Genomic DNA, 71,859 nt, shown 5'->3' with positions numbered 1-71,859 from the left:
GTGGGCATTAGAGTGAAACACAGAACTAGAAATAGATAATAAAACTAGTCTACCACAGACTGTCTACTGCTGTGCCAGATACATACTACAGTATACTGTTGGAATATTCATATCAAAATCATTTCTTACAGATAGGAAGGGTTCAAAGGACGATGTTTATTTGGGCAATAATGGGTGCAAATAAAAACTATTATTTAAAAAAGAAAAAAAGGGTCATTACGTGTTACAAATAGAACAAAAATGTCCCAAAAAGTTTTTAATCTCAGGAGTCAATCCCATCCCATTTAGTGAGATATCAAATGTAGCCAATTGTTATTATTAAAGGAGCAATATGCAGAAATCACTCCGCCATTTCCTGGGTACAAAAATTTCAATAAATAGTTCACCTAATTTCAGTTTAAGTGATGAAACAAGCAATGTAAAGTGTAGAGAATCATTGTACCATCTAAACCGCTGTGAAATATATTTTCAATAACCAAAAATATTGTATTTCCAGCTGTTTGAAGCTGGTGTGGAAAACCAAAAGCAAAAGAGGCAAAAACAAAACTTAAGAACGGGAAGTATAGAAATAGCACACATAGAACAAATCTACAGCGTCTTAGACTTGCTTTCAATGAATGAATGACAGATATATAACTTATATTTCCCGTGTGGCTCAGTTGGTAGAGCATGGTGTTTGCAATGCCAGGGTGGTGTGTTCCATTCCCACGTGGGACCAGTACGGAGAAAGAAATGTATGCGTTCACTACTGTAAGTCGCTCTGGATAAGAGCGTCTGCTAAATGACTAAAATGTAAATATTTCTATGTGAATTTGGTCGGGTTGCCCGAAATGTTAGATATAGCATCTTTGATAAACCCTTAAAGTTAAACTTTTTCAGCAGCACGTGTGTCATTATATAGCAACACCCAGTGGAATCATTTTTATGATCTTAAGTCATTGATTCAAAGAGAGGTCTATGGGTCATGCTGAGTTTTTGATGCACAAGAGGGTCATTCAAAAGTCATAGAAATAATCTAGTGCAAGAAAAGTGTAAACAGAAAGATCACACACTACCTTGTCAGCTTCCCTGTGGCTCAGTTGGTAGAGCATGGTGTTTGCAATGCCAGGGTTGTTGGTTCGATTCCCACGGGGGGCCAGTATGAATTATATATTTTTTTAAATGTACGCATTCACTACTGTAAGTCGCTCTGGATAAGAGCATCTGCTAAATGACTAAAATGTAAATGTAAATTCCCATGGAGAAACATATACTCTACTTGAATGTATTAATATATAGCAATTTTCTATTTTAGTTAACCTCTTTTATCATTGAGATAAAATCCCTTTTGCCTACGTTGAAAAGATGTCGTGTACCTTTAGCATGCATGACGTAAATAGGTCTATGGTCCAAATAAGATGAATTTTGGTGACTGTAGGCTACGTGCGAGTTTGCAACAATGACTGGTCTTTGTGAATAGGCCTATTATCTGAAATTACAGTACCCTTATTGTATATTTTGTATTAATATCCTTTACTGAACCAGAGAAGTCACATTGAGATACGGATCTCTATTTCAAGTGAGCCCTGGCCCAGATAGCAGCACAGTGCCTTCAGAATGGATTCATACCTCTTGGCTCATTCCACATTTTGGTGTGTTACAGCATAAATTTTAAATGGAATTAATAGATTTTTTCTCTCTCACACAACTACACACAATACCCTATAATGACAAAGTGAAAACATGTTTTTAGAAATGTTAGCAAATTTATTGAAAATGAAATACATAAATATCTCATTTACATAAGTATTCTCACCCTTAAGTCAATACATGTTAGAATCACCTTTGGCAGCGATTACAGCTGCAAGTCTTTCTGGGTAAGTCTCTAAGAGCTTTGCACACCTGAATTGTACAATATTTGTTGGCTGATGATCATTGCTAGACAGCCATTCTTAAGTCTTGACATATATTTTCAAGCCGATTTAAGTCAAAACTGTAACTAGGCCACTCAGGAACATTCAATATCGTCTTGGTAAGTAACTCCAGTGTATATTTGGCCGTGTGTTTTAGATTATTGTCCTGCTGAAAGGTGAATTTGTCTCCCAGTGTCTGTTGGAAATCAGACTGAACCAGGTTTTCCTCTAGGATTTTGCATGTCCTTAGCTCTATTCCATTTATTTTGAGCCTAAAAAAAAACTCCATAGTCCTTGCCGATGACAAGCATACACATAACATGATGCAGCCACCACCATGCTTGAAAATATGAAAAATAGTACTCAGTGATGTGGTGTGTTGGATTTAACCCAAACATAACACTTTGTGTTCAGGACAAAAGTTACCTTCATTGCCACATTTTTTGCAGTTTTACTTTAGTGCCGTATTGCAAACAGGATGCATGTTTTTGAACATTTGTATTTTGTACAGTCTTCCTTCTTTTCACTCTGTCATTTAGGTTAGTATTGTGGAGTCACTACAATGTTTTTGTAGTCCCGTGTGGCTCAGTTGGTAGAGCATGGTGTTTGCAATGTCAGGGTTGTGGGTTCGATTCCCACGGAGGACCAATACGAAAAAATAAAAAAGTATGAAATATATGCGTTCACTACTCTGGATAAGAGCATCTGCTAAATGACTTAAATGTAATGTTGTTGATCCATCCTCAGTTTTCTGTAAAACTCTAACTGTTTTACAGTTGCCATAATTCCTGAGTGGTTTCCTTCCTCTTGGGCAACTGAGTAGGAAGGTCGTCTGTATCTTTGTAGTGACTGGGCTTATTTATTTAAGTGTAATTAATAACTTCACCACGCTCAAAGGGATATTCAATGTCTGCTTTTTATTTAAATTTTACCCATTTACCATTAGATGTCCTTCTTTGCAAGGTATTGGAAAACCTCCCTGGTCTTTGTGGTTGAATCTGTGTTTGAAATTCACTGCTTGACTGAGGGACCTTACAGACAATTGTATGTGTGGGGTACAGAGATGAGGTAGTCATTCAAAAATCTTGTTAAACACTATTAAATGCACACAGACTGAGTCCATGCAACTTATTATGTGACTTGTTCCGCACATTTTTACTCCTGAACATATTTAGGCTTGGCAAAAAAGGGGTTAAATACTTATTGACTCAAGACATTTCAGCTTCACATTTTTTTATTAATTTGTTTAAAAAAAATCTAAAAACATAGTTCCACTTTGACATTATGGGGTATTGTGTGTTGACCAGTGATACAACATTTCAAATGAATCCATTTTAAATTCAGGCTGTAAGAACAACAAAATGTGGAAAAAGTCAAGGGGAGTGAATACCTTCTGAAGACACTGTACATGACCCAGAACACATCACAACATATAACATAACAATGAACGGGAGTTAAGACAGTGCAAAGTGCTTAAAAGAGTTTAAAAGAGCAGGTTTTAAAAACATGTGCAATCTGTGGTCAACAAACCTCTAATCAGGTATTAAAAATCAATCAGAATAAAATTCTAGTTTTAACTCCTTTTGCAAAGTGTTCCAAGATTATGCAAAGTGTACATTGATCAAAATATGAATTCTACAGGACCTTTCAAATGTCCTAGAACATTGAAAAAGAATAACAGCAACAGAAACATGAGTTAATTAAAACACACAATACAAAAATAAAAGGAATGGTTTAGCTTGAGAATGTGTTTGGGCTCATGACATTGGGCTTCAGAATGTGTTTGGGCTCATGACATTGGGCTTCAGAATGTGTTTGGGCTCATGACATTGGGCTTCAGAATGTGTTTGGGCTCATGACATTGGGCTTCAGATTGTGTTTGGGCTCATGACATTGGGCTTCAGAATGTGTTTGGGCTCATGACATTGGGCTTCAGAATGTGTTTGGGCTCATGACATTGGGCTTCAGAATGTGTTTGGGCTCATGACATTGGGCTTCAGATTGTGTTTGGGCTCATGACATTGGGCTTCAGAATGTGTTTGGGCTCATGACATTGGGCTTCAGAATGTGTTTGGGCTCATGACATTGGGCTTCAGAATGTGTTTGGGCTCATGACATTGGGCTTCAGAATGTGTTTGGGCTCATGACATTGGGCTTCAGATTGTGTTTGGGCTCATGACATTGGGCTTCAGAATGTGTTTGGGCTCATGACATTGGGCTTCAGAATGTGTTTGGGCTCATGACATTGGGCTTCAGATTGTGTTTGGGCTCATGACATTGGGCTTCAGAATGTGTTTGGGCTCATGACATTGGGCTTCAGAATGTGTTTGGGCTCATGACATTGGGCTTCAGATTGTGTTTGGGCTCATGACATTGGGCTTCAGAATGTGTTTGGACTCATGACATTGGGCTTCAGATTGTGTTTGGGCTCATGACATTGGACTAGAGAATGTGTTTGGGCTCATGTTATTAGGTTACATTTCTTGAAATAGGAAAGAGTATTCTCAGTGGTGGAAAAAGTACTCAATTGTCATACTTGAGTAAAAGTATAGATACCTTGACAGAAAGTTACTCAAGTAAAAGTAAAAGTCACCCAGTAAAATATTACTTGAGTATAAACCTAAAAGTATTTGGTTGTAAATATACTTAAGTATCAAAAGTACATGTAATTGCTAAAATATACTTAAGTATCAAAAGTACATGTAATTGCTAAAATATACTTAAGTATCAAAAATAAAAGTAGAAGAAGTATAAATAATTTCAAATTCCTTAATTTAAGCAAAGCAGACAGCACCATTTTCTTGTTTTTAAAATGTATGGATAGCCAGGGGCAGACTCCAACACTCAGACATCAATAACAAAAGATGCATTTGTGTTTAGTGAGTCTACCAGATAAGAGGCTGTAGAGATGACCAGGCATGTTCTCTTGATAAGTGTGTGAATTGGACACTTTTTCTGTCCTGCTAAGCGTTCAAAATGTAACGAGTACTTTTGGTGTCAGGTCAAATGTATGGAGTAAAAAGTACATTATTTTCTTTATGAACGTAGTGAAGTAAAAGTAAAAGTTGTAAAAAATATAAATAGTAAGGTAAAGTACACCTACCCCCCAAAACTACTTAAGTAGTACTTTAAAGTATTTTTACTTAAGTACTTTACACCACTGAGTATTCTAGGCCATATATTCTATGAAAGGGTCTCACATAAAGCAGTTAACCAAATAGCTACCTGGACTATCTGCATTGACGCTTTTTGCACTAACTCTTGTGACTTGTCACATACGCTGCTGCTACTATTTATTACATATCATGTTGCCTAGTCACTTTACCCTTTCCTATATGTTAGCGGAGGCTGGTGACTTGAAAAATTTAGGAGGATGGGAGACGCACACTATAGGCCCAGAACGCACAAAGACGACAAAGAGTGTTTAAAAAATCATCAAAGACAAATTATTTTAAACTAAAGCATTTAATAAAGACATTTATAGTACAATATTGTAAGGAAGGGGAATGAGGGGGCTACTTACAGTGTTGGGAAGGGATCACAGCAGTGACTGAATGAGGGTATGAAGCATGAGTTGAGGTGTTTAGAGACTTGACCAGTGCAGGACAGGATTTGACTGGGAAGATAAAAACTATAAGACAACAGACTACACAGTTAGACAAAAGAGTTAAGAATGAGTTAGTCCAAGCAAGGAGTAAAATCATTGATGTGTAATCATGTGATTGTGTTTGTGATTGACTCTACATACAGTAATGTAGAGAAAATTGATAGGGGGACTCACAGTGCGTGGAGGGGAAACACTCAATGTGCCAGTGGATGACCGGGCACATGAGACGTGGCTTCAGTTCATGTCAGGAGAGAGTTGACAATGGTAGTAGAGTGGAGTAGTCATCACCTCTTAATCAGTGAACAGGAGGGGATTTAGCTGTAAATACAAAATGGCAGATAGATTCCATTACAGTTGCACCATTGTAGGTTTGAATAACAAGTTTCTCCATGAAGTTAAACTCAGATATCTCAAAATTCACAAAGTCAAATAGACTGTGCATCTCGCCCACTTGACACATCAAAGTACCTGACGATAACAGAAAACAAGCAGACTGGTGGCACCATAGGTCCCAGAGTGGTGGGGCAATTTTTACCCCTGGGGCCCAGAGTTTTTCCTTATCTGTTAACCTAACCAGGAAAACTCTGGACCCTATAAGGTATGACAGTGATTAATCAGTTGTAAAAAGGTTTTACAAGGGACCAGTTTTTCAGGTCACATGGTTTTAAAAAACGGGAAAAAAAACTCCTGGCCCTGGGGGAAGCAACTTTATACTTGTTCATATGAATCACATTCAGACTAAATTAGGAGGGGGATTTCCTCTACTCAGACACAGAGACAACAATTGATAGAGAATAGAACTCACAGGACTGAGTTTTATGCATGTTTGTATCGTGCAGGTCTATGCAACTGTAGGCCTTAGAAAATGTCCTCACATCTGTAACCACTATTATGTTGATAGATTCATTCCAGTTAAACATTTGGGATTAAAATGTATCGGCAGCCTAGCCAGACCAATGTTGAATATAAACCACATTTGATCACATTCACATTTTCTCCGGACACACCAATGGACTATAAATACATAACGTTACCAGTTAGTTTACCCGGACCAGATGGACAGCGCACATAGGCTGTATGCAACAGCATTTATTAGTAGTATACCGTTGATCAGAAGATTGTCTCGTTTTCATCCCATACACCATGTCAGATCTCTAATTATAAGGTGTAGCCTAGGCTGCTGCAACATTTATGTAACAAATTTGTGTTTGTCCCGAGTGCTTATGTGATATCATCTGAGCTGAATAAATATCGGAGGAATGTGGAATGCCTACTTGAACGCGCGCGAAACAATCCGCTGCGTCAACCTCTCTTTAATCAAATTTGTAATGGATGATACGATGGAAGCTATCAAATCATTATGATTTGATTTTGACATCCCAGAAAAGACAATCGAAAGTTCCATATGTTCAGGAAGTAAAGCATCGTAACGTGCAATAACCGCGAAACTTTCCCTCTTGTGGTGTCCTCTAAAAGCCTATTAATTGCATGCCCAAAAACGCAATGGTGTTGATAAACCGCTTGAGAACATCCCAATTTCTTCTTACTTTCTCGTTGTGTTGTACAGTTTGAATACGCAGACCTTCGTTATGATCTATGCGGCTTTCCCCCCAGAAGCTTAAATCTGATGTGGGCATTTATATGCTTGCTCCCTGCTTTTGTTTCGTGGTTTAGCTGAACGATCGATGCTCTTCAGGTCACTGTACCCACCTTTCGACCAAGGCTCAGACTTCCCAAAAAGCAGCCTAGCAATACAGGCGGCTTGATGACAGGCTCCCTGTTAACCAGCTATACTTTTGATACCAATTGGTATTGAACGCCCTCACCTTTGCATCTGTCTTCATGAAACGAATTCTCAGTTTTAATTCGCACCTTTTCCGTGTACCCCAGAGAATGAAAGGGGTTTTTCAACAAAGTCAACAAAATTGTAGGTAATGTTGGCGTCGAAACTAGAGCTGGTAGCTAGCTACTACTGTAAGTCGCTCTGGATAAGAGCGTCTGCTAAATGACGTAAATTTAAATTTTAAAATTTAAATTTAAATTTAGCTACTGCTACTAACAGGGCACATTGAAATAAATTGCACTAACTGGGCACAAAAATACATTCTAAAACCAAGAAAACAATTTTTAATCTACTTCCTCCGTCTCCTGTAATTTGAAGAAACTAATTTAAAAAAAAGTTCAACTATCACTTTTCAATCTCTATCTAATAATGTCACCAAGTTTCTCAACACATAGAAATCCCATTACAACTCACTTGGTTCGTTCTCTGATCCTAATCCTATGATTGGATGAACAACGTGTCAGTTCATTCTGCAAAAGCTTTGATTGGTTGGAGGTCGTCCTCCGGAAGTGGTCATAATTACCATGTCTATGGAAGGGGGTGAAGCCTACAAGCCTCCTAGGTTTTGTATTGGAGTCAATGTACCCAGAGGAGGACAGAAGCTAGCTGTTCTCTGGCTACACCATGGTGCTACCCCAGAGAGTGCTGTTGAAGTTACTATAGACCTTCATTGCAAAACAGTGTGTTTGAATTATTTGGTGACATATTAATATATTTAGTATAGTTTAATCTAAAAAGGATCACTTTTTTAGTGTTTCACTATTTTTATTTTTATGAAATTTCACTGAGGAGGATGGTCCTCCCCTTCCTCCTCTGAGGAGCCTCCACTGGTATATGTACATATCTACCTCAATTACCTCGTACCGCTGCACAGTTTTTGTAACTGTTAGGGCCCAGGCTATCCACCTATTTTTGTGACTGTTAGGGCCCAGGCTATCCACTTGTTTTTGTGACTGTTAGGGCCCAGGCTATCCACTTGTTTTTGTGACTGTTACAGTAGTTAGCCTGGATTATATCCCAGAACACGTATTGCAGGATCTTGGTCAATGGTGAACCCTACAATACTGTGAACCCTACAACAGTAATAATGTTCAGTACATTGGTCAAGAACCTCTTTGTTCAAAGTCGCATACCATATGTAGATTTGTATTTTTTTTATTTACCCTTTATTTAACTAGGTTGCTAACACTAATTTTAGCTACGTGGCTAACGTTAGCTAGGCTAGGGGTTAGAGATATGGATAGGGTTAGGAGTTAAGATAAAGGGTTAAGGTTAATGTTTATTTTAGAGGAAGGGTTAGCTAATACGTTAAATAGTTGCAAAATATCCTATCTAAAAAGTAGTAAGTAGTTGTAAAGTTGCTAATTAGCTAAAATGCTCAAGTTGTCCATGATGAGGTTCGAGCTCGCAACCTTTGGGTTGCTAGACACTCGTGTTATACACCCGACCAAGCACCCTACTTTAGTTTTTGCCTTAAGTGGCCTTCTGTCTTACAGTATTTAACCATACCTAACCTATCATACTAATTTGAGTGTCCCGGATTTACATGTACTATGTTACGTCTAGTCTATGAGAAATATACAAGCCTCTCCAATGACCTCACTGGCACAGCTGACACCAATGTAGTGAATTCTACCATTTCTCTTCTTAAAATCTGATTTTAAAATACCACTATTTTGATATTTGTTTCATTAGTCCACTGTTGATACAGTCCAAAATGGTTTGCATGTCAGCAATCAAGATATAGAATTTTTGAAAAATAGAGTGATGCGTTTTGCTGGCCTACACAAATCTCTTCACGAATCTCGTGATTTGACATCCTAATAAACAACTTCTAGGATGGTAGGTTCAAACTGATGTACGAAGCGATCGATAGAGCAGCGGAATTTAATTCAGGATGAGTCGTCAGGCAAACTTTAACCCTAACCTTAACCACACGTTGCCGAGCATAGCACTGAATGCAAGGGAAGCAAGGGAAGCCAGCGAGCATTTGGCCTCAATTGATAAAAAATGATAAAATAATAACCAATCAGTGTTGAGTGAGCTCAGCTGTAAATGGTCCTGGCGCACTAAAACAAAGTGTCAAAGGAAGCCCGTTTGGATTTGGCTTCAGACCAATCACATCAAGTCAAACGTCATTGACAGAAAACATGACTTGTTGCATCTTGTTGTGTCGTTGTCCTTCGGTGGCTAGCTAGCTAGCTAAAATTGTTCCTTTTCCTAAATTAGCCATGGATGGAGATAGGGATTTGGAATTGTGCTATTACTTACACTACCATTGAAAAGTTTGGGGTCACTTACAAATGTCCTTGTTTTTGAAAGAAAAATAAAAAAATGTGTCCATTAAAATAACATCAAATTGATTAGAAATACAGTGTAGACATTGTTAATGTTGTAAATGACTGTTGTAGCTGGAAATGTTTTTTGCAAAGAAAAAGCCATATCTCAGACTGGCCAATAAAAAGAAAAGATTAAGATGGGCAAAAGAACACAGACACTGGACAGAGGAACTCTGCCTACAAGGCCAGCATCCCAGATTCGCCTCTTCACTGTTGACGTTGAGACTGGTGTTTTGCAGGTACTATTTAACGAAGCTGCCAGTTGAGGACTTCTGAGGCATCTGTTTCTCAAACTAGACACTCTAATGTACTTGTCCTATTACTCAGTTGTGCACTGGGTCCTCCCACTCCTCTTTCTATTGTGGTTAGAGCCAGTTTGCGCTGTTCTGTGAAGGGAGTAGTACACAGCGTTGTACGAGATCTTCAGTTTCTTGGCAATTTCTTGCATGGAATAGCCTTCATTTCTCAGAACAAGAATAGACTGACGAGTTTCAGAAGAAAGGTCTTTGTTTTTGGCCATTTTGAGCCTGTAATCAAACCCACAAATGCTGATGCTCCAGATACTCAACTAGTCTAAAGAAGGCCTGTTTTATTGCTTCTTTAATCAGGACAACAGTTTTCAGCTGTTCTAACATAATTGCAAAAGGGTTTTCTAATGATCAATTAGCCTTTTAAAATGATAAACTTTGATTAGCTAACACAACGTGCCATTGGAACACAGGAGTGATGGTTGCTGATAATGGGCCTCTGTACGCTTATGTAGATATTCCATAAAAAATCTGCCGTTTCCAGCTACAATAGTCTTTTACAACATCAACAATGTCTACACTGTATTTCTGATCAATTTAATGTTATTTTAATGGACATAAAATGTGCTTTTCTTTCAAAAACAAGGAGATTTCTAAGTGACTCCAAACTTTTGAATGGTAGTGTAATTCTCCGTACTGGCCAATGATTATAATGGCGATTCTGGTCCAACCATAAATTCATACATTGTGCCCCTGGCCTGAGAGGATGGAAGTTCAACATGTAGATCAATGTAGTAACGTTAGGCTAATGTTAACTAGCTGGCCTGGCGCATCGGTGCCCATGAAAGGAAGTTAGGCTAACGAGCAAGTATTTTAGCCAGGTAGACTAGGACAACAAAAACTAAAAGCGTGATTATGATTTTGAGTTATAGACCGTTTCAGCAACATTAAAGAGGAGGTTGGCATTGGCGGTTCACTACAAAATAGGGTGAGTCAACATGTTTTTTCCACTTGCTCGCGTGCATGCGCACACACACACACACACACACACACACACACACACACACACACACACACACACACACACACACACACATCAGTACCATGGACAGCCACATCATATTTAGCTTACTTTGATTGGACTAAATTGTTTTTGGTATCTTTTAGTTGTCACTGTATTAGATAAGCATAGGTGATTAGATGATGTCGAAATGTTGATGTTGAAATGGTGCTTGCTTGACCATGCAGTAGGTCATGTAAAGGGGTTTGTAACATGTTTTGTGGACTTCACCTGATAGAGGTTGCTCTCCGGTTTTGTGATAAAACAATGTTGTGGTTGAATCTATTCTGCCACTGTGTCTTGTTATTGTCTCGGCCTTTAGGCTTATATATCACAGTGGCAAGACATATGTAGCCTAGTGATTAGATCGTTGGGCCAGTAACTGAAAGGTTGCTGGATAGAATCCCCGAGCTGTGTTGCTGGATCGAATCCCCGAGCTGACAAGGTAAAAATCTATCGTTCTGCCCCTGAGCAAGGCAGTTAACCAACCCACTGTTCCCCAGGCGTCGAAGATGTGGATGTCGATTATGGCAGAAGATGTGGATGTCGATTATGGGGACCCAGGCCAAATCTGTTCAGTCTCCTGAGGGGGAAAAGGTGTTTCTTGGTGTGTTTGGACCATGATAGTTTGTTGGTGATGTGGACACCAAGGAACTTGAAACTCTCGACCCGCTCCACTACAGCCCGTCGATGTGAATGGGGGCGTGTTCGGCACTCCTTTTCCTGTAGTCCACGATCAGCTCCTTTGTTTTGTTCACATTAAGGGAGAGGTTGTTGTCCTGGCACCACACTGACAGTTCACTGACCACCTCCCTATAGCCTGTCTCATCGTTGTCGGTGATCAGGCCTACCACTGTTGTGTCGTCAGCAAACTTAATGATGGTGTTGAAGTTGTGTTTGGCCACACAGTCGTGGGTGAACAGCAACTACAAGAGCTGACTAAGCACGCACCCTTAAAGGGGCCCCCATGTTGAGGGTCAGCGTGGCAGATGTGTTGTTGCCTACCCTTACCACCTGGGGGCGGCCCATCAGGAAGTCCAGGATCCAGTTGAAGCGGGAGGTGTTTAGTCCCAGGGTCCTTAGCTTAGTAATGAGCTTTGTGGCCAATATGGTGTTGAACGCTGCGCTGTAGTCAACGAATAACATTCTCACGTAGGTGTTCCTTTTGTCCAGCTAGGAAAGGGCAGTGTGGAGTGCGATTGAGATTGCGTCATCTGTGGATCTGTTGGGGCGATATGCGAATTGGAGTGGGTCTAGGGTTCCGGGATGATGGTGTTAATGTGATCCGTGACCAGCCTTTCAAAGCACTTCATGGCTACAGACGTGAGTGCTACGGGGCGGTAGTCAATTCGGCAGGTTACCTTCACTTTGTTGGGCCAAGGGACTGTTTTGGTCGGCTTGAAACATGTAGGTATGACAGACTCGGTCAGGGAGAGGTTGAAAATGTCAGTGAAGACACTTGCCAGTTGGTCCATGCATGGTCTGAGTACACGTCCTGGTAATCCGTCTGGCCCTGCGGCGTTGTGAATGTTGACTTGTTTAAAGGTCTTTCTCACATCGGCTATGGAGAGCATGATAGCACAGTCGTCTGAAACAGCTAGCACTCATGCATGCTTCAGTGATGCTAGCCTCGAAGCGAGCATAAAAGGCATTTAGCCCGTCTGGTAGGCTTGCGTCACTGGGCAGCTTGCGGCTGGGTTTCCCTTTGTAGTACATAATAGTTTTAAAGCACTGCCACATCCGACGAGCATCAGAGCCGGTGAAGTAGGATTCAATATTAGTCCTTTATTGACGCTTTGCCTGTTTGATGGTTCATCTGAGGGCATGGCAGTATTTCTTATAAGCGTCCGGATTAGTGACCCACTCCTTGAAAGCGGCAGCTCTAGTCTTTATCTCAGTGTGGATGTTGCCTGTAATCCATGGCTTCTGGTTTGGATATGTACGTACAGTCACTGTGGGGAAGACGTCGTCGATGCACTTATTGATGAAGCCGGTGACTGAGGTGGTATACTCCTCAATTCCATTGGCTGAATCCCGGAACATATTCCAGTCTGTGGTGTACTTACTATGTGCACATGCTAAAAGAAAGAAATGAACTGGGTAGATAACAAGGTGTGTCATTGTAGCAAAGTACAGTATTTATAAATAAAAAATCAGATCTCTTAAACGTTTCCTTCATTTTTGTTCTATTATCTATACAATAGGCCATAGATTTTGGCCTGGCATATTCCAACTTTCAAGTAGTTTTCTGTTTTGATTGGGTTATTTTGCCTAAATACCTTTAGGCCTACCTATAGAAAAAAAACTCTGCATTTCTGCCCATACTGGCAAGAGTCAAAGGGTGTTTAGCATCCCCAGTGGCTCTGCAAGCGCAGAGAAGATATTCTCCCCTGCAGTCCTGCTCTCCAGGCACCATCGCATGAGCCTGAATCCACAGACTCTGGCAAACTGGTGTTTCTAGAAATTAATTCAAAAGGCACTGTTGACTGAGCCTAATAAGGCATTTTTCGTTTAATTTGTATTTAATTCTAAGTAAGTCGCAGGCTATATTCGCAATTTATAGACTATAATAATTTAATACAACAAAATGTTGTTTAAATGCTGAGCGCTTAATGTCACCGACTCTCTACCTGCCTAGTGTGTCACACTCGCTAATGCTTCACAATGTGTTTCTTTGTAGACTATAACCTTGAAACAATTAAAATAATATAGACTAAATAATTCATATTCAAATGGTAATCTAGGTCCAGGCAGTCACAACAGCAGATGAGTGTTGGTTAAATGGTAGGTCCAGGTAGTCACAACAGCAGATGAGTGTTGGTTAAATGGTAGGTCCAGGTAGTCACAACAATAGATGGGTGTTGGTTAAATGGAAGGTCCAGGTAGTCACAACAATAGATGGGTGTTGGTTAAATGGAAGGTCCAGGTAGTCACAACAATAGATGGGTGTTGGTTAAATGGTAGGTCCAGGTAGTCACAACAATAGATGAGTGTTGGTTAAATGGTAGGTCCAGGTAGTCACAACAATAGATGGGTGTTGGTTAAATGGTAGGTCCAGGTAGTCACAACAATAGATGAGTGTTGGTTAAATGGTAGGTCCAGGTAGTCACAACAACAGATGAGTGTTGGTTAAATGGTAGGTCCAGGTAGTCACAACAATATATGGGTGTTGGTTAAATGGTAGGTCCAGGTAGTCACAACAACAGATGAGTGTTGGTTAAATGGTAGGTCCAGGTAGTCACAACAACAGATGAGTGTTGGTTAAATGGTAGGTCCAGGTAGTCACAACAATAGATGGGTGTTGGTTAAACTGTGATTTTGGCAGTTTTTTGGGGGGTATTTGAAGCGCCAGAGCGGTGAGCAACCGTTCAACTCCGCTTACATACTCTGATTGATAGTTGGTATTCAGCAGTCATGAAAGTATACCTTATTTACACTGAACAAAAATACAAAACACAACATGTAAAGTGTTGGTCCCATGTTTCATGAGCTGAAATAAAAGATCTCAGAAGTTTTCCATATGCACAAAAGCATTTTTTTTTTAAATAAAAAAAATATATGTATATCCCTGTTAGTCAGCATTTCTCTTTTGCCAAGATAATCCATCCACCTGACAGGTGTGGCATATCAAGAAGCTGATTAAACAGCATGATCGTTACACAGGTGCACCTTGTGCTGCAGACAATAAAATGCCACTCTATTAGTTTGCCACACAACACAATGCCACAGATGTCTCAAGTTGAGGGAGCACGCAATTGGCTTACTGACTGCAGGAATGTGCACCAGAGCTGTTGCCAGATAATTTTATTTAAATTTCTCTACCATAAGCCGCCTCCAACATCGTTTTAGAGAATTTGGCAGTACGTCCAACCGGCCTCACAACCGTAGACCACGTGTAACTATGCCAGCCCAGGACCTCCATATCGGCTTCTTCAACTGCGGGATCGTCTGAGACCAGCCACCTGGACAGCTGATGAAACTGTGGGTTTGCACAACTGAAGAATTTCTGCACAAACTGTCAGAAACTGTCTCAGCGAAGCTCATTTGCATGCTTGTCGTCCTCACAAGGGTCTTGATCTGACTGCAGTTTGGAGTTGTAATCCTACTTCAATGGGCAAATGCTCACGTTCGATGGCCACTGGCACGCTGGAGAATTGTGCTCTTTACGGATGAATCCCGGTATTAACTGTACCGGGCAGATAATGCACGGCCCCATGTCGCAAGGTTCTGTCAAAATTCCTGGAAGCTGAAAATGTCCCAGTTCTTCCATGGCCTGCATACTCACCAGACATGTCACCCATTGAGCATGTTTGGGATGCTCTGGATAAACGTGTACGAAAGCGTGTTCCAATTCCCGCCAATATCCAGCAATTTTGCACAGCCATTGAAAGGAGTGGGACAACATTCCACAGGCCACAATCAACAGCCTGATCAACTCTATGTGAAGGAGATGTGTCTGGCTGCATGAGGCAAATGGTGGTCACACCAGATACTGACTGGTTTTCCGATCCACGCCCCTACCTTTTTTTTTTAAGGTATCTGTGACCAACAGATGCATATCTGTATTCCCAGTCATGTGAAATCCATAGATTAAGGCCTAATGCATTTATTTAAATTGACTGATTTCCTTATATGAAGTGTAACTCAGTAAAATCTTTGAAATTGTTGCATAATGCGTTTATATGTTTGTTCAGTGTACTTTGAAGAACTAATAAAATTGTTATTTTGTTAGACAGAATAGGCAGCAGCTCTACAGAGATGAGATGTCTTGGAATGAAATAATAAAGCCATCAAATAAAACAAATATTTCATGAAGGTAAAGTAATGTGAATAAATTATGGTTAGTAAGTGATAAACAGTAATGGACAGTCACCACCATCATGGGACTTGTATTACTAGTTTTATTCTGTGTTACAGCATTCAACCAACATAATGAAACCGAACCATAATTATATTTTAAATAATCAACCGAAACAGAACCGACATCAAAAAGCACTAATCGCTCAGCACTAGCAGTAGGCTAGTGCTCTCTCACATTCATGTCATCAGGTCAGGTAGGTTAATGTGTACCTGACAACAGAACTTGTCATCACTAGAACGCCACATTACTTTTCTCAATTAAAACCCTTGTATAAGGCAAGCAAACCAGTGTCCCTCTTCACTATCAAGGATGGTCAAGGTCATTTAAATGAATTCCTCATTGTAACTATACACAGAGACAGCCAAGCATGGTATTGTTACTTATGTTAACAGCTGCCATATCATTACAGGACACATAAACTGCCAGTAGGTTATGGTATGCTTTCATGGAGTTAATTGGTAGAGATGGGAAGAGCGTGTGGGAGAGAGAGAGAGAGAACGAAAGAGAGAGGGGAGAGAGAGAGATAACGAAAGAGAGGGGGGCAAGAGAGGGGGAGAGCGAGCGAGAGAGGGGGAGAGAGAGCAACATAGAGAGAGAGTGTGTGTGCTGTTGGTCTATGCTGTTTTGAGGGGTCAACACTCACAGCTGCAAATTATTGTTGTTCAATGCTGCCCAGAGGGCACTGCCTCCCCTTTTGTGCGATCAAGCGCGAAACAAGCACGCACAAGTAAGTCAACTGACGATAAGTAGTAGTCTAACCGTCCAGCAACAGGTAGGGGACATTTCTTCCGTAATTTAACATGGGTCGGATACTTGCTCTACCAATGTAAGCTATTATAATAGGATTTCGGGAAAGCGGCGGTCAGCGAGACATATCCGACAAGGCAGCGGCTTTAGTACGTTTTTTGTTGTTGTTTTTTTTCGCCCACCGCATGCAGGCTCTGTTTTGTCCCACTTCATTTATCCACCAAGTCCGCATTAGACGGAGACTAAAGCGTGTGTCCGTCCCATTGATGAGAAAACAAACCAGGCTACAAACAGCATGTCGTCTCCAGACAACACAACCCAGAGGAATGAAGTCCTGAATAACATACGGAGGTCCTCGATGGTGGCGGGACATGGGAGAAAACAGACTGAGTTTGAGATGTCACAAGCCGCGTCAGCCTCTCAACCTGGGGCGCTTATTTCTAACAACAGGTTTCTGTGTGACCCCGAGGGCATCACCATTCACACAACTGTCACTCGACCGTCGGTGTCTCACCTACCCGGGCTCAATCTGAACCCCCGGATGTCCGTATACAGCACAAGTCGTCCAGTTATCGTCAGCCGTGCTTACATTCAAGGACGCGCTTATAACTTTCTGGAAAGACCATCTGGGTGGAAATGCTTCGTGTATCACTTCTCGGTGTGAGTGTTTATGATGAATAACGTTGATATAACAAGAACACATTACTTGCATTTGTCAACCATGCCAAGTGCTTTGTGGGCGTTTTGCCAAATGGTTCAAAGCAGTTCAAGGGCATGACACTAGGCTATCCTTTGGATTATTTCTAGTTGTCCTAATACAATACTATACACGTGATTAACGGTGCAATTATGTTACTGAATTACACTGTAGGCTATAAAATTGAGGCTATATGTAGATTTATACAGCTGAACAAACTCACTTCAGTATTTAATGAACATCACTGACGTCAGACTGCTATTATGTAGTATTGACCGTTTTGTCTGAACATGGAGTTTCTGTCAATCTCCATGGGCTGGTTTCCTGGACACACATTAAGCCTATGACTGGTCTAAAAATACTGTATATTTCAATGGAGATTCTCAGTTGAGCAGACTTTTTAGTCTAGGACTAGGCTGTGTCTGAGAAACCAGCCCTATATCATCATGTTGTCCAGGGAAAACCAGCCCTATATCATCATGTTGTCCAGGGAAAACCAGCCCTATATCATCATGTTGTCCAGGGAAAACCAGCCCTATATCATCATGTTGTCCAGGGAAAACCAGCCCTATATCATCATGTTGTCCAGGGGAAACCAGCCCTATATCATCATGTTATCCAGGGGAAACCAGCCCTGTATCATCATGTTGTCCAGGGGAAACCAGCCCTATATCATCATGTTGTCCAGGGGAAACCAGCCCTATATCATCATGTTGTCCAGGGGAAACCAGCTCTGTATCATCATGTTGTCCAGGGGAAACCAGCCCTATATCATCATGTTGTCCAGGGGAAACCAGCCCTATATCATCATGTTGTCCAGGGGAAACCAGCCCTATATCATCATGTTGTCCAGGGAAAACCAGCCCTATATCATCATGTTGTCCAGGGAAAACCAGCCCTATATCATCATGTTGTCCAGGGGAAACCAGCCCTATATCATCATGTTGTCCAGGGGAAACCAGCCCTATATCATCATGTTGTCCAGGGGAAACCAGCCCTATATCATCATGTTGTCCAGGGAAAACCAGCCCTATATCATCATGATGTCCAGGGGAAACCAGCCCTATATCATCATGTTGTCCAGGGGAAACCAGCTCTGTATCATCATGTTGTCCAGGGAAAACCAGCCCTATATCATCATGATGTCAAGGGGAAACCACACTATCATGGCATGTTGACCAGGGACGTGGGCATACTGTAAGGGTTTCGGGGGCCTGATCTCTGGCTGAGGAATGTTCAGTCTGACGAACCAACCCCCTGTGCTCAGTATCTCCTCTCACTGGAGTTGATAGCAGGCAGCTAAACTTGGCCGGCTGGCTGCTTTGAGAGCAGTAGCCTGATACTGCCGCTCTATGACCTGCTGGTGTGGGATGGGGGATGCCTGATGCAGGCTGGCTGCTTTGGGGGAGCCTGATGCATCAGGGCAGAGATAGCTCTGATGCATCAGGGCAGATATAGTCCTGATGCATCAGGGCAGATATAGTCCTGATAGCACTGGATGCCAATGGACCACCACTACAGATGCCCCCTTGTTTCCACAAATGTTGCCTACTAAACAACTACTTAATAGATTAATTTGTATTTAGGCAGTATTTTCCTCACCTGTTAAAAGGCCTATCACAGCACTGTCTTAATTGTGACATATCAGATGTTAAGAGTCTGGACAGTTGGGTTCTAACTTTCTAAGTAACTTTACAAAGCCAAAACCATCTTAACAAGGTAACGTCTAGCGTTCCAATGGGGGTGCAAGGTATAACCTTTCCTTTTTTTTTACACTAAACTCACACGTGTCTTTTCTTACTACCACTGACTTTGCTGATAGCTGCTTTAACGAGGGAAGTATTTACTATAGCTAGGTGTCCATCCAATTGGCGACAGTTTTTCATGCGAATATTCTAAAATCCAGATTTTCCCACCAGATATGTGTTTCCATCAAATTTACTTGTGGCAAATACAAAGGCTGTGCGTGATGACGTAGTGCACATAAAAATACATTTTCGCGGTTAAATTCCATTTACGGAATAACAAAATACAAATTACATTAATTTCCATCGCATTTTCAACTGTGATAGTTTTCTCACAAAAATGTTGCGTTATGTAGAGAGTGTGCCCTCTCTAGTATTGGCACGGTGTGCTCTAGCCAACAGCGCGCAGATACGCATAGCCGACATTACATGATGAGATTATTATGGACAAAAGTGAAAGATAATTTTTATTTGTCAAATGGCAGCTAAGCATCGATGATCATGTCACCAGAATAAGACCTTTGACTTTTTTTGGGGGGGGAGAGAATCAAACTCATCACTTTGCACTTTCACCAAGCTGTGAAGTTTATGAGAATTGATTTCATCTGTAGCCTAATACACTGCATGCTTTCAAGACGAGTCGTAGTAGGAGGACCACACAACATGTCATCGTGTGACTCAAAGTTTTCTTTGATATGATGGTTATTAGATCAATATTTGCACATAAAAGCGTTTCCAATTAAATTTCTCGCATAATAATTCATTTTACCGACACAAAAAGATCCCACCTTGTCTATTTTTTGATGTTGTCGACTTTTGGAAAGTATACATAATTGTTTTCTGTTTCCATGTCAAGCCTGTCATGACATTTGAGTTTTTTTTATCCAAAATGTACTTTACTTACGCAGTTTCTAACTGTGATATGTGGTTGTCTCACCTAGCTACCTTGAGATGAATTCACCAACTTTAAGTCACTCTGGATACTTGCATCTGCTAAATAACTCAAATGTAATGTTAATGTTCTTTCATTGTTGTGTAACTGTAAGAGTGGGAGGCAGGAATGAACATTGGCTTATCACTGAGCCAGAGTGAGCGCTCCAGACAGAGTGCAATCAGGACTGCAGGACCTCCCCCACGAGAGAGAATGTGTGTGTCTTTGTGTGTGTCTGTGTTATACCATGACCTCTGTAGTGTTGGCATGTTGCCTCAAGCTATGTGCTTGTGCTACTTACTGTATGCTGTTTACAATGCTTCCATGAATAATGCCATGGCAACATTTTGTTGGATACATACATTTACCTTCAGATCCTTAGACTCCACTAAACATTGTTGAGTCATGACGTTCACAATGATTGAGCTATATAACAGGGAGACTGAGACTCGACACAGTGACACTGCCACATGAAACTATCACATTGTCCCTTCGCTCCACAAGCCAGCCGTCTATGACGTCACAAGTCAACCTGCCTTAGATGTGCTCTATCATAGAGAGTGGCTGATAGTAAAACCTTATGATGTGATTACCTGTACACAGTGCTGCTGTCTACCCCTCTCTGCTCTGTCCTGCTACCCCCTGCAGACGCAGTAGACTGGAAGAGATCCTGCCCATCAATAATACATGGTGCTTGGAGATGTGATGCTTACAGTATTGTGTAGAGCTCAATAGGGCCCACACAGCCCACTATATAGAGGCCAGTAAAGCCCATGTTATTTGTATTTATTAAGGATCCCCATTAGTTCCTGCCAAGGCAGCATTTACTCTTCCTGGGGTTTATTATGGATCCCCATTAGTTCCTGCCAAGGCAGCATTTACTCTTCCTGGGGTTTATTATGGATCCCCATTAGTTCCTGCCAAGGCAGCAGCTACTCTTCCTGGGGTTTATTATGGATCCCCATTAGTTCCTGCCAAGGCAGCATTTACTCTTTCTTCCTGGGGTTTATTATGGATCCCCATTAGTTCCTGCCAAGGCAGCAGCTATTCTTCCTGGGGTTTATTATCGATCCCCATTAGTTCCTGCCAAGGCAGCAACTACTCTTCCTGGGGTTTATTATGGATCCCCATTAGTTCCTGCCAAGGCAGCAGCTACTCTTCCTGGGGTGAAGCAACATTAAGACAGTTATATACAAATATAACATGACATTACATTTCATAACACTTTTCACAACGCATTCAGTGTGTGCCCTTAGGCCACTACTCTACTACCACATATCTAAAATACAACATCCATGTGTTCGTGTGTGTAGAGTGCTTGTGTTAGCATGTGTGTGTGTGTGTGTCTTCACAGTCCCAACTGTTCCATAAGGTTCTATCTGTTTTTTTAAATGATTCTACTTGCATCAATTACTTGATGTGGAATAGAGTTCCATGTAGCCATGGCTCTATGTAGTACTGTGTGCCTCCCATAGTCTGTTCTGGACAGTTGATCCCTCTTCTTCTCTGTTCTACTGGCTGCTTCACAGTGGATCCCTCTTCTTCTCTGTTCTACTGGCTTCTTCACAGTGGATCCCTCTTCTTCTCTGTTCTACTGGCTGCTTCACAGTGGATCCCTCTTCTTCTCTGTTCTACTGGCTGCTTCACAGTGGATCCCTCTTCTTCTCTGTTCTACTGGCTGCTGCACAGTGAATCCCTCTTCTTCTCTGTTCTACTGGCTGCTTCACAGTGGATCCCTCTTCTTCTCTGTTCTACTGGCTGCTTCACAGTGGATCCCTCTTCTTCTCTGTTCTACTGGCTGCTGCACAGTGGATCCCTCTTCTTCTCTGTTCTACTGGCTGCTGCACAGTGGATCCCTCTTCTTCTCTGTTCTACTGGCTGCTTCACAGTGGATCCCTCTTCTTCTCTGTTCTACTGGCTGCTTCACAGTGGATCCCTCTTCTTCTATGTTCTACTGGCTGCTTCACAGTGGATCCCTCTTCTTCTCTGTTCTACTGGCTGCTGCACAGTGGATCCCTCTTCTTCTCTGTTCTACTGGCTGCTTCACAGTGGATCCCTCTTCTTCTCTGTTCTACTGGCTGCTTCACAGTGGATCCCTCTTCTTCTCTGTTCTACTGGCTGCTGCACAGTGGATCCCTCTTCTTCTCTGTTCTACTGGCTGCTTCACAGTGGATCCCTCTTCTTCTCTGTTCTACTGGCTGCTTCACAGTGGATCCCTCTTCTTCTCTGTTCTACTGGCTTCTTCACAGTGGATCCCTCTTCTTCTCTGTTCTACTGGCTGCTGCACAGTGAATCCCTCTTCTTCTCTGTTCTACTGGCTGCTGCACAGTGGATCCCTCTTCTTCTCTGTTCTACTGGCTGCTGCACAGTGGATCCCTCTTCTTCTCTGTTCTACTGGCTGCTTCACAGTGGATCCCTCTTCTTCTCTGTTCTACTGGCTGCTTCACAGTGGATCCCTCTTCTTCTCTGTTCTACTGGCTGCTGCACAGTGGATCCCTCTTCTCTGTTCTACTGGCTGCTTCACAGTGGATCCCTCTTCTTCTCTGTTCTACTGGCTGCTTCACAGTGGATCCCTCTTCTCTGTTCTACTGGCTGCTTCACAGTGGATCCCTCTTCTTCTCTGTTCTACTGGCTGCTGCACAGTGGATCCCTCTTCTTCTCTGTTCTACTGGCTGCTTCACAGTGGATCCCTCTTCTTCTCTGTTCTACTGGCTGCTTCACAGCGGATCCCTCTTCTTCTCTGTTCTACTGGCTGCTTCACAGTGGATCCCTCTTCTTCTCTGTTCTACTGGCTGCTGCACAGTGGATCCCTCTTCTCTGTTCTACTGGCTGCTGCACAGTGGATCCCTCTTCTTCTCTGTTCTACTGGCTGCTGCACAGTGGATCCCTCTTCTTTGTTCTACTGGCTGCTTCACAGTGGATCCCTCTTCTTCTCTGTTCTACTGGCTGCTTCACAGTGGATCCCTCTTCTTCTCTGTTCTAATGGCTGCTTCACAGTGGATCCCTCTTCTTCTCTGTTCTACTGGCTGCTTCACAGTGGATCCCTCTTCTTTGTTCTACTGGCTGCTTCACAGTGGATCCCTCTTCTTCTCTGTTCTACTGGCTTCTTCACAGTGGATCTCTCTTCTTCTCTGTTCTACTGGCTGCTTCACAGCGGATCCCTCTTCTTCTCTGTTCTACTGGCTGCTGCACAGTGAATCCCTCTTCTTCTCTGTTCTACTGGCTGCTGCACAGTGAATCCCTCTTCTTCTCTGTTCTACTGGCTGCTTCACAGTGGATCCCTCTTCTTCTCTGTTCTATGTGTGTTGAAGTGTGGTGGTGAGGTGGTTGGATTCCAGACCAGTCATCAGTAAGCACACCGGACATGCCGTAAGGTGATAAGGGCCTCAATGGAACAAACACTAACTGCAAACAAAACAGCAACCCCTCTCCCTACAGATGTAGGATCTTAATTTGATCACTCTTTTGTTGTAGATAATTTTCCTGCACAGCAGAAAATGCAAACCAGTAGTGTATTTGAGTTTTAAAAAGGCTTCTAAAGTTTGTAATTTCCACTTTGAAATTTCAGACTTGATTTGCCCTAACGAAAAATGTATCAAACCCAACAAAAATGTCCATCAATTGTAATCCACATAATAATTCACATTTCCTGTTGCTGCAGGATTATTTTCCTGCTGTAGCCAAACTGGCTCAAATTAAGATCCTACATCTGTAGTTTCCATCAATGCAAGTAACTTGTGTATTACCAACAGTTGGAAAGTGTTTTGACAGGAGCAAGGAGGCTAGTTGACGGGGCCAGGGCTTCTATCTTAGTATTGCTATAGGTTCATACGGTAGGTCTATCATTACTATCTGGCCACTGGTGTAGACCTACACAAACTGCTAGATATCATCTCAATAGGACTCCCAATGACTGAGGCAACATCAGACAACTTGTCAAGGGGTGGAAATGGACATTTACAACGTCATCTGCATTGTGTCTGGCTCAGTTGTGTTGTAGCAGCTTGTAGCCTTATCTTGTACAAAGAAAAGCTTTTTATCTCAGTCCTCTTGAGGACTCACAGTGGTCTGATTGTTGGTTCAGTTGGAAAAATAACGTATGACCTTGAGATCAAATAGAATGACAGGATGTTGTTGTCCTTTCAGAAAGTCAGGGGCTGGCATGGTAGTGGCATTAGAGTGTGTGTGTGTGCGTGTGTGTGCCGAATCTCTTTATGTTTGGTGTGAAGAAGGTGTGTTTGATCTGGTGACACATATACTGAGTCCACGTCAGTTGAGGCCTGAGTTCAGCTGAGGTAGCTACTCTACTGGCTACAGGCCCACTGCTGCACTGCTCTACCCTGTTAGCACACTGCACGGCACACACAGAGAACCTGACTCTACAGTCAAACACACCTAGAGGCTCATGAAGGATAGATACTGAACATCATGTCGGCTTATGACTGACAAAAAAACACTCAAAGTGGGTTAACACCATGAGTGTTTTAAATCATAGTTCTCAGGTTAAAGTGGGTTAACACCACAAGTGTTTTTAAATCATACTTCTCAGCTTAAAGTGGGTTACCACCACGAGTGTTTTAAATAATAGTTCTCAGATTAGTGGGTTAACACCACGAGTGTTTTAAATCATAGTTCTCAGCTTAAAGTGGGTTAACACCACAAGTGTTTTAAGTCATAGTTCTCAGCTTTAAAGCTCCAATATGTAACTTTTGGGGGCGTCTGTGTATTCTCTTGACTGCTTTCAATCATTTCCCACATACTCTGCGTTGTTTTATATACCTCTCCACGTCATACATAAAGTGATTTGAATGTTGTTCTGTCCTGCAGGTTCCTCATCGTGCTCGCCTGTCTTATCCTCAGTGTGCTCTCTACAATAGGGCAGTATCAGGCTCTGGCACATGGCACTCTCTTCTGGGTGGTGAGTTATTATATTATTATATACTCTACTATAGGGCAGTACCAGGCTCTGACACTCTCTTTTGGGTGGTGAGTTATTATATACTCTACTATAGGGTAGTACCAGGCTCTGACACTCTCTTTTGGGTGGTGAGTTATTATATACTCTACTATAGGGCAGTACCAGGCTCTGACACTCTCTTCTGGGTGGTGAGTTATTATATTATTATATACTCTACTATAGGGTAGTACCAGGCTCTGACACTCTCTTTTGGGTGGTGAGTTATTATATTATTATATACTCTACTATAGGGTAGTACCAGGCTCTGACACTCTCTTTTGGGTGGTGAGTTATTATATTATTATATACTCTACTATAGGGTAGTACCAGGCTCTGACACTCTCTTTTGGGTGGTGAGTTATTATATTATTATATACTCTACTATAGGGTAGTACCAGGCTCTGACACTCTCTTTTGGGTGGTGAGTTATTATATTATTATATACTCTACTATAGGGTAGTACCAGGCTCTGACACTCTCTTCTGGGTGGTGAGTTATTATATTATTATATACTCTACTATAGGGTAGTACCAGGCTCTGACACTCTCTTTTGGGTGGTGAGTTATTATATACTCTACTATAGGGTAGTACCAGGCTATGACACTCTCTTCTGGGTGGTGAGTTATTATATTATTATATTCTCTACTATAGGGCAGTGTCGTGACGTTGTATTAGTTAATGTGACGACTGTTGCTCATCGAATGATTAACGGTTTATAATTGCGTGATTAAATGAATTAAGCAATGAATCACGCAATTATTAACTCATTAACCTGGGGCACCATGGGAACATTATTTTGATTGAGTTTCTATTTCCCAAATTAACTCAAAGGATATCAGAATATCGATTTTACAACAGTCGCTAAATTAATCAACCTCTTGTCTCATGTCTGAACGTCGCATAATCCGGGAATCTGCACGAACCCGGGCTACACCAATGAGTTTACCACACCAATCTTAGTTGATTATTTATTTACTAGCAAGCTAAAATGATGATAAAAATACACATACACAAAACACAGTCTAGCTATTGATTAGGACTTAGTATAACGGGCCAACACACTATGGCGCGTGTTACCCAAAATGGGGATTTAAAAGAGAGAGAAACAAAGAAAGTACACGAGAGAAATATACATTTGGGTTCATTTGTCAGCCATGCTTATTTAAACCTAGCCTTGCCCCGAACTGCCGCTCTTATGGGTCAGAATATAATGATGTAATTACGTGTTGGAGGTCTCAGGTGGGAAGCTCCGCGTGGGTCGTTTAGGCTTCTCAATGACGCACTTCTCCGGCGCAACTCTCTGGTTGTCCTCACGATGTCAGTGTCCTTCTTGGCTTAGTGGTCTGATCCCTCGCCCTTGATCTGAAAGGGGTCTTCTGAGGACAGACAGCTCTGTAGCTCAGAGCTCACAGCTTAGGATTCGAACGGTGTAGATACCACGATTCAATGGAGAGTGGAGGCTGGGTGGTTCGGCTTGAATTCACCCGCTTAGACACAGCTACTCGTCCGTAGCTCGTGTAGAAAAAGATTTCTTTGTCTTCAACCTTGTGTTTCGTTTTGGGGTTCGTTGACTTTGTTAGAGCTTCGCTGCAGCTTGGGGTCAATTAGTCTGATATGTTAATTCTTCACTCTCCTGTCTTATACCCTCGGGTCAGAAGTGGGCGTAACCGCCTTTAGGGCAATTCTCTGGGCGGACCAAGTTAAGGGGCAAGGCCTAGATTTGACTAAAATCCTATTTTAGACACTACCTTCACATCTCATCTTTACCAAAACATTCTCTTTGATTTGGATATTTTCCACACAACGTACAATGTATAAACATCAGGCATATACTGGGAAAACTCTTAAAGGTACAATGTTTTCATAATAACGTAATCTCTTAAACTTTAATAACAATACAAAAGTTACATACATTTTCATATTCCACCTCTCGTCATGACCACCATTGTGGCTGACGGAAACCATTGTTCCAAAGTCCCTTTATTGCATGTTTAATGTTCTGAGGCCAGTTCTCCATTGTGAGGACAAAGGAATTTCTCTGTGGCCTAAGGTTTATTATGGGCGTGAGGGGTCATAAAACCCCCACATCTTCAGACCCCTAGATCTCTCCTCCTCTGTTGGGGGTTTGGGAGATAATCTGTAGGGTGGTGGTCTCCTGTACCCTGACCTGATCAGGACAGTCATGACAGTCCCCCTCTGGTAGGTTCAACTTGGAATGATTCTGCATGTTGCAACCCACCATAAGAATGACCATCGGATGTCCTGGTCTGTGGATCATCAGAGCAGCCCCCCCCCCCCCCTTTGGTGGTTCACCCTGGTCAGCTTTCCGCAAGCTGTGGATCACCACCAGAATGGACCTAGGAGGTCTGGCAGTGGCTCTGTGTTCCGGCCCGTCGTCCGGTTATCCCGGCTAGTGGACCTAGGCAGTAACTTGGCAGACGTTAATAATGCACAACACTCAGGCAATACATCATTACATTTCCTCCCCAAACGAGCGGCGTCTTGGCTCTAAGGCTTCCTAAGTGTCAAAGGTAATGAAACGAAAAATTGGAATAAAAACATAAAAGTATACAAAATATGTCTACCACACCTTAATCATCTAATATGGACTATGTTCTATATATGTCCAAGGTCTAGGCTAAATAGCTCTATCATGGCATTGTCTCTAATGTCATGTCTAGGGTGATCCTACTTGCAGGTGGGTAGTTAAGGCACTTGGAAAAACTTGGCCCCTGAAGGCCAAAGCTTACATCAGGGACATTACTGGGCTGACCTAGCGAGTTCGGGAGAGGAGGCTGGGACTGGGCCCTGTAAGAGGGTTTCCGGATCCATTGCCAACTTTCCAAAAATCGGGATCGCTTCCATCCCACGGGTGATCCTAGTATAAGACCTCATTAGGTCTTCCATTGCACGTGTGCGCCTGTGTACGTAGTAGGTGCACACAGGGAAATAAGACCAAGGATCATAGTAACAGTCAGGATACTGTCCGGCACCGTCCAAGAGCGGGCGACAGACCAATCTTTTGGTCTGTAGTCAGTCGGGTCGACTAACAGTGCCTCATCCAGTACGCTAAGATCAACAGTCATGGGTCCCTCGTACTGGATTTGGTATTGAATGGCTTGTGGTAACTCAAGGGAACGTTTAGCAAAAGCGTCCGGCATTTCAATCTCTGTGTCTATCCGGTCGTCGGGAAGGTGGTATAGAGCGAGGTCGTCTACGTGAATAATCGCCCCCTCTGGTACCGTAACAAAAACAGTCTGGTTGGGGAGGTTCAATTGGGTGATGGAGTCATGGCGTTCGTAAGTCATAGTGGCGGACGCGAACGGTGTGTTGCCCAACCATCGGTTCCCTACCACCTCCACTTGTGTGGTGGTGGCCCCATCCCTGGCTGTTAGTTTGGCTCTACAGCGTTCTTCGCTGGTGATAGCTTTAATACCACAAAGACGCTCGGTGTTATCCCTGACAAATGGTTTGCTAGGACAAAGGTAGTGGACATCTTTGGTTAGAGTACACATTAGCAGGTTAGGGGTGAGATAGAAATCTGGGTTGTTTTCCTGGTAAGCTACAACTGGGGGCGTGGCAATCTTTACGTGGGTACTGTCGCGCCAAAATCCTACATTGAGAACCGTTTTCAATCTATAGATATTCTCCAGTTCAACAACCGGCAGCGTCAGTAGAAAACCCACTTCATTACGATCACATCAACGTGTATTGGGATGGCCGACCCCAGACTATAGGCCAAATGTGACTGTAACGGCCTTATCGTGGTTGAAGTAGCTGAGGTCAATATGTCGTGCACCATTGAGAGGGGCACTAGATATGAGGGGATTCTATTCATGGCCAAGTGGTCCATAGAGGAGCTAACTTCACGGAGAAAATCCTCCAGTAACAATCGAACCAATTGGACATGGGCATAGTCATGGTTCATGACCTCTGCTAGCTTTCCTACAGACAGGATAGTTTTGTTCAGGAGAGTAGCGTGTGTGTTGACCACCAGAATAGTGTCCTGGAGAGACTTTCCCACATGTTGCAACCTAAGGGCCTGTGCCTTCATCTGCTGCTGGATAAGTGGCATCTCTTCAGTAATCTCCCTAACATTCCTCTTGACTGTGGCTAGACTGACTGCGTTGACGGCAGTGGTACCTAGGGCAAATAGTGACCCTACGGCTGCCCCTATCGATAGTAGCGCCCCGACGAATCGTTTTTCTCGCCTGGGCTCAGCTAGTTCTGACTGGGTTACTGTGAACTTTTGGAGTTGGGCCAACATATGGGCAGTGTCTAGCTGGGCGTGCTTAATTGCCTGGCTGGTCCAGTCAGCCCCGGCCCAACTCAAATGCGCCGCAGGTGGAATGTGTTGGCGGTACACATTCTCTGCATCTAGGCGGACATATACCCTCTGCGTGGGTACTCTGCAGTTAGTTATGAGTAGTCCTGGATCGTCACGGAGAACGATTCCCGTAGGGGGTCCGTTCGTGATTACGTCTGCTGGGTTGGTTTTGACCAGGGCGCAGAGTGTCAGGATCATCCAAAGGAACTCCATCCTACAGAAACGCATAATCAGAGATTGTTGGATTATTTCAGTTATTTGTAATCAGTACAGCGCAGGACGATATCACTAGTGACAACAGATGTATATCTGGTAGCTGGGAAGAGAATAAAATATGTTAGGTGCAACGTACTGGTCTCCTGGAAGGGATCAGCTGAGGGTACTTAAGAATTTTCTTAGTACCTCTGGTTTTGCTAGGTTTTTATCTATTCGGTGCTGGCTAGCACCCCTTCTATTCCCGGGACCCACTTTAATGTGGCGTTTTGTCGACCTTTGCTGATTTTGATCTGGTAAGCTACAGGTGATAGCTTCACCACAATCTCGTGTGGCCCCGTCCAGTGGGGCAGGAACTTTGTTGCGACGCCCGCGGGTTTGGTGTATATGTAGTACCACACCTTATCTCCGACCTCGAACACCTGGTGTGAGGCTTTTTTGTCGTAATAGGTCTTGTCACCTTCTGCACTTCTTTCCAATTGTCCTTGAGCGTACGCAAAGGTAGTCTGGAGATGGTTCCGCAAGTCGGTCATGTATTGATGAGCCGTGTAGGCGGTGGCTGCGGCGACATCTCCCGGTTGGTACAGGAGATGCAGTGGAAGGGTCATTTGCCAGCCCGTCATCATCTCAAAGGGTGTCATTCCCATAGACCTGTTGCGTGTGGCTCTGATTGCCATCAGTACCAATGGGAGTTTGAGGTCCCAATCTTTGTGGTCGGTTGCCACATATTTCCTCAAGATTCTGACAATTGATTGGTTGCTCCTTTCTACCCCCCCCCCCCCCGAGCTCCAAGGGTGGTACGCGATGTGGAGTTTAGCTTTGACTCCCAGGAGTTTCCACAGTTCGGTCATTACAGCTGCCGAAAAGTGGGTTCCTCTGTCACTGTCCGCGGTTTCTCCTGGCAGGCCGAAACGACTGAAAACGTGGTTTAGCAAAAGAACGGCATTGGTTTCCGCTGTGTCATTGGTCGCCGGCAGGCACTCCACCCACTTTGTGAATGCGCAAGTCACTATGAGGAGGTACTTGTTGCCTCTGGCCGACCTGGCAACTGGGCCGACCCAGTCGATCTGGATCGAGCTCCAGGGGTAAGACACACCCTTGCGTTGCAGGGGTGCTCTGTGAAGTGGCTTGGTGGGTTGAAACTGGCAGCAAACTAGACACCCCCTCACGTATCGTGCCACGTCTTGTTCCATGTGAGGCCAGTGGGCCACCTGTCGCAATGTTTCACATGTAGCCTTGACCCCCCTATGGCCTCCACATGGCTCGTCGTGGGCATGAGCTATCATTATCCCCCTCTGTGTTTTAGGAACCACCCACCTTCGAGCGGTGTCGGTTTCTGAAACATACACCAATAGGTCATCTACAAGTGTGAGGTGCTGTTTAGTTGCGTACAGCGAACGCAAGTCGTGTGAACCTGCCAAAGCCAGTTCGGACACTGGGTGGTTGACAGGATCCGACAGGAATGCCATCAAAGTGGCGAGGGACTCATCTTGGCGTTGCATTGCTACCAGGTCGCCATTCATGAATGAATGCGTTAGCAACACATTATGTTCGTGCGAAGACGTTTTCCGTGGTGCTACATGGCTACGCGTTACCGCAGACACCATAGCTTCCTCAGTGGGTTTTTCGTCTCGAGCATTAAACACCCAAGGGGTGCCGTGAATTGCACCAGATTTCGCCATGCTGTCAGCATGGTCGTTGCCAAGTTTGTCACGACCAGGTGATTTGGAGTGTCCCTTGACTTTCTTCCAATACACCTGTATGTCGTGTTTGGTGATGAGGTCATCACAAGCTAGAATGAGCTCTTTGTTTTTCACCTCTTTACCACTTGAAGTAGTCATGTGCTTTTGTTTCCAAAACGGCAAGTGGCATAAGAATGTGAGTCTCGCGTAGTTTGAGTCGGTGCAGATCGCCAGTTCTGCCAATTCGTGTTTCACCGCTGTTTGCAGGGTGATCAGCACGCCAGCCACTTCTGCAAACTGGCTGGTCTTGTTGCCAAGCTGAAATTGAAGTGGTTTACACGGAATGTCGTTGTGCCATACCAATCCCACCCCAGCTTGCAAGTGGTCTAGATGGCGGTAAGAACAGCCATCTACAAATGCCATCGGCATGTCGAGACACACGTTCTCTTCGAAGTAGTGATGGTTCAAAGGCAATGGCGGAGCGATGTCACGCGGGGGTGGTCCGGAGTCGGTTTCATCGTCACCACAGTGTTGACACACCGCCAAAGCACTGCCCAAAGGCAGGTTTTTTGCTTTTGCGTAGTTGATTACTACATCATGGCTCTGCAGCGTCATGAGCCAAGCCGCTATCCTGCTGTTGTGTACAGCACCCTCATGGATTCGTTGGCTTTTCAGAAAAGTCACAGGCTGGTGACATGTTTCTATGATCACCTTTTGTCTGCCGACATAACTGGTGAAGTGTTTGATCGCCCAGACTGTCGACAGCAGCGCTTTTTCGCAGTCTGAGTACTTGTGTTCGGCGGGGTTGAGTGTTTTGCTCGCGTAAGCAACCACACGTTTGTCTTGGTCGTATTTTTGGGACAACCCGGCGCTAAGGCATGGCTCTGAGAAACCAACTTCCAAAAAGAATGTCTTGTCTTTGTTGGGGTATACCAGGCAGGGTGCCTCGCAAAGCAGGTCTTTCAAGGAAGCCACCGCTTCGTTGTGAGTGGCATCCCAAACGAATGGGGTGTCTTTCTGAAGAAGGTGAGTCAACGGTTTTGACAAGTCGGCGTAGTTTTCGATGAATTGACGGGAGTAATTACATACTCCCAAGAAGCTGCGCACCTCGTGAAGGTTTGTAGGTGTTTTGATGTTGCGGACTGCTTGGATTCTGTTAGACTGTGGCAGGATGCCCTCGGCACCCACCAGAAGCCCCACGTAGTTTACCTTGGTCCTGCACCATTGTCCTTTCATGATGGCCAACTTAGCCCCTGCAGTCCCGAGTTGGGTGAGAACGTCGTCCATTTCATTGAGGTGATGTGACCAAGTCTCACTTCTCATGAGAACGTCGTCCACGTAAATTATCGTCACCCTAGAGGCTGCGTCTGGCATCGCCTTGTGCAGGAAGATGTTGAACTCTGAGGGGGAGTTCGCATACCCGAATGGGCAACGATTGAACGTGAAGAGCTTGTTCGAGAAAGAGAAAGCCAACTTGTGTTGGTCACGCGGGTCGACTGTCATGGTCCAGAAACCATTTGCCACGTCGACGGTGGAGAAGTACTTGGCGTTTGCCACCTTTGGCAACTCTTGGTCGAGCTGTGTCATTGGCCAACGAGACAACGGAACCAGTGTGTTGAGTTGTCTATAGTCAATGGTAAGACGCCATTTACCCGTTGGTTTCAGAACGGGCCACACGGGAGCGCTGTACGTACTGTTACATTCCCTGATTATCCGTTTACCTAATAAGGAATCGATAATCTCTTGTACTGCTGCGTATGCTGCGAGCGGGATTTTGTATTGTCTAACAAACGTAGGAGTTGCTCCGGGTGGCGTAGGAATACGCACCACATGGATACTCGTACCCCCGCAATCCAGCGAGTCTGTCAACCAGATCTCACTGTGTTTGTTAAACAATTCTCTCAACTGATGGCGTTCCGTGTCATTGACAAGAGCATCAGCCTCCGACAGTAGTTGTATTACCTGTGCATGGAAACCAGGATATGGTTCGGCGACATTGTACAGGTCTTCATCGGGTGGTGACGGCATGTCACTTTTGGAAGAGTCATCGGTTGTTACCTCACAAGAGTGTACTTCGCATGCAGGAGGAGACGCAATATCATCCTCCGTGACGATGGAGTATATTAACAGGTTGCTGTCAGGATCGACATCCAGCCGGAACGCCGATGTGTCGTCCAGTGGCAATACGGGAGTTAATGCTATTGCTTTTGACTGACAAGTAAACAGCGTACCTCCCTCGCCATCTAGGTCTAGGGAGGACGGAAGAGGCCCAATCACGGGAACAACTAGTTCAAAATCATGGAAGGCGTAATCGATCAATGTTCCTAGCTGAGTGTGCCGAGGAATGGAAATATCCTCTTGAGTCAGATTTTGTACCAGGAGGTAAGTGGATCTAGCGGTTAGTTCCAACAGTGGGTTGCCATTGATAGTTAGCCCCAAGTCGAATAGTTTTGGAGAGGGTTGGAAGAACGCAGTGGTCCCTTCCATCCGGTATCCGGGCGCCAGGTTCAGTCTTACAGAAACCTCTGTGGTTCTTGCCGGTATCAACATGGCGGACTCAGTTATCGCCTTGCAAGCTTCAGGAATAGTCTGCCCGGAAGCCATTCGCACCGGGTCGAAAGACAAGGCATGATGGTTTGGCTGCGCCAAAGACCAAAGAACTTGGTGTATGGTATCAAGTTTAACACCCAATCTTACCAAAATGTCCGCTCCCACATAGACTGTATGTGGGAGGTCCGCGACAACCAGTAGGTAGTGGGATACTTCCTTGGTTCCAATGCGGATCGATAGCGCACACACCCCTATTGCGGTGAGTGTTGTCTGGGGAGTCGTTCCCAGTGGAAATCTAAAAGTTTTCGGCACAAGGGGATGGCAGTTAGCCGTTTTCGAAATTTCGTTGAACATTTCCAAACTGATTGCGGATTTTTCTGACCAGGTGGCCAGCCTGGTATCCTCAGCCATAGTGCCGTTTAGGCACACGCCCCCTATCAGAGGAGGGCGTTAAGTGTCGGCTGGTGAATCACCCAAGCCGCACAAGAAAACCTCATGTTCGGTTAAGTTCCGAGTCGAACTCACATTGTCATTTGCCACAAATGGCGGGCTCATGGCCAAGTTCACCGGGTTTGCGTCAGATGCTGACGTCGGACCCACGTCGTTGCACAATGTATGGCAGGTAGCCTTGGAAGAATGCGGCGAAGTCAACGGAATTGGCATAGGTATTTGTGACCAGATTTTTCCAATCCATTAGTGGTACCAAACGGTCAATTAAATCACTCCCAATCAGCATCCGTTCGATTTCGATGCTAGTCACATACACGGGGTGTATCAGTGACACGCTTTCGAAGTTGAGTTTAAGTAGGAGACGTTTGGTTAGGGGCGAGGTAGCTTGAGTGAAACCTCGAAGATTCGTATCGCAATGTTCCATTTTCAACCAACGTTTTGTTGGGTCCACTGCCCTTTTTAGTTCATCCAGCAAGGTTTCGGATATGAGGGAAATTGTTGAACCCGAATCTATCAGAGCGTGACAGGTCACACAGTCCTCCAGGACTGTTCTAAGGTATGGCCTGTTCGAGTTGGTTTTTCTCGTCATATCCCCAACAAAATGGAGTGGGTTGGGAGAACGGAGCGGTTTGTAATCTGCGTCGATTTCCAAGACAGATAAGTCACCTACGTGACCCAGTGGGTCCTCTATCGGAATGGGAGAGGAATCATCTGTTGCAAAGCTGCTTATCTCGTGCATCTCCACCTCCGTGTCCAAGTCTGTAGACAAAACCTGCGGGCTTGTGTCTAGAACGGGCGGTACCTGGACAGGGATTTGAGTGGGGGCGGGGGTAATGGAAATGTTTGCGTCCTCTTGAATTGCATGAATTTCGGCGGACTCGGTTTCCAACGATTTTACGCCTAGTCATGAGGACTTATCCTTGTCCTCTTTCTCAAATTTCTTACGATGCAGTACATCTTTTATCAGAGCTTCTATATCATTTCGGTTAGCATTTAAATCATTGTTGAACACTTTGTTGCCCTTGTTACGCTTGTTACCCTTGTGTCCTGACCCTTTGTGAGAGTTAGGCGGAGGGGCATGTTGGCTAGGTTGATCTCTACGGGACCTGTTAGATTGGGGACGTTCATCGTAGCTATTGTTACGGCGGTGGTTGTCGGGGTGGTGGTTACTTGGTAGCCACCCCCTTTGATTGTCATCTTTTACCGCATATGTCCCTGATGCAGCCCCTTCTAATTCGAGTGATGGTTCCCGCCTAAGCTCGAAAGTCGAGGTGTCCGGGCTCTTAGCCCGGCTTGCTTTTGATGCTTCAAAAGCGGTGCTTGCCAGCTCTCGGAGCGTCGAGATTGGCAACCCGACGTGGGCAGTAGGGCCCAAGTAGTTAATGAAGTTGGGAGACATGTTTGACAGAAAAAGTTGTTTGAACGGTAATAGGTCTTCCATTCCTGTTTCAGTGAGCATGCCAAAGTAAGCTGAACGAAGCCGGTGATAGTAGGCTTGTGGGTGTTCATTTCGAGCTTGTCTGATATTGTTAGCCAACGAACTGTTGTGTTTGCGAGTCGCAGAACCACTGAATTCTATTTTCAAAACCGTGGCAAGTTTAGCATAGTCGTTTTACACGTGTTGCTCTTGTAGACGGATGAACCTTGTCACGTGTCTGTTGGACGTTCGCTTCAAAAGATAGAGCCTGTCTGCATTCGTAGCGTTTGGGTAGCCATCCAAGGCGTCCTCTATGTCTGCTAAGAATGTCTCAGTGTCGTTTGGCTTTCCCAGAACGGGGTCGAAGAGGCGGAAGTTTTTGACGATTTTGTCAAGGCGATCCCCGCCAAGTGCGCGGGGAGCATCTGCACTCTCCCGTGGAGAATTGTGGGCCGAGAGGCCAAGAGGAAAAGTCAAGCTGTGGTTGTGTTGGCGAGGAGGCCCCAATTCACTGTGGGCCGAATGGCCAAGAGAAAGAGGCTGAAATCTCCTGTCATCTACATTCCCTCGTTCTCTTAGCTCCGGATGTGAGCTAGTTTGGTTGTCCCGCGATAGCGCGTGACTGTTCTGGAGTTCCTCCAGATGATACCTAAGGGTTGTGTTATGCTGTAGTACCAGGCTCTGACACTCTCTTCTGGGTGGTGAGTTATTATATACTCTGCTATAGGGCAGTACCAGGCTCTGAAACTCTCTGCTGGGTGGTGAGTTATTATATTATTATATACTCTACTATAGGGCAGTACCAGGCTCTGACACTCTCTTCTGGGTGGTGAGTTATTATATTATTATATACTCTACTATAGGGTAGTACCAGGCTCTGACACTCTCTTCTGGGTGGTGAGTTATTATATACTCTACTATAGGGCAGTACCAGGCTCTGGCACATGGCACTCTCTTCTGGGTGGTGAGTTATTATATACTCTACTATAGGGCAGTACCAGGCTCTGACACTCTCTTCTGGGTGGTGAATTATTATATACTCTACTATAGGGCAGTACCAGGCTCTGCAACATGGCACTCTCTTCTGGGTGGTGAGTTGTTATATTATTATATACTCTACTATAGGGCAGTACCAGGCTCTGCAACATGGCACTCTCTTCTGGGTGGTGAGTTGTTATATTATTATATACTCTACTATAGGGCAGTACCAGGCTCTGACACTCTCTTCTGGGTGGTGAGTTATAATATACTCTACTATAGGGCAGTACCAGGCTCTGACACTCTCTTCTGGGTGGTGAGTTATTATATTATTATATACTCTACTATAGGGCAGTACCAGGCTCTGGCACTCTCTTCTGGGTGGTGAGTTATTATATACTCTACTATAGGGCAGTACCAGGCTCTGACACTCTCTTCTGGGTGGTGAGTTATTATATTATTATATACTCTACTATAGGGTAGTACCAGGCTCTGACACTCTCTTTTGGGTGGTGAGTTATTATATTATTATATACTCTACTATAGGGCAGTACCAGGCTCTGACACTCTCTTCTGGGTGGTGAGTTATTATATTATTATATACTCTACTATAGGGCAGTACCAGGCTCTGACACTCTCTTCTGGGTGGTGAGTTATTATATTATTATATACTCTACTATAGGGCAGTACCAGGCTCTGGCACATGGCACTCTCTTCTGGGTGGTGAGTTATTATATACTCTACTATAGGGCAGTACCAGGCTCTGACACTCTCTTTTGGGTGGTGAGTTATTATATTATTATATACTCTACTATAGGGCAGTACCAGGCTCTGACACTCTCTTCTGGGTGGTGAGTTATTATATTATTATATACTCTACTATAGGGTAGTACCAGGCTCTGACACTCTCTTTTGGGTGGTGAGTTATTATATTATTATATACTCTACTATAGGGTAGTACCAGGCTCTGACACTCTCTTTTGGGTGGTGAGTTATTATATTATTATATACTCTACTATAGGGTAGTACCAGGCTCTGACACTCTCTTCTGGGTGGTGAGTTATTATATTATTATATACTCTACTATAGGGTAGTACCAGGCTCTGACACTCTCTTCTGGGTGGTGAGTTATTATATTATGATATACTCTACTATAGGGCAGTACCAGGCTCTGACACTCTCTTCTGGGTGGTGAGTTATTATATTATTATATACTCTACTATAGGGCAGTACCAGGCTCTGACACTCTCTTTTGGGTGGTGAGTTATTATATACTCTACTATAGGGCAGTACCAGGCTATGACACTCTCTTTTGGGTGGTGAGTTATTATATTATTATATACTCTACTATAGGGCAGTACCAGGCTCTGACACTCTCTTTTGGGTGGTGAGTTATTATATTATTATATACTCTACTATAGGGCAGTACCAGCCTCTGACATTCTCTTCTGGGTGGTGAGTTATTATATTATTATATACTCTACTATAGGGCAGTACCAGGCTCTGGCACATGGCACTCTCTTCTGGGTGGTGAGTTATTATATTATTATATACTCTACTATAGGGCAGTACCAGGCTCTGACACTCTCTTCTGGGTGGTGAGTTATTATATTATTATATACTCTACTATAGGGCAGTACCAGGCTCTGACACTCTCTTCTGGGTGGTGAGTTATAATATACTCTACTATAGGGCAGTACCAGGCTCTGGCACATGGCACTCTCTTCTGGGTGGTGAGTTATTATATTATTATATACTCTACTATAGGGTAGTACCAGGCTCTGACACTCTCTTCTGGTTGGTGAGTTATTATATACTCTACTATAGGGCAGTACCAGGCTCTGACACTCTCTTCTGGTTGGTGAGTTATTATATACTCTACTATAGGGTAGTACCAGGCTCTGACACTCTCTTCTGGGTGGTGAGTTATTATATTATTATATACTCTACTATAGGGTAGTACCAGGCTCTGACACTCTCTTTTGGGTGGTGAGTTATTATATTATTATATACTCTACTATAGGGCAGTACCAGGCTCTGGCACTCTCTTCTGGGTGGTGAGTTATTATATTATTATATACTCTACTATAGGGCAGTACCAGGCTCTGGCACTCTCTTCTGGGTGGTGAGTTATTATATTATTATATACTCTACTATAGGGCAGTACCAGGCTCTGACATTCTTCTTGGTGGTGAGTTGGAACAGCAACATGCTCTCAATTTAATTTGTGAAGCCCATTTTACATCAGCAGTTGTCACAAAGTGCTTTACAGAAACCCAGCCTGAATCTTCAAAGAGCAAGCAAGGCCCAGTGGCTAGGAATAACTCCCTAGAAGGCAGAAACCTGGGAAGAAACCTAGAGAGGAACCAGGCTCTGAGAGGTGGCCAGTCCTCCTCATGTTTACAGTCAGGTTTGGGTAATTCAGTAGAATATTTATGTTATTTACTGCCAAAGTGTAACACCCCCCTGAGGATGCCACGGGAGACAGAATGCTTACACTGGGGAGGGGACGATTGATGAATCAGTCAGCCAATTAGGAATCACTGGATACATTTATGCTTTTTGGTTACTTGCCAGTAGGCCAAACCCAAACGTTTACTGCATTTCTCCACAATATTCTGATCCTTATTGTGTAACAGAGTTGCTAGGCCAGCAGAGGGCAGATCCTTACTGTGTAACAGAGTTGCTAGACCAGCAGAGGGCAGATCCTTACTGTGTAACAGAGTTGCTAGACCAGCAGAGGGCAGATCCTTACTGTGTAACAGAGTTGCTAGGCCAGCAGAGAGCAGATCCTTACTGTGTAACAGAGTTGCTAGGCCAGCAGAGGGCAGATCCTTACTGTGTAACAGAGTTGCTAGGCCAGCAGAGGGCAGATCCTTATTGTGTAACAGAGTTGCTAGGCCAGCAGAGTGCAGGTCCTTATTGTGTAACAGAGTTGCTAGGCCAGCAGAGGGCAGATCCTTACTGTGTAACAGAGTTGCTAGGCCAGCAGAGAGCAGATCCTTACTGTGTAACAGAGTTGCTAGGCCAGCAGAGGGCAGATCCTTACTGTGTAACTGAGTTACTAGGCCAGCAGAGGGCAGATCCTTACTGTGTAACAGAGTTACTAGGCCAGCAGAGGACATATCCTTACTGTGTAACAGAGTTACTAGGCCAGCAGAGGACAGATCCTTACTGTGTAACAGAGTTACTAGGCCAGCAGAGGACAGATCCTTATTGTGTAACAGAGTTGCTAGGCCAGCAGAGTGCAGGTCCTTATTGTGTAACAGAGTTGCTAGGCCAGCAGAGGGCAGATCCTTACTGTGTAACAGAGTTGCTAGGCCAGCAGAGAGCAGATCCTTACTGTGTAACAGAGTTGCTAGGCCAGCAGAGGGCAGATCCTTACTGTGTAACTGAGTTACTAGGCCAGCAGAGGGCAGATCCTTACTGTGTAACAGAGTTACTAGGCCAGCAGAGGACAGATCCTTACTGCGTAACAGAGTTACTAGGCCAGCAGAGGACAGATCCTTACTGTGTAACAGAGTTACTAGGCCAGCAGAGGACAGATCCTTATTGTGTAACAGAGTTACTACGCCAGCAGAGGGCAGGTCCTTATTGTGTAACAGAGTTGCTAGGCCAGCAGAGGGCAGATCCTTACTGTGTAACAGAGTTGCTAGGCCAGCAGAGAGCAGATCCTTACTGTGTAACAGAGTTGCTAGGCCAGCAGAGGGCAGATCCTTACTGTGTAACTGAGTTACTAGGCCAGCAGAGGGCAGATCCTTACTGTGTAACAGAGTTACTAGGCCAGCAGAGGACAGATCCTTACTGCGTAACAGAGTTACTAGGCCAGCAGAGGACAGATCCTTACTGTGTAACAGAGTTACTAGGCCAGCAGAGGACAGATCCTTATTGTGTAACAGAGTTACTACGCCAGCAGAGGGCAGATCCTTATTGTGTAACAGAGTTGCTAGGCCAGCAGAGAGCAGATCCTTACTGTGTAACAGAGTTGCTAGGCCAGCAGAGAGCAGATCCTTACTGTGTAACAGAGTTGCTAGGCCAGCAGAGGGCAGATCCTTACTGTGTAACAGAGTTGCTAGGCCAGCGGAGGGCAGATCCTTGCTGTGTAACAGAGTTGCTAGGCCAGCGGAGGGCAGATCCTTACTGTGTAACAGAGTTGCTAGGCCAGCGGAGGGCAGATCCTTATTGTGTAACAGAGTTGCTAGGCCAGCGGAGGGCAGATCCTTATTGTGTAACAGAGTTGCTAGGCCAACGGAGGGCAGATCTTTACTGTGTAACAGAGTTACTAGGCCAGCAGAGAGCAGATCCTTACTGTGTAACAGAGTTGCTAGGCCAGCAGAGAGCAGATCCTTACTGTGTAACAGAGTTGCTAGGCCAGCAGAGGACAGATCCTTATTGTGTAACAGAGTTGCTAGGCCAGCAGAGGGCAGATCCTTACTGTGTAACAGAGTTGCTAGGCCAGCAGAGGGCAGATCCTTATTGTGTAACAGAGTTGCTAGGCCAGCAGAGGGCAGATCCTTACTGTGTAACAGAGTTGCTAGGCCAGGAGAGGGCAGATCCTTACTGTGTAACAGAGTTACTAGGCCAGGAGAGGGCAGATCCTTACTGTGTAACAGAGTTACTAGGCCAGCAGAGGACAGATCCTTATTGTGTAACAGAGTTACTAGGCCAGTCGAGGACAGTAGTGGTCTATTTTCTCTCTACACTGTCGAAAGATCATTCTTCCTATGACAGTCCTCTCTCTCCCCACCCGCCCAAACCTTCAGCACAACATGCATGGTCAGATAGCTATCCCAAACATCAAACATCAAACCTTACCTTAAACTCCATCCATACCAGGCCCCTAACACCAAACCTTACCCTAAACCCCAGCCATACCAGGCCCCTAACACCAAACCTTACCTTAAACTCCAGCCATACCAGGCCCCTAACACCAAACCTTACCTTAAACTCCAGCCATACCAGGCCCCTAACACCAAACCTGCATTTGCCTTTGCATTTCACCTTCACCCTTGTCTGATTCCTCACCCTATCCTTCTGTCTAAAGACCATTTCATTCTTTATGTCTCATTTTAGGGAATAATACTGTAATGACAATAGTTGATTGGATGGAAGCACTCTTCATTGTATGAGGGAAACCCATTCACATTCATCACCAATATGTAGCATCCACCAGGATGGGTCTGCATAGCCATAGTCAAAATGATATTATTTGTGAACCAAAACCACTGTTAACTTTGTCCATGCTCACAGATCTGTGTTGACATATATACGCATCCCTAAATGTGACATCTGTGCGGTCAGACAAAGCAACTCTGAATTGTTAAACCCATCCAGACCCTGACCCTAAATCCTTCCCTCAAACCTAGACACCACTGACCAGCTGCTGAGTCTAACAGCTCTTGTGTTTGTATGCTTAGTCTGGCTGACAGATCCCTTCTGCAGTCAGAGGAATGGAGACAAAGGAGAGGAAAGAGGGGGACTACCCTTAGAGTCATCCTAGAGGAGAAAGAAAGAGGGGAAAGAGCGAGAGAACGAGGGATTAGGGTTAGACGGGAGCGGGGTCGGAGTGTGGGGGCCACAAGGGCACACACACGCAGGTTGAAAGTTCACCTCAGCCAGTGTCTAACAGGATTAAATGATGCTGTCCACTCATCAGGACCACGCCCAGAATCACAGATTAATCTGCGCCTGCAGAGGTGGGATTAGCAGGGGCCCTAACTAGAGAGGCCCTTCTGTTTGCCAGGGGCCCTAACTGGAGAGGCCCTTGTGTTTGCCAGGGGCCCTAACTAGAGAGGCCCTTGTGTTTGCCAGGGGCCCTAACTAGCTCTGCTCGGACAGTTGTCCCTCTTTTGTTTCTCAACTATAGGAAAAATAAATAAAGAGATGTGTGAGTCGTCAGAACAGGAAAGACTGTTTTGAGCAGATACATGACACTACCCACTTAATGTTAACTGATCAGGGACAGCGCTTTTTTCTGTGGTCGTATCTGTCCATATACAGATCCCTGGATTTGATTCTTCATTTTTTGTGTCCATATTTTAGTGCCACATAGTGTCTGACCTCAGTATAACTACGTTAGGAAGTCTGATCAGAAAGGGGCCAAAAGGTGGAATGACTGGACCTCAATGCTGATGACCCTGCCCTCTGTCCTCCTCTCTCCCCTCCCCGCCCCCCCCATCCCCAACACAACAACAACAGCAGCTCTTCCTTTGTCTGGTTTGCACCCCACTGCACGTGAGGTCACCACTTTACTCACTGTTAACAAGGTCCAATGTAGATTCTCTCTTCCTGGAAGGAGTAACCTAGTGCATCTGTGGCACTTGCGTGATTTTATTTTAATTTAACCTTTATTTAACTAGGCAAGTCAGTTAAGGACAAATTCTTATTTACAATGATGGCCTACCCTGCGGCCAAACCCTCCCCTAACCCGGACAACGCTGGGCCAATTGTGCGCCGCACTATGGGACTCCCGATCACGGCCGGTTGTGATACAGCCCGGGATCGAACCAGGATCTGTAGTGACGCCTCTAGCACTGTGATGCAGTGCTGTAGACCGCTGCGCCACTCGGGAGCCCTGATACTTACGTGTGTTTACCCAGCGCCAAGACGGAACATATGTTGGGCATCTGTCACTCTTAAAAGTCCATTAAAAGTTATTGATTTTGTATTGGTCTTCTAAATTGCTAAATGCTAAACTTGAACATTTGAATGGAATTGCATTGGTGATCATTTCAGTTCATTGTTTGATTCATGTCATGCACTGGGAGTCATTTGGCGTTCATTTCAGTTCATTGTTTGATTCATGTCATGCACTGGGAGCCATTTGGCATTCATTTCAGTTCATTGTTTGATTCATGTCATGCACTAGGAGCCATTTGGCATTCATTTCAGTTCATTGTTTGATACATGTCATGCACTGGGAGTCATTTGATGTATAGGAACATATTGGTTATTTTGTCCATTCAGGGACAAAGGAACTAGAAGCAATAGGCCTGGTTACCAATAGTGTACTAGGGCCCAGGGTTTTGGTTAATCATGTCACATGACCTGAATTTGAACCTTTATTTAATAAAGTGGTTTCACTGTCCCCTTTTCTTTTTATTTCAGATAGTCCAGCACCAATCCTCCAGCACCATCCTTAGACCGTTTGCTTTCATTTTTGGTCTAATTCTCATTCCTGGAAAAGGAAAGTTACAATCTAGGTGATGTGACATGAATAACCACAACACATGGCCCGATCATTTATTAGTCCTGTTGTGGTTCCCTGAAGGCTGGCACACATCACACATCCTGGATGTAGTGCTGGGCTGAAGATAGTTCAGCACGCTGGGTTTTAGGGACCACCAGCTGGAGATGTCTGACTGACGACATATTTCACAACATTCTACATGTAAAATCAGTGCACACTTGGTTCTCAAATGACGTTCAGAGGTGCTAAGTACTCTGGGCCAGCTGTTGGTGTGTCTGAGCCTTTAGTTTTATCACCTGCTCTATTCCCTCTTTCTATCGGATAATCACTTACTATTTTCCTTCTCTCTCTCTCTCTCTCTCTCTCATTGTCTCTCTCTCTCTCTCATTGTCTCTCTCTCTCTCTCTCTCTCTCTCTCTCTCTCTCTCTCTCTCTCTCTCTCTCTCTCTCTCTCTCTCTCTCTCTCTCTCTCTCTCTCTCTCTCTCAATTTAAGGGGCTTTATTGGCATGGGAAACATATGTTTACATTTCCAAAGCAAGTGAAATAGATAATAAACAATAACAATTAACAGTGAACATTACACTCACAAAAGTTCTCTCTACACCCCCCCCCCCACTCTCTGTCTTTAACAGGAGATCGCGCTGGTGGTGTTATTCGGTGTGGAGTATGGTGTGCGGCTGTGGTCAGCAGGGTGCCGTAGTAAATATGTTGGCGTCTGGGGCCGGCTGCGCTTTGCCAGGAAGCCTATCTCCATCATCGGCAAGTGCCTGGAACAAACTCCACACGGGCATCCTTAGTCTTCAGATAAAATAAGATAAAAACATGTACAATAATGCCAATTATTTGCATTTAGTATGCAAATAGATATCCTAATTAAGTAACAGTGACAATTCAACAACCCTGGGATCACTCCTGTAACATGGCTCCTTCCTGTAACATGGCTCCTTCCTGTAACATGTCTCCCTCCTGTAACATGGCACCCTCCTGCAACATGGCACCCTCCTGTAACATGGCACCCTCCTGCAACATGGCTCCCTCCTGCAACATGGCTCCCTCCTGCAACATGGCTCCCTCCTGTAACATGGCTTCTTCCTGTAACATGTCTCCCTCCTGTAATATGGCTCCTTCCTGTAACATGTCTCCCTCCAGTAACATGGCTCCTTCCTGTAACATGTCTCCCTCCAGTAACATGGCTCCTTCCTGTAACATGTCTCCCTCCTGTAACATGGTTCTCCTCTACTGTACCATGGTTCCTTCCTGTAACATGTCTCCCTCCAGTAACATGGTTCTCCTCTACTGTACCATGGTTCCTTCCTGTAACATGTCTCCCTCCAGCAACATGGTTCTCCTTCCTGTAACATGTCTCCCTCCTGTAACATGTCTCCCTCCAGCAACATGGTTCTCCTTCCTGTAACATGTCTCCCTCCTGTAACATGTCTCCCTCCAGTAACATGGTTCTCCTCTACTGTACCATGGTTCCTTCCTGTAACATGTCTCCCTCCAGTAACATGGTTCTCCTTCCTGTAACATGTCTCCCTCCTGTAACATGGTTCTCCTTCCTGTAACATGTCTCCCTCCAGTAACATGGTTCTCCTCTACTGTACCATGGTTCCTTCCTGTAACATGTCTCCCTCCTGTAACATGGTTCTCCTTCCTGTAACATGTCTCCCTCCAGTAACATGGTTCTCCTCTACTGTGTGCTTCTCTGCAGATTTGATTGTAGTGGTGGCCTCCATTATCGTGCTGGTAGTAGGCTCCAATGGACAGGTGTTTGCCACATCTGCTGTCAGGTAAGACACTGGCCCTCGACTCTCATGTCCAAAGTTTCCTACGTTTCCAGCACGATCATGCAGGGCTCCAGACTGCGACCATTTAGTTGCATTTGGCTACACCTTTGACTTGGCTATGGCGAGTTACATTTTTTTATTGGTCGCATTGGTGCAAGCTGCACATTCTACATGGTCACCTCACTCTAAACTTGGCTGAAACCATGATTTGGTCAAATAGTCATGTGCATTATTATCCTCATGACTCCTGTAATGAAGATCTCTGCCCCTGTGCCTGTTTAGCTGGGGCCTGCTGCTGTAATGAAGGTCTCTGCCCCTGTGCCTGTTTAGCTGGGGCCTGCTGCTGTAATGAAGGTCTCTGCCCCTGTGCCTGTTTAGCTGGGGCCTGCTGCTGTAATGAAGGTCTCTGCCCCTGTGCCTGTTTAGCTGGGGCCTGCTGCTGTAATGAAGGTCTCTGCCCCTGTGCCTGTTTAGCTGGGGCCTGCTGCTGTAATGAAGGTCTCTGCCCCTGTGCCTGTTTAGCTGGGGCCTGCTGCTGTAATGAAGGTCTCTGCCCCTGTGCCTGTTTAGCTGGGGCCTGCTGCTGTAATGAGCGAGCCACTTACTCACTCTCTCCTCGCATTCCAGGAGATTTTTATTTTCTTCCGATTGTATAGGCTGTAACATTTCAAAATCTAATTGCGGGTAATAAACAGCTTTGGAAGCAATTTTTATTGACTTTAGTGTTAGAATCCTACATGGCCACCAGCAGTGGGTATTATTTTTGAGTTAGCGATCAAGCTAATGTGTTTGGAGTTTCCACTTACTCAGGTGGTGAAATAGTCCGAAATAAATCAGCCTATGATATTATTGTACATAAAAGATGTGGGCAAATGTATCTCTATTGAACAAAAGAATTATAGACTATTTGTCCCAAAATTCATGACATCACTGGATTTGTTGAATCATGCATTCCTGCATGGACATGTTAGATGAAACAACTTATTTCTTGAATACCATCTCAGTAGTCTGTCTATAACTAAATCATTTTATCAGATGATTACTAATTGTTTTCTATTGTGTGATGCCGCAGAAAAACAAATTGGTGCCAGCAGTTCCATCAGGGGAAAATGTTTGTCTGGAGCCCCGATCACAGAGAGTGTGTTCTCGTTCCAGAGGGATTCGCTTCCTGCAGATCCTGCGTATGCTCCATGTGGACCGGCAGGGAGGGACGTGGCGTCTGCTGGGCTCTGTGGTCTTCATCCACAGACAGGTTAGTTTGGATCCTTGAAAAGCGCTATATAAATACCATGGATTTTTATTATTATGAGTTGTTCACTGCACAGATTAACAGAGTTGACAAACACTAACACACACTCCTAATTTAATGCTGAGCGACAAACTTTTCTTCGTTATTAATAACTTTCTTCCTCTCTAGATAACTATGTTAAATAACTTGTCTCGTGTGTGTGCGTGCCTGCGTGCGCGTGTTTCTTTGTGTATGTGTGCCTTTGTGTGCGTGCGTGCCTGCGTGCGTGTGTGTGTGCGTGTGTGTTTCCAGGAGCTCATCACCACGCTGTACATTGGTTTCCTGGGGCTCATCTTCTCCTCCTACTTTGTGTACCTGGCAGAGAAGGATGCTGTGGACAGCAATGGAGCCAATGAGTTTGAGAGCTACGCTGACGCCTTGTGGTGGGGGGTGGTAAGGCTGCTGTGTGTGTGTGTGTGTGTGTGTGTGTGTGTGTGTGTGTGTGTGTGTGTGTGTGTGTGTGTGTGTTTCACAGGAGGTTGGTGGCACCTTAATTGGGGAGGACGGGCTCATGGTAATGACTAGAGCGGAATCAGTGGAATGGTATCAAATACATCAAACGCATGGTTTCCATGGTTTCCAGGTGTTTGATGCCGTTCCATTTACTCTGTTACAGCCATTATAATGAGCTGTCCTCCCCTCAGCAGCCTCCACTGGAGTGTGTGTGTGTGTGTGTGTGTGTGTGTGTGTGTGTGTGTGTGTGTGTGTGTGTGTGTGTGTGTGTGTGTGTGTGTGTGTGTGTGTGTGTGTGTGTGTGTGGTGTGTGTGTGTGTGTGTGTGTGTCTGGCTTCACTTAACAGGGCAGGTGTTTGGGATGACTCTTCTAGCAGTCTTTGGTCTTTTGCAGGTGACCGTGACAACTATAGGCTATGGAGACAAGGTACCTCAGACGTGGATCGGTAAAACCATTGCATCGTGTTTCTCGGTCTTTGCCATCTCCTTCTTCGCCCTACCAGCTGTAAGTGCAGTAACCAGGTGGAAAGATACTGTTTGTTCATCAGTAACACCGTGAAGCACACTCTTAGAAAAAAAGGGTTATTCATTTGTCCCCATAGGATAACCTTTTTTCCTTCCAGGTAGAACCCTTTGGTGGTGAAAGGGTTCTACTTGGAACTCAAAATAGTTATTTTCAGAGGGTTCTCCTTAGGGGACAATTGAAGAACCCTTTATGGTACTAGGTGTAGTAATCCTCTGCGTTTGTTTGCAGGGGATCCTAGGTTCAGGCTTTGCCCTGAAGGTTCAACAGAAACAGAGGCAGAAGCACTTCAACAGACAGATCCCTGCAGCTGCCATTCTCATCCAGGTGAGCCTGACAGAGACAGTCCCAGTGAAACCGACATCAGTGTGCTAGATAAGCAATATTAGCTTCCTCCTCTCTGATTACAACTCAGAGTAAACTGTCTGTTCCACAGCTCAAACCCGGGGCCCTCTGCCTCGCTAACACGCTTGACCGCCCTCCTTGACAACGTACGAACCAGTTGAGCTATAGAAAAGGATCCAATTCGATGGCACAATTGGCGACATTTCAAGCTAGCCGTGAAGTGAGCTTTTCGGCCCATTCTTATCTCTGTTATACCAGCATGCTCTTTTACTTCACAACAACTGTTGAATTTCAGGAAACCTATTATTCTGGAGATGCTGTGGAGCTTGGTTAGGTAGATGTGTTCCTCACTATTCCTTAAAAGTACCTTCATCTCGAGTCAACTGTGGTGTAGATTCTAGTAGTCACCTGCAATGTTAATGTCTGTTTACTTCCTGATCACATTCTCTGTCCAGACTTCTTGGAGGGTCTTTGCTGTGGAGAACCCTGACTCGGCCACCTTCAAAATGTTTGTGAGGAGACCTGCTCTGCCCAGCTCCTCTGTATCCAGTCCCAAGCCCAAGAAAACGGTCAGCTGTCCATATACAATCACTGGTTATCAGATCGATGCTATTTCATTCATTCATTCATCAATCCTTTCATCTACCCATCCATTTATCCACCCACCCATTTACCCACCCTTCCATTTACCCATCCAGACATCCGCTGTCCGTCCGTCCATTGACCCACCCATCCATTCATCATCCATCCACCCACCCACCCATCCACCCATCCACCATCCGTATACCCACCCACCCATCCATTCATCCATCATCCATCCGCCCATCCATCCATCTGTCCATCCGTCCATTCACGTCTGTCCCTCTGTAAACAGGTGAAGCTGAGGAGGAAGTTGAAGAGCAGTGAGAAGGACGACGGGCCTGGTTCTCCCACTGTTCCCAGTATCTCCTACGACTCTGTGTTCAATAGTGGGAGGGAGCTCAGCTCTGACGTCTACAGCACTGTGTGTACAGGTAGGAGAGGGGTACTCTCCTATATATATTTACACTGCATCTTAGTGGCTTGGAGTAGCCTAAGGGGCAGTTCACCCACATTTTAATGGCACTCTGCCAGGGTTTATCAGAGCCAATTCCATTTTTGTCAATTGAATTATGATTAATTTAATTCATGAATTAGACGTTTCCCACGGTTTTCAACACACTCTCTATTCTCTTTCCCTCTCTGTTTCTCTTTCTCTCCTCCTCTTTTTCCCTATCTGCTGTTTCTGGCTTCTGTTTAGCTGAAGCCCTAGGATGTGGTGAGCTCCTGTTAGTGTCCACTTCTCCTGTCCAGTCACTGTTGACCAATCACTGTTACTGTCCTCTTGACCAATCACTGCATCTGTTACTGTCCTCTTGACCAATCACTGCATCTGTTACTGTCCTCTTGACCAATCACTGCATCTGTTACTGTCCTCTTGACCAATCACTGCATCTGTTACTGTCCTCTTGACCAATCACTGCAGCTGTTACTGTCCTCTTGACCAATCACTGCAGCTGTCCTCTTGGCCAATCACTGTCTCGGTTACTGTTATATCTGTCTCTCACTGCCTGCTCCTTCTGTACAGTTGTGTATAGGTACATAACCCTTTAGTCAGTCAACTGCAGATAAATCAGTCTTCAGTTGAATGTGTGAGTTCCAGCACATTGGCAGCAGCATAGAGGTTGTAGTGGTTCTGGAACCCCCTTCAAAATGTCCCAATTGTGCCACCATTCTATCTTGTTATCATGATTATCTCAGTACCATGTTGGTGTTTCAGGCTGGGTTTCTATAAAGCACTTTGTGACAACTGCTGATGTAAAGAAGGCTTTCTAAAAATATATTTGAATGCATACAAAGATAACCCACTGCCCCCTTAGTCCCCATCCACCTGCCTGCATCCTCCGTTCCCACCCAGAAACCATGCTTCCCATCCCATCCCGCCTAGCTCCCACCTCCCTCCATGACCCATAGAAAGCCTGCCTCCCAGCCTTTCCCATCCCACCCAGAGGATCATGTATCTACTAGATTGCTAGCTACATGATCCTCTTGTGTGTTTGTCTCCATCCCTCCCTCCCCTCCTCTTCTTGGTCTCACAGATACCCAGCAGTCCTGGACCTCTCTTTCCTCCCTTACATTCAGCTCGCCACTCCCAGGTAACAAGCACTGAGCTGTTTTGTTTTCGCTACAGAAATATATAAATGTGAAAGGGTTGCATGGATTTTTTAAAATTACATTATAAGATCATAGGGAAATCTTCTGTCACTTGGCTATGCATATTCTGAGTGTGTGTGTGCCTGCGATGCTTGGGACTGTGTGTGTGTGTTGGCAGTGAAAAAGACCCCTGGTTTGTTGGAGGTGCAGCCCCCTCGTCCCCTCCAGAGGAACAGCAGCTTTGGGGACGATCTGGACCAGGAGGACCAGTGTGTTCTGACCCCAGTCACCCACGTGTCACAGTCAGTTTGTTTCCCCCTCACAGTCTGTCGTCTATCACCCACATGTCACAGTCAGTCTGTTTCCCTTTCAGTCTGTCGTCTATCACCCACGTGTCACAGTCAGTTTGTTTCCCTTTCAGTCTGTCGTCTATCACCCACGTGTCACAGTCAGTTTGTTTCCTCCTCACAGTCTGTCGTCTATCACCCACGTGTCACAGTCAGTTTGTTTCCTCCTCACAGTCTGTGGTCTATCACCCACGTGTCAGTCAGTTTGTTTCCCTTTCAGTCTGTCGTCTATCACCCACGTGTCACAGTCAGTTTGTTTCCCCCTCACAGTCTGTCGTCTATCACCCACATGTCACAGTCAGTCTGTTTCCCTTTCAGTCTGTCGTCTATCACCCACGTGTCACAGTCAGTTTGTTTCCCTTTCAGTCTGTCGTCTATCACCCACGTGTCACAGTCAGTTTGTTTCCTCCTCACAGTCTGTAGTCTATCACCCACGTGTCACAGTCAGTTTGTTTCCTCCTCACAGTCTGTCGTCTATCACCCACGTGTCACAGTCAGTTTGTTTCCCTTTCAGTCTGTCGTCTATCACCCACGTGTCACATCAGTTTGTTTCCCTTTCAGTCTGTCGTCTATCACCCACGTGTCAGTCAGTTTGTTTCCCTTTCAGTCTGTCGTCTATCACCCACGTGTCACAGTGAGTTTGTTTCCCCCTCACAGTCTGTCGTCTATCACCCACGTGTCACAGTCAGTTTGTTTCCCTTTCAGTCTGTCGTCTATCACCCACGTGACACAGTCAGTCTGTTTCCCTTTCAGTCTGTGGTCTATCACTCACGTGTCACAGTCAGTCTGTTTCCCTTTCATTCTGTGGTCTATCACCCACGTGACACAGTCAGTCTGTTTCCCTTTCAGTCTGTCGTCTATCACCCACGTGACACAGTCAGTCTGTTTCCCTTTCAGTCTGTGGTCTATCACCCACGTGTCACAGTCAGTCTGTTTCCCTTTCAGTCTGTGGTCTATCACCCACGTGTCAGTCAGTTTGTTTCCCTTTCAGTCTGTCGTCTATCACCCACGTGTCACAGTCAGTCTGTTTCCCTTTCAGTCTGTGGTCTATCACCCACGTGTCAGTCAGTTTGTTTCCCTTTCAGTCTGTCGTCTATCACCCACGTGTCACAGTCAGTCTGTTTCCCTTTCAGTCTGTCGTCTATCACCCACGTGTCACAGTCAGTCTGTTTCCCTTTCAGTCTGTCGTCTATCACCCACGTGTCACATCAGTTTGTTTCCCTTTCAGTCTGTCGTCTATCACCCACGTGTCACAGTCAGTTTGTTTCCCTTTCAGTCTGTCGTCTATCACCCACGTGTCACAGTCAGTCTGTTTCCCTTTCAGTCTGTGGTCCATCACCCACGTGTCACAGTCAGTCTGTTTCCCTTTCAGTCTGTCGTCTATCACCCACGTGTCACAGTCAGTCTGTTTCCCTTTCAGTCTGTCGTCTATCACCCACGTGTCACAGTGAGTTTGTTTCCCCCTCACAGTCTGTCGTCTATCACCCACGTGTCACAGTCAGTTTGTTTCCCTTTCAGTCTGTCGTCTATCACCCACGTGACACAGTCAGTCTGTTTCCCTTTCAGTCTGTGGTCTATCACCCACGTGTCACAGTCAGTTTGTTTCCCTTTCAGTCTGTCGTCTATCACCCACGTGACACAGTCAGTCTGTTTCCCTTTCAGTCTGTGGTCTATCACCCACGTGTCACAGTCAGTTTGTTTCCCTTTCAGTCTGTCGTCTATCACCCACGTGTCACAGTCAGTCTGTTTCCCTTTCAGTCTGTGGTCTATCACCCACGTGTCAGTCAGTCAGTTTCCCTTTCAGTCTGTCGTCTATCACCCACGTGTCACAGTCAGTTTGTTTCCCCCTCACAGTCTGTCGTCTATCACCCACGTGTCACAGTCAGTTTGTTTCCCCCTTTCAGTCTGTGGTCCATCACCCACGTGTCATAGTGAGTCAATGACACAATGACATCATCATAACCCTGCTCTCGGATTGGTCCCTTCATAATGACATTGTCATAACCCTGCTCTGTGATTGCGCCTTTCATAATGACATCATTATAACCCTGCTTTCTGAATGGTCCCATCATAATGACATCATCACAGTGAGTCTGTTTCCCTTTCAGTCTGTGCTCTATTTCCAGCCTGATCCTCAGTTACCGTAACAGCGGTTGCTCCTCAGTTACCGTAACAGCGGTTGCTCCTCAGTTACCGTAACAGCGGTTGCTCCTCAGTTACCGTAACAGCGGTTGCGCCTCAGTTACCGTAACAGCGGTTGCGCCTCAGTTACCGTAACAGCGGTTGCTCCTCAGTTACCGTAACAGCGGTTGCTCCTCAGTTACCGTAACAGCGGTTGCGCCTCAGTGACCGTAACAGCGGTTGCTCCTCAGTGACCGTAACAGCGGTTGCGCCTCAGTGACCGTAACAGCGGTTGCTCCTCAGTTACCGTAACAGCGGTTGCTGCTCAGTGACCGTAACAGCGGTTGCGCCTCAGTTACCGTAACAGCGGTTGCTCCTCAGTTACCGTAACAGCGGTTGCGCCTCAGTTACCGTAACAGTGGTTGCAGCTCTCTTGATGATGACTAACCTTGTCTGATACCTGAAGACTTAGCTCCCTGAGGACACACACAGATAGACACAAAAACACATGCGCAAACACACACACAAACACACTTGCATAGTATGCGTATCATGGGCATAGTGAAAGCCACTGTGATATAGACCTCTGTGAGAAAAGTGGTGTAAATGAGGCTGAGTTCCTGTCCCTGAAGGCTCCATACTAAACAGTGGGGTAATGGGTCAGGCTGGCTATTGCATGCAGGGACATCATTAACTGGGACCCTCTCTCTGCCCCATTACCTGCTAAACCCCTTGAAACCAGCACGGCCCCATTAAACAACGCTCCTTAATTAAACAAGCAGGGACCACTGTGTTCCCGAGTGGCGCAGCGATCTTAACCAGTCCCTGGTTCGAATCCAGGCTGTATCACATCTGGCCGTGATTGGGAGTCCCATAGGGCGGCACACAATTGGCCCAGCATCGTCCAGGTTTGGCCGGGGTAGGCCGTCATTGTAAATAAGAATTTGTTTTAACTGACTTGCCTAGTTAAATAAAGGTTAAATGTACAAAATTGTAAAAAAAATATAAAAAAAGAAGAATCACTTTCTAGGCATATTAGACTGATTTATCCTTCACTAAAATGGCTGCCATTATCAGCACACTGTGTAACTATGAGGATCTATGACATCAGGTCCTCTCGTGATCTCTGTGTGTTATAGGCTAATGGTTTTGGCTAATGGCTACTGTCAGGTATAGTAAGGTATATCATTGGTTGATTGGGGCCTGTGACTCCAAAAATGGGTGTCTACTAGCTACTGGCTATAGATAGATGCAGGCTTATTATGGGCAGATTTTGCTCAGATGACACAGCAGTTATTTGTGATTTGTAAAACGTTCCTGGATTTTCCTACTGGCCTTTAATGTTTCTTGCAATTGTTTTGATGAGTTAACATGTGGTGTATTTTGACCAAGAAGATAAGGTTCCATTTTGTTCCTGTTTATGTTATCCTGATTGCAGTGGTGGGCAGTCGAGGAGGTAGCTCTGTTCTTTCCCATCAGGGGAGGGCACTGGAGAGGTCATGAATGGCAGGCAGCTACTGTTCAGCTCCCTGGTAGATAACAGACAAAATGACTCCACAATCTTTAGCACAATGATAGCAGGGGAGGGGGCGGCCATTTTGTGATAGTGCTGCTGTTTGTAGTTTGGTTTAAGACTCCCACTCGGTCATTGACAGCTACTAGTATGAAGATAGAGTAGCACCTATAGACATTCATAACGTGTCAAATCAAAGATGTTAACTCATCTTGGATGTTTTTGGCCTAAAGAAAGTAGGAGGAGTCAGCGTTGCTTGCCAGAGGTCCTCATCTAGCATTGTGTTGGTCACAGTGTCAGCTGCTCTGAGATCAGAGAGAGAGGGAGTGGCTGTTTAGACCAGGGTGTTGACACCAGTAATGACATGACCTTTTCCTGTCACTTTCAGCTCCTTTGATATGCTTGCCTTGTTGTTGTCCCCAACAAACAAACAAACAGAAAGACAAACAGACAGACACAGTCCAGACCCACACTACCAAGGTCATTTCTCCTCTTGTCACCCAAGTGTCACTTTGGTGAAAGAGGGGGAGAGAGAGTTAGAGAGAGGGCGAGGGCGAGCGGGCGTGATTACATCCATGGGTGGTTGTCTAGGCCAGGGGTTAAAGTTAGTGCAGGGTCTTCTAGGTTTAGGCTTGGTGTGTTTGGTTGTCTAGGCCAGGGGTTAAAGTTAGTGCAGGGTCTTCTAGGTTTAGGTTTGGTGTGTTTGGTTGTCTAGGCCAGGGGTTAAAGTTAGTGCAGGGTCTTCTGGGTTTAGGTTTGGTGTGTTTGGTTGTCTAGGCCAGGGGTTAAAGTTAGTGCAGGGTCTTCTAGGTTTAGGTTTGGTGTGTTTGGTTGTCCAGGCCAGGGGTTAAAGTTAGTGCATGGTCTTCTAGGTTTAGGTTTGGTGTGTTTGGTTGTCTAGGCCAGGGGTTAAAGTTAGTGCAGTGTCTTCTAGGTTTAGGCTTGGTGTGTTTGGTTGTCTAGGCCAGGGGTTAAAGTTAGTGCAGGGTCTTCTAGGTTTAGGTTTGGTGTGTTTGGTTGTCTAGGCCAGGGGTTAAAGTTAGTGCAGGGTCTTCTAGGTTTAGGTTTGGTGTGTTTGGTTGTCTAGGCCAGGGGTTAAAGTTAGTGCAGGGTCTTCTAGGTTTAGGTTTGGTGTGTTTGGTTGTCTAGGCCAGGGGTTAAAGTTAGTGCAGGGTCTTCTAGGTTTAGGTTTGGTGTGTTTGGTTGTCTAGGCCAGGGGTTAAAGTTAGTGCATGGTCTTCTATGTTTAGGCTTGGTGTGTTTGGTTGTCTAGGCCAGGGGTTAAAGTTAGTGCAGGGTCTTCTAGGTTTAGGTTTGGTGTGTTTGGTTGTCTAGGCCAGGGGTTAAAGTTAGTGCAGGGTCTTCTAGGTTTAGGCTTGGTGTGTTTGGTTGTGTAGGGGTGGTAAGATTACTGCAAGAGTGCAGGGATGACAGAATGAAATAGACTTTTAGTTGCCTACCCAGTAACAGAATGAAATAGACTTTTAGTTGCCTACCCAGTAACAGAATGAAATAGACTATTAGTTGCCTACCCAGTAACAGAATGAAATAGACTTTTAGTTGCCTACCCAGTAACAGAATGAAATAGACTTTTAGTTGCCTACCCAGTAACAGAATGAAATAGACTTTTAGTTGCCTACCCAGTAACAGAATGAAATAGACTTTTAGTTGCCTACCCAGTAACAGAATGAAATAGACTTTTAGTTGCCTACCCAGTAACAGAATGAAATAGACTTTTAGTTGCCTACCCAGTAACAGAATGAAATAGACTTTTAGTTGCCTACCCAGTAACAGAATTAAATAGACTTTTAGTTGCCTACCCAGTAACAGAATGAAATAGACTTTTAGTTGCCTACCCAGTAACAGAATGAAATAGACTTTTAGTTGCCTACCCAGTAACAGAATGAAATAGACTTTTAGTTGCCTACCCAGTAACAGAATGAAATAGACTATTAGTTGCCTACCCAGTAACAGAATGAAATAGACTATTAGTTGCCTACCCAGTAACAGAATGAAATAGACTTTTAGTTGCCTACCCAGTAACAGAATGAAATATACTTTTAGTTGCATACCCAGTCACACCCCCCCTTTCAATTCCTCTTCCTCTATGGTGGATGTCCCAAGTTCCCCTTCTCAGTCCTCCCCAGATCAGAGTGGTGTGCTGCTGGTTCTATCGGGGTGATGAGACCTGACAGACTACAGGTTCTATCGGGGTGATGAGACCTGACAGACTACAGGTTCTATCAGGGTGATGAGGCCTGACAGACTACAGGTTCTATCGGGGTGATGAGACCTGACAGACTACAGGTTCTATCAGGGTGATGAGACCTGACAGACTACAGGTTATATCGGGGTGATGAGACCTGACAGACTACAGGTTCTATCGGGGTGATGAGACCTGACAGACTACAGGTTCTATCGGGGTGATGAGACCTGACAGACTACAGGTTCTATCAGGGTGATGAGACCTGACAGACTACAGGTTCTATCGGGGTGATGAGACCTGACAGACTACAGGTTCTATCAGGGTGATGAGACCAGACAGACTACAGGTTCTATCAGGGTGATGAGACCAGACAGACTACAGGTTCTATCAGGGTGAAGCGGCCAGACAGACTACAGGTTCTATCAGGGTGATGAGACCAGACAGACTACAGGTTCTATCAGGGTGATGAGACCTGACAGACTACAGGTTATATCAGGGTGATGAGACCTGACAGACTACAGGTTCTATCAGGGTGAAGCGGCCTGACAGACTACAGGTTATATCAGGGTGATGAGACCTGACAGACTACAGGTTATATCAGGGTGATGAGACCTGACAGACTACAGGTTCTATCAGGGTGATGAGACCTGACAGACTACAGGTTCTATCAGGGTGAAGCGGCCAGACAGACTACAGGTTATATCAGGGTGATGAGACCTGACAGACTACAGGTTATATCAGGGTGATGAGACCTGACAGACTACAGGTTCTATCAGGGTGATGAGACCTGACAGACTACAGGTTCTATCAGGGTGATGAGACCTGACAGACTACAGGTTCTATCGGGTTGAAGCGGCCAGACAGACTACAGGTTCTATCAGGGTGATGAGACCTGACAGACTACAGGTTCTATCAGGGTGATGAGACCAGACAGACTACAGGTTCTATCGGGGTGATGAGACCTGACAGACTACAGGTTCTATCAGGGTGATGAGACCAGACAGACTACAGGTTCTATCAGGGTGAAGCGGCCTGACAGACTACAGGTTATATCAGGGTGATGAGACCTGACAGACTACAGGTTCTATCAGGGTGATGAGACCTGACAGACTACAGGTTCTATCAGGGTGATGAGACCTGACAGACTACAGGTTCTATCGGGGTGATGAGACCTGACAGACTACAGGTTCTATCAGGGTGATGAGACCTGACAGACTACAGGTTCTATCGGGTTGAAGCGGCCAGACAGACTACAGGTTCTATCAGGGTGATGAGACCTGACAGACTACAGGTTCTATCGTGGTGATGTGACTTGACAGACTACAGGTTCTATCGTGGTGATGTGACTTGACAGACTACAGGTTCTATCGTGGTGATGAGACCAGACAGACTACAGGTTCTATCGGGGTGATGAGACCAGACAGACTACAGGTTCTATCAGGGTGATGAGACCAGACAGACTACAGGTTATATCGGGGTGATGAGACCTGACAGACTACAGGTTCTATCGGGGTGATGAGACCTGACAGACTACAGGTTCTATCAGGGTGATGAGGCCTGACAGACTACAGGTTCTATCGGGGTGATGAGACCTGACAGACTACAGGTTCTATCAGGGTGATGAGACCTGACAGACTACAGGTTATATCGGGGTGATGAGACCTGACAGACTACAGGTTCTATCGGGGTGATGAGACCTGACAGACTACAGGTTCTATCGGGGTGATGAGACCTGACAGACTACAGGTTCTATCGGGGTGATGAGACCTGACAGACTACAGGTTCTATCGGGGTGATGAGACCTGACAGACTACAGGTTATATCAGGGTGAAGCGGCCAGACAGACTACAGGTTCTATCAGGGTGATGAGACCTGACAGACTACAGGTTCTATCAGGGTGATGAGACCTGACAGACTACAGGTTCTATCAGGGTGATGAGACCAGACAGACTACAGGTTCTATCAGGGTGATGAGACCTGACAGACTACAGGTTATATCAGGGTGATGAGACCTGACAGACTACAGGTTCTATCAGGGTGATGAGACCTGACAGACTACAGGTTCTATCAGGGTGATGAGACCTGACAGACTACAGGTTCTATCAGGGTGAAGCGGCCAGACAGACTACAGGTTCTATCAGGGTGATGAGACCTGACAGACTACAGGTTATATCAGGGTGATGAGACCTGACAGACTACAGGTTCTATCAGGGTGATGAGACCAGACAGACTACAGGTTCTATCAGGGTGATGAGACCTGACAGACTACAGGTTCTATCAGGGTGATGAGACCTGACAGACTACAGGTTCTATCAGGGTGATGAGACCTGACAGACTACAGGTTCTATCAGGGTGATGAGACCTGACAGACTACAGGTTCCCTCTAATGGATGCTAAGCACCAGGACCATCCACCACTTAGTGAAAGCACTACTCTGAGCTTAGTGTTTACAACGACACTCAAAGACAGATCCACTAAAGGTTTGGAACCACCCGTGTTTTTTGAGCCACTTTATCAGAGGCAAATGACAGAGACATTGAGTATAAAACATAAATGTTTCTGAGCCACATACATATTCATCAATATATTTATTTACTGTATGTTGCAAAACCACTTAGTTGACACCCACTGGGCAAAAAGTGGTTGAATCAATGTTGTTTCCATGTAATTTCAACCGATAAATGTTTATGTGATGACGTTCAATCAATGTGGAAAACTGACTGGTTTCGCAAAAAGTCAACATAAGGGAATTTTGCCTTTTTCACCAAAATGTTTACCTAAATCCAATGACATGGTTCATTTTTTTGGTAATTTTACATTTATTTCACGTTAGTTTACAATTCAACCAAATGTAAATCAAAACTAAACATTAAACTTGTCTGTGTCCAGTGGGCAGTGATTGCTGTGAATGAAGCCTCATAAGATAATCAGCCCTAAACTCTCTGCTAGAAGTGTAGTCTGTAGGGAATGGCCCCATCTCAATCTGGCTCAATCTGTTTATTCAGAAGAAATGAGGCCGGGGTCAATTTAGGCAGCATTTATGCTGACACACCCTGACACTCTTCAGCTACAGAATTACCCTCATGCTCTAGGGCAGGGATTCTCAACTGGTGGGTCGCAACCAAAATTTGGGTCGAGGGAGGTTTTGAGTGGGTCATGGGAGTAAAAAATATAATAATGTATGAAGAAATACTCTGGTCTGAACTCAAATAACTTAAAACAAGGAGAAAGTATGTAGTCATGATAACACATATTTTTATGAGTAATTTAATTTCTGAAAATGTTTTCTTCAATCACAGTATTTCCAGTATAGAACTATTATCAGTACTATGTTAGTTGATTTTGTGGTCTCAAGCCAGTGAGTTTATTAACATTCTTCATATGGGCAAAATGGTATTATTGACAATGAAAGAGTTGGGAATGTTGTTCCCTTGTCATATAATTGCTACAATTACTATCAATATAGCCTTTGAAAATACAAATATAGTTTTCCAGATTGTATTTTGACGATTATTTTTCGCGATGCGAATATTGGGGTGCGACTGAGACGACCTGGTTCAATTTGGGTCCCGAGGCAAAACCAGTTGAGAACCACTGTTGTAGGGTACTGTACAAATTAATTTCCTTGTGACTGTATGGTTTACTTGACTAGTTTTGACTTGAGAATATTCCTGGATAGTTGGTAAGCAACTCCAGTGTATATTTGGCCTTGTGTTTTAGGCTATTGTCCTGCTGAAAGGTTAATTAATTTCCCAGTGTCTGGTGGAAAGCAGACTGAACCTGGTTTTCCTCTAGGATTTAGCCTGTGTTTAGCTCCATTCATTTTATTTTTTATCCTGAAATACTCCCCCGGTCCTTAACGATTACAAGCATACCCATAACATGATGCAGCCACCACTGTGCTTGAAAATATGGAGAGGGGTACTCAGTAATGTGTTTTATTGTATTTTCCCCAAACATAACACTTTGTATTTAGGACGAAAAGTGAATTGCTTTGCCACATTGTTTTGAAGTATTACTTTAGTGCATTGTTGCATACAGATTAATGTTTTGGAATATTTCTATTCTGTACAGGCTTCCTTTTTTTCACGCTGTTATTTAGATCAGTATTGTGGAGTAACTACAGATGTTGTTGATCCATCCTCAGTTTTCTCCTATCACAACCATTCAACTCTGTAACTGTTTTAAAGTCACCATGGGCCTCATGGTGAAATCCCTGAGCAGTTTCCTTCCTTTCTGTCAACTGAGTTAGGAAGGACACCTGTATCTTTGTAGTGACTGGGTGTATTGATACACCATCCAAAGTGTAATTAATAACTTCACCATGCTCAAAGGGATATTCAATGTCTGCTTTTTATTTTTATCCGTATACCAATAGGTGACCTTCTTTGTGAGGCATTGGAAAATCTCCCTGGTCCTTGTGGTTGAATCTGTGTTTGAAATTCACTGCTCGACTAAGGGACTTTACAGATAATTGTTTGTGTGGTGTAGAGAGATGAGGTAGTCATTCACAAATATATTATTATTGCACACAGAGTGAGTCCATGCAACTTATTAAGTGACTTGTTAAGAAACTGTTTTACTCCTGGACATATTTAGGCTTGTCATAACAAAGGGGTTGAATACTTATTGACTCAAGACATTTCAGCTTGTCATTTTTAATTAATTTGTAAACAAAAATAGAAAAACACAATTCCACTTTGACATTATGGGGTATTGTGTGTAGGCCAGTGACACAATTTTTTTTAGATTTAATCTATTTTAAATTCAGGCTGTAACACAACTAAATGTGTAAAAAGTAAAGGGGTGTGAATACTTTATGAATACTTTGCTATAAAAATCACTCATAGCCATCTATCTCACGCAGGCTGCAGGAGACTCACAGAGCAGCTATCCACGTGATCCTACGGATGCGCTACTTTGTCGCCAAGAAGAGATTCCAGGTGGGTACGTTGTTTGTAGGAGTGTTTTTGACCAGCAGAACGATCCACTGTATTGACAGATACCACTACCTACATTCTGGTATAGGCTACCACACCTGGGTTCTAATACTATTTCAGGAATTTTAATTACTTTTCAGTACATTTCAAAACAAGTATTCAGATATTTGAAAAAAAACAAGTAGTTAAATATTGAAATGTATTTGTAAATACACTTGGAAAGTATAAAACAAATACTCAAATACATTGACTCGAATGCATTTAACCCATGCATTTGAATAATTTGAAAGTACTTTCACATACATTTAGGTCGACGATATGTTTTTACAAATAACCATTCAAATCCTCAAATAAAAGTACTTGTTTTGGGCTGTTTATTTGAAAATACTCAAATACACAGAAAAAAGTATTTAAATAAATACTAAAATACACATGTATTTGCACCCAGGTATGAAGGCTACTGCTATTTCAGCTCTTTCCTCCTTCCCTCTCTACCCTAACAACATTACAATCCACTCCATACATTCAGACGTCCCCCCTTCTTCCCTCCTCTCTCACCCCCCCATCCTGGTTCTTTCTGGTTGCCCTCAGCAGTCAACACACAGCATATCCTGTTTTATCAGCAGGCTGTTAGCCGCAGACTAGCGCTAGGTAGCGCTTGGGACAATGATGTCACGCTGATGGCTGTTTACCCACCTCTTAATGGGACTGCCTGTCCTCACGTCCTCTTAACGGGTCTGCCTGTCCTCACTTCGGTGTGACTGTTTGCCTTCCGCACAGGCTGCCTTGATCAAGTCACACTGGGACTCCAGGACAAACAGGCAGCTTCACACTGCTGTCTGAGCGTGTGTTGTGGAGCTCAACCTAAAACTAACATAGTCAATCAATGAAGAGACTCTTCCCTCAGGCTGAAAAGCAGAACAGCGGACATCACTCAAGTTGTGTGTTTGCCTTTGAGTCTGTGTGTGTCTGGGTTCTCAGTTGTGTGTGTGTGTGGGGGGTGGGAGGGTGGTGGTGGGGGGGATTTGGACTTGGTTTTGGATTGTAGTGTTATTATGGTTGTGTGTGTGTGTGTGTGTGTGTGTGTGTGTGTGTGTGTGTGTGTGTGCAGAATGTCTTTATGTTTGGTGTGAAGTAGATGTGTTTGATCTGGTGACATATATATATATATATCTTTGGAACACCATCTACTGTGAGGCTGTGTTGAAGTACCGTAACATCTAAGTCCACGTCAGTTGAGGCCTGAGTTCAGCTGAGGTAGCTACTCTACTGGCTACAGGCCCACTGCTGCACTGCTCTACCCTGTTAGCACACTGCACGGCACACACAGAGAACCTGACTCTACAGTCAAACACACCTAGTGGCTCATGAAGGATAGATACTGAACATCAGTGGTGGAAAAAGTACCTGTCATACTTGAGTAAAAGTAAAGATACCTTAATAGAAAATGACTCAAGTAAAAGTCACCCAGTAAAATTCTACTTGAGTAAAAGTCTAAAAGTATTTGGTTTAAAATATACTTAAGTATCAAAAGTAAATATAATTTCTAAAATATACTTAAGTATCAAAAGTCAAAGTATAAATCATTCCAAATTCCTTATATTAAGCAAACCAGATGGCACCATTTTCTTGTTATTTTAATTTATGAAACGCCAGGGGCACACTCCAACATTCAGACATATTTTACAAACAAAGCATTTGAGTCCGCCAGATCAGAGGCAGTAGGGACGCCCAGGGATGTTCTCTTGATAAGTGTGTGAATTGGACTTTTCCTAACGAGTACTTTTGGGTGTCAAGGAAAATGTATGGAGTAAAAAGTACAATATTTTCTTTAGGAATGTAGTGCAGTAAAAGTTGTCAAAAATATAAATAGCATAGCTCTCAGATTAAAGTGGGCTAACACCATGAGTGTTTTAAGTCATAGTTCTCAGCTTTAAAGCTGCAATATGTCATTTTTTGGGGGGGGTGTCTGTGTATTGTCTTGACTGCTTTCAATAATTGTGTGTGTGTGTGTGGTATGACTGTCTGATGTGCTTACATCAGAGAGAAATCTTTTCATATATTCTCTAGTCTGCAACTCAAACTTCTTTTCACAAACTGTTAGAAAGACTTATTTTACAAGATGTCCGCTTTTTGATCTGTTGACTTCTTTAGAGTTTTTACTGCTGAGGGTGATTAACACTGTGTGTGTTCTGCAGCAAGCACGTAAGCCCTATGACGTGCGAGACGTGATCGAGCAGTATTCCCAAGGACACCTGAATCTCATGGTGCGCATCAAGGAGCTACAGAGGAGGTGGGCTGCATCTCAAGCTGTCTCTTAAGTCCCGTTCATTTCAAATTGATATCAAGGTCTTTATGCGGGTTAGCTCATCCATTGCAATTAACTCACTGATTAAAGTGCATATGACTTGCACACTACAGACCCACTGGGCACAGACGTCAGTTCAACATCTAGTTTTGATTTACATTTAGTTGAGTTGTCAACTAATGTGAATACAACGTCAAATCAACAACAAAAAATCACCATGTCATTAGATTTAGGTTAAAAGTTGGGTGAAAAAAAGATGAATTCCCTCACGTTGGTGATGTTTTGCAAAACCAATTAGTTTTCTACGTTGATACAACGTCATCACATAGATTTTTGAGGGTTTAAGTGATGTGGAAACAATGTTGTTTCAACCAGTTTTTGCCCAGTGGGGATGCAGTCTTTTTTTTTTGTCACACTCGTCTAGGTCAAAATCCACAGACATTTTTTTTTTACTGCATTAAATTGAAACAATAAATATCCTCATCACCACGGAAATTACATTTTGTGTCTGCCTTTCTCTCAGATTTTGACCCAGTTAAGTGCGGCATGCTGTGCCGTGACTGCACCTGTATATAACCCAATGCACTGCATTCAATGTGTTTAATTCTCCTCTAGACTGGACCAGTCTCTAGGGAAGCTGACCCTCTTCCAGACTAGCTCAGGTAAACAGTTCTCTACTGTAATTTACAGCATCTTAGAGGGGCTGGACACAGTGTACTATATCTCTACTGTAATTTGCAGCATCTTAGAGGGGCTGGACACTGTACTATATCTCTACTGTAATTTACAGCATCTTAGAGGGGCTGGACACAGTGTACTATATCTCTACTGTAATTTACAGCATCTTAGAGGGGCTGGACACAGTACTATATCTCTACTGTATCTTACAGCATCTTACGTCTCTTCTTGTTTCTTGTTACGTCTTCTTGTTTCGCTGGTTTATGACTTGGACCATGATGCTCCTGGGGCCAAAGACAAAGCCAAAGACAAAGGCACCAACACCATCGGCTCCAGACTCAACAGGATGGAGGACAAGGTAGGATGTTACTCCATGTTACACCCTCTGCTTTCTGAACAGAGTACAGCTACTCATCTACAGGTGCCATTTCTATTGTGCCTTTAACCAGATTTCAAAGCCCTCCATTTTGTGCCACCTTACCACAGCCAATGTTAAGCACCCAACTCAGTGACACACAGCAGCCATTTTGTGCCAAATCGGTTTGACCAAAATCTGTTTGTGCCAAGTCAGTTTGACTATAGAAAAGCCATCAATTTGGATCAACTGTGCTCAGACTGATGCTTTGCACAGGACAGTCAGGTTTTTTTCTCCAGCACAGAGGTCTGATAGGAGTGAATTCACTCTACACCGACATAATCAGTCCCCTAATGATATCCCTAGAAAGGAGTTGACAGCCAGGGTGGATTTTCATTTACAAAACTTTTCAAGTTTTCTATTTGTTTTGGCTTTCATTAAAACTCTTTTGATCATTTAATGTGGTATGATAATGTCTTGGTTTGTTTTCCCAAGATGAAAAGGATTTGGTGATTTGCCTGAAAAAGGCCGATAACGAGAACATTAGAATACACATTTCCATGTTCTGCAAAAACAGACAATAAAATAGAAAGAGTATCTATTAATTATATTATATTGGTCTGTACAGCATTGACTTTTCTGTTTGTCCATCTACTTACAGATACAACGCATGGACCAGACGCTCAACCAAATCGCAGAGTCCCTTACCCAGCTGTTGTCTGGGACAATCCAGGGGCAGGGGGACATGGGGGGAGCACAGGGGCAAGGTAGGAGGAGGTCACAGGGTGGGGCAGGTGTCCCCAGCCAGGATAGCCTACCCAGCTACGAGCAGCTCTCCACCGCAACCCTCCATCCATCCCTGCACCCCAGCCTCAGCCAGGACAAGAGCTCCTGAATCGACCATCCATCCATCCACCCCTCAACCCCAGTCTCAGCCAGGACAAGAGCTCCTGAATCGACCATCCATCCATCCATCCACCCCTCAACCCCAGTCTCAGCCAGGACAAGAGCTCCTGAATCGACCATCCATCCATCCACCCCTCAACCCCAGTCTCAGCCAGGACAAGAGCTCCTGAATCGACCATCCATCCACCCCTCAACCCCAGTCTCAGCCAGGACAAGAGCTCCTGAATCGACCATCCATCCACCCCTCAACCCCAGCCTCAGCCAGGACAAGAGCTCCTGAAGCCAAGAAACACCAAAACCACTTTGGCGCTTTCTCTCTGTCTTATTCTGAGATCAGTGTTCTTCATGATAATGAACCAGCTGTATAGTGCTAGGGCAAAAACTAAACGTGCACTCAGTGGGGGCCCCAGGACCGAGTTTGGGAAACCCTGCCCTAGAAAAGAACTGTATAGACAGGAGATTTAGCAACTCTTGGAGGACAATCGAATTAAATAAAAAATAAAAAATAAATTGTTAAAAGTGGAACCAACACATTTCAGCTTTTGGCCTTCTACTTTAAACAAAGATAATTGTATTTAATTCCAATGTCCTCCCAAGAGTTGCTATATCTCCTCTCTGCTTCAGTTTGCTCCTCAATTCATGCACCTTGGTTGGAGAGCGAGGTAGCGGCAGTGCTCCCTTCCCTAGAACAGAACAGTGCCTTAGCCTACAGGACAAGCCAGCTAGATACACAGACAGGACATATTTTTCATAGATCCTGGATATGATTATGTTTCTGAATTCTCATTTACTGCAATTGTCAATGTTCCGGGGGAACTTTTTTTGGAAATGTGAGCAAGCGCCATATTCAAACTCTTTCCCCTCAATCAAAAGGAAATAAGATTGAAGTGCATATATACCATTATTCCAGCTGTGTAAGAGTATTGGAATGTTACAATATCAAAAAGTAAAGGTAGTATTCAATTTGATTGAAATATGTTGATATGCAAAGCAAACACTTCAGTATAAAGGTAGCTATGTTTTGATGGTGAATATGGAATGATGTCCATACTAAAAGTATTCAGTTATAATAACACAATATGTTTTCAAAAGTTCTCCATGTATGTACCGTCAAAACGTAAACTAAAGTGTTGGGGCCGGGGTGAGGGCTTTTATGTAGATTTTCAGTGCAATCAAATTGTGTAGCTATCCTGTTTTTATAAAGATTTTGCATTGCCAATAAATGAATGTGGCAAATATCCATAACTTTTTGGGGGGTGATTGTCAAACAATTCTGTTCAACCATGGATCTTGCATTAATAATTAGTTATAGATTATTACTTCCAAGTTAGGTCATATAAATGTCCCATTGGAAGCTGTATGTGTGGAAGGTGCCTTAAAGGGCTATAACATCGAAGATACATTGTCCTGTCCCTTTAAAACCCACAACATTAACCATGCCCCCCCCCCCGGAGTAGACTCTATTCCATGAAGACCAAAGGGAGGGAAGAGTTAATTGCACCTAGATCCCCCTTCCCCTCTCATGTCTTGGACCTTGGGGGATGGTGGATGGGAGGACCAGTGGCGTGGCTAATACCAGAGCTTTGGACAGATGACCTCAGCTGCAGCAGATGGTGACCTCATCCCGCTTGCCTTCCGGGGATCCTTCCATTCCTTCAGTAGTAGTAGGCACACAGATAAAAGACCAGATGACCATCTGGGCCCTGCCTGCCTTCTGCCTGGGTGCTCATGACAATAGCACCCCCTCTCTAAGTGTAGTGTGTAAGTGTGGGGGTCTTTGTGGCAGTCATTGTGGTGCTTTTGGAGGTGGGTGAGGGGAGAGGAGAGAGGTGTTGCTATAGGGACACTGCTGGGTTCTAGTGCTTTGTAGAGGTCCGGTTGACTGGTCTTACTGGTCATTGTGCGAGTGAGTCAGTGTGATAAGACGGGCTTGGTATTCTGGCCAACAAAGAGGGAAATAACGGCTCATGTGCTGCTCCACAAACACGTCCTTTATCATGCTGGTGATCGTTACTATGTTTCAGTGTTGGTCTATGTTACATTCAGAATGGTCCTCATATTCTGGGTAGAGGCAAATAAACCTCTATGCTACTGCACTAACTGGCTTTGAACCAACTACATGTCAAGAAACATCAAGTATCTTGTCTAGAGTAAGTCAGTCATGTAGAGGGAATGTGATGTTTCTGCTATTAACATGTCCTATAGTGAACCTAGACAGAAAATTGTCCTGAATGAAGTTCTGCTGAGGTCGTGATAGAAATCCATCCATGTTTGACTTCTTAGTAGGTCTATTTATTAAATCTCACAACCATTCCGTCCTAGCTTAATAAAATGGGCCGAGACAGTATTAATACATAGATGGTCTTTCATCCTTTTGATTCCATTATAATGCCAACCGTTACAGTGCAGACCAAACTATTGCCAATAAAAGCCTGCTTGTCTATGTGTGGTGTGTTATATACTTAGTCTCCCCTACAGGCAGATCAACTGTCACTGTATGATGCACTGGACAAAGGAGAGGAAAAAAAGTTATATCATGAAGGGAATTCTATCAGTGGGTGGGCAATGGCAAGCCCTTGGGACAGATTTAATGAATAATTTTGATGGTAAAATTGGATGCCTTGGGGCGACACAATATAGATAGACCATCTGTTTCTGGAGGAAAGTGCACTACTCAGGGCAGAATTCATTCAATTCAAACTACTGCAGGTACAGACTATAGCATTCACAACTCCATGAAATATGGAACCAAAATGAACTATGAAATGCTGTGAAAAAGTGACTATAGTCAATAACCATATACCACTACTGTGTACTTAACTAGTTGATTCGTTTTTCATTCATGTCTAAAGACTTATCTGAAGTAAAGATAGTGTATAAAGATAAATATTGTATAAAGATAAATATATCTATAATTTATATAAAGATAGTGCCATTTTTGACTAATAAGTGTTTTTTCTGTGTAGACTATAGGTCTTAATTGGTTAGGGCTACAGATAGAACGAAGGGCTAATAGAGTTTGGAACTACAAATAACCATTCGAATGGGTTTCGGCACGAGAAGGATAATAGGCATTTAACTGAAAAAGAAGAATGTAACTTTGTCAATAAGAACGTGGGGGGTCTGGGAGCGTTCATTTTGCCACCAATCCGCATTTGCAGGTGAAAGAAATGGCACACTCTTTCTCCACATGTCCCTTCTTCCATGTCGCAAGCCCTGATGCCAGATGGCCACTTAAATTCTTTAGGGTATTGTTCTTTTCCTGCTGTATGGCCAATCCTTGAGACGTGCGAACCTTAAATTGTACTGCAAATCTCTCATCCTCCCACTGCATAATTTATATGCGCGCATCGCTCATGGATCTGTTACTCCCTGTTTTTACACGATTGCTATTGCAGTCACTATTGATTTAAGTATATGCATGTACATTACCATATAGTCACGCTTACTCCTTATTCTCACAATAAAACAACTATTAGTTTATACTTTATTCTCCCACTAGAACCAGACCAAATCTGATACATTTCATTGTGGGTTATGTATTCATGTCTATTTTATAGGGACCGTTAGGTCAACAATTTCAAAGTTGACACATTAAATCATCTCTACCGTTAGACGTAGGTTAAGATTTTTAAATGTATTGCACTTCTAAACTTGTTTATTTTTATACACCAGACGTTTTTTCTTTAGAAAAGGTAAGTCAAATAGTGTGCACCTGCCATTAGCGGTTGGCCATCTTCATAGCCTGATATTATTGAAAAGCACTTGGAGTTAACACAGAATTTGAAAAGAAACGACAATCATGTGTAAGTCTTGATTACGTGTTACATTGTTTGGTCTAGTACTATACAGATGTCTTGGGTGTTAAGGCACAAATCAGAGAGATCCTCCCCAATACCCTGTTAAGGCAGTCAGAAAACCCCCACATTGGTCTCATATCGGAAATATGCTTACATGTTGAATGGATTAGTTGATTTGCATATCGACAGTGAGGGTAATAGCATCTGCGATGGTAATTAGTTAGTGTGTCTGCGTGTTCTATGTGCGCACGCCATGCGTCCATGCGGAGTTACGCACAGCAAGTGAAAGCTCGTGATTGGTATATCTACCAAAAAGGCACAATGCAGACTGATTTTTTTTCTTGAACAATGCCCATGGACATAACATATTCATTCAGTGTAGGGCTAGTCTATGGGCCTACTGCTGCTACAATTTGTTGAGGCACTCTTCAAGTGCTGTCAAATGGAACGACTGCTGCTCTTATTGTTTCTCTAGTGTGTGAGGGGTGTGCATGGGCAGGTGGTGTCCCTGTTCACCTCGTTAGCACACTGATGGTCGTTGTGAGGTCTCACTAATTCAATAATAAAATGAGCAGAACGTCAGCAAAATGTAAACCAAATCGTTTTAATAGTATTTTTCACGGATACAATTCAACAGACAAACAATATCTCAGAAACCTTTGTTGAATTAAACACATTAAATACAGTTGAAACTTAAATAAAATAAATTAAACAATATTTTAAATATAGACAAAACATCCTACTTTGGCATAAACATTGGCCAACATATTTTGGATGGTTACTCCATCTTTTTTTGTCCAAGACAGACAATAATAATAACAAAAAAAGGCAGATAGCCTAATTTTCCACATAGGCAATGGTATGATTTGTCCACGTTGTTTATCGAATTATTTGAGCTTTGCGTGGCGTTTGTTCAAGGGGAATTGAGAGGGAAGAATTGGGCTGGGTGCTCTTCATCTCTGACGTTGATCTTCTCCTCTTTGGGAAAAAATCTGCGGGGAAGAAATGTAGAACGGTTAGTCTTTAATTCATATTAGAGTCAATCATACGAGAACATCAACGTTATGTAGTCGGCAAGCCATTAAAACGAGTTGCTTATTAAGGAGTTATATAGCGTTACCAAGAAAAAGTAGAACTACCTGTAATTTGAGTAACGTTGACTGCACGTTCATAAGATGTTGTCCTCGACCTCTTACGCCGAATACACGGTGTTGATTTGGAGTTACATTTCCTCGTATTGGGGGAATTGGACCAATTCTCTTGGTTAACTTCGTTGGAACAAAGTGCAGTCTGTTCGCAGTCTGATAGAGGGGAACAACCACGCACATTATCAGTGACAACCTCTGCGGTATAGTCTGTGTTTGATGTCACAACCTGAACCCTCATGCCTCCAACTTTCGTCGACTCCTGGTAGAAGGCAGGTGTTGAGTCCGCTGACATTCCTTCCCATTCGTAACTCCCGGGAATTGGTGTGTCTGTCTCGAAGTGGAAATTCCATCGACGCTGGTCTCGTTCAGATATTTCCTTCATCTTCGCCTTCAACTCGCGGTTCAGCGCGTCATGCTCGATGGGTCCAAATAAGTTCCGACAAACGCTTGAATGGCGACGGGGAAGAGTTGCTCTCTGTGCCCCCGGGCTCTCCAAATCAGTTGGTGTCTGAAAGTTTGTCATGACGTCCAGCAATATGTCCAGTCTTGAAGAAATACAAAATGGATTCACACTGGGCTGTTTTTCCTAACTACAATGTAACTTCAACTGGGACTACTGATATTATGTGGATATAGGTAGGCTATTTAAAGACCCGAGGATGCCGCCTATATAATGTCCGGCCTTGCTTATTGGTTGGCCCTTGGTTTATTCACGCCCTGTCTTCCTCCCCTGCTTGCTGGGGGGTATTTGGAATGGCGCCAAATGAGGTTGACTTTTTGCCTCCTTGCGAGGGGTTTGATGATTTAACCTTTCTGCACTGCAGGAGGGATTGTAGCCTCCACGTCGAAATTGTGGAAGTTCCGCGTTATAGCTGGATTTAAATTTAAAGCCAATCAGCAGAGACTGAAGTCACGGTAGCATTTTTTTATTTTAGTTATTTTTATTTAACCTTTATTTAACCAGGCAAGTCAGTTAAGAACACATTCTTATTTACAATGAAGGCCTACACCGGCCAAACCCAGACGGCGCTGGGGCAATTGTGCGCAGCCCTATGGGACTTACAATCACGGCCGGATGTGATACAGCCTGGATTCGAACCAGGGACTGAGACGCAGTGCCTTAGACCGCTGCGCCACTCGGGAACCCCTTATGGCGGGTGGCCTGCTTTGTCTGAGTAGTCTCATAGCTGGATTGAAATGTAAAAGGAATGATTGGAGACGGCATTAACTATAAA

The 71,859-nt window shown here is 44.2% G+C and overlaps 3 protein-coding genes across 3 annotated transcripts; 2 read left to right on the top strand and 1 right to left on the bottom strand.

The window, feature by feature from the left end:
- The first annotated feature begins 16,329 nt into the window (after window positions 1-16,329).
- On the top strand, window positions 16,330-44,669 carry LOC145864276 (potassium voltage-gated channel subfamily KQT member 1). The gene is made up of 3 exons (XM_082969749.1): window positions 16,330-17,257; window positions 24,798-24,888; window positions 44,367-44,669. The coding sequence occupies exons 1-3, from the start codon at window positions 16,893-16,895 to the stop codon at window positions 44,529-44,531; spliced, it is 621 nt and encodes a 206-aa protein (XP_082825875.1). The 5' UTR covers window positions 16,330-16,892; the 3' UTR covers window positions 44,532-44,669.
- A 480-nt stretch (window positions 44,670-45,149) lies between these two features.
- Window positions 45,150-68,119, top strand: LOC106593969 (potassium voltage-gated channel subfamily KQT member 1). Its single transcript, XM_082969902.1, has 15 exons — window positions 45,150-45,237; window positions 45,446-45,524; window positions 46,677-46,773; window positions 47,062-47,202; window positions 47,657-47,767; window positions 48,017-48,112; window positions 48,586-48,699; window positions 49,005-49,143; window positions 50,248-50,304; window positions 50,481-50,604; window positions 61,357-61,432; window positions 63,628-63,722; window positions 64,353-64,399; window positions 64,712-64,773; window positions 65,432-68,119. The coding sequence occupies exons 1-15, from the start codon at window positions 45,150-45,152 to the stop codon at window positions 65,663-65,665; spliced, it is 1,560 nt and encodes a 519-aa protein (XP_082826028.1). The 3' UTR covers window positions 65,666-68,119.
- Window positions 68,120-70,061: 1,942 nt separating this feature from the next.
- Window positions 70,062-71,255, bottom strand: LOC106562470 (uncharacterized). The gene is made up of 2 exons (XM_014127368.2): window positions 70,616-71,255; window positions 70,062-70,468 (listed from the first exon to the last, which is right to left on the bottom strand). Exons 1-2 carry the CDS (start codon window positions 71,145-71,147, stop codon window positions 70,356-70,358), a joined length of 645 nt encoding a protein of 214 aa, XP_013982843.2. The 5' UTR covers window positions 71,148-71,255; the 3' UTR covers window positions 70,062-70,355.
- Window positions 71,256-71,859: the final 604 nt, after the last annotated feature.

The sequence above is a fragment of the Salmo salar genome, chromosome 26 (assembly GCF_965601325.2).
Source record: "Salmo salar chromosome 26, fSalSal1, whole genome shotgun sequence".
Lineage (NCBI taxonomy): Eukaryota > Metazoa > Chordata > Actinopteri > Salmoniformes > Salmonidae > Salmo > Salmo salar.
Note: the sequence above shows the minus strand (reverse complement) of the source record. Positions and strands in the feature narration are given on the sequence as shown.

What these genes read in the sequence shown, in the direction of transcription:
- LOC106562470 (XM_014127368.2), bottom strand. Translation starts at nt 71,147, where the DNA reads ATGACAAACTTTCAGACACCAACTGATTTGGAGAGCCCGGGGGCACAG. An exon ending in CAACGTTACTCAAATTACAG is followed by an intron (nt 70,469 to 70,615) that starts GTAGTTCTACTT and finishes TCTTCCCCGCAG; the next exon opens with ATTTTTTCCCAAAGAGGAGA.
- LOC106593969 (XM_082969902.1), top strand. Translation starts at nt 45,150, where the DNA reads ATGTCTCCCTCCTGTAACATGTCTCCCTCCAGTAACATGGTTCTCCTC. An exon ending in TGGTCTTCATCCACAGACAG is followed by an intron (nt 46,774 to 47,061) that starts GTTAGTTTGGAT and finishes GTGTGTTTCCAG; the next exon opens with GAGCTCATCACCACGCTGTA. An exon ending in CCTTCTTCGCCCTACCAGCT is followed by an intron (nt 47,768 to 48,016) that starts GTAAGTGCAGTA and finishes GTTTGTTTGCAG; the next exon opens with GGGATCCTAGGTTCAGGCTT.
- LOC145864276 (XM_082969749.1), top strand. Translation starts at nt 16,893, where the DNA reads ATGTCGTCTCCAGACAACACAACCCAGAGGAATGAAGTCCTGAATAAC. An exon ending in TTCGTGTATCACTTCTCGGT is followed by an intron (nt 17,258 to 24,797) that starts GTGAGTGTTTAT and finishes TCTGTCCTGCAG; the next exon opens with GTTCCTCATCGTGCTCGCCT. An exon ending in ATGGCACTCTCTTCTGGGTG is followed by an intron (nt 24,889 to 44,366) that starts GTGAGTTATTAT and finishes TGTCTTTAACAG; the next exon opens with GAGATCGCGCTGGTGGTGTT.